The 60,948-nt window shown below is 36.2% G+C and overlaps 2 protein-coding genes across 5 annotated transcripts; both read left to right on the top strand.

Annotated features, from left to right (window-relative positions):
• Window positions 1–8,122: 8,122 nt before the first annotated feature.
• On the top strand, window positions 8,123–9,561 carry pth1a (parathyroid hormone 1a). Its single transcript, XM_030136586.1, has 3 exons — window positions 8,123–8,266; window positions 9,056–9,153; window positions 9,257–9,561. The coding sequence occupies exons 1-3, from the start codon at window positions 8,177–8,179 to the stop codon at window positions 9,519–9,521; spliced, it is 453 nt and encodes a 150-aa protein (XP_029992446.1). The 5' UTR covers window positions 8,123–8,176; the 3' UTR covers window positions 9,522–9,561.
• Window positions 9,562–10,809: 1,248 nt separating this feature from the next.
• On the top strand, window positions 10,810–48,183 carry LOC115420946 (BTB/POZ domain-containing protein 10-like). 4 transcript variants are annotated; one of them, XM_030136584.1, is made up of 9 exons: window positions 10,810–10,963; window positions 11,769–11,864; window positions 21,597–21,877; window positions 27,100–27,421; window positions 30,542–30,644; window positions 38,400–38,520; window positions 42,669–42,866; window positions 42,983–43,093; window positions 47,017–48,182. In XM_030136584.1, exons 2-9 carry the CDS (start codon window positions 11,860–11,862, stop codon window positions 47,538–47,540), a joined length of 1,665 nt encoding a protein of 554 aa, XP_029992444.1. In that variant the 5' UTR covers window positions 10,810–10,963; window positions 11,769–11,859; the 3' UTR covers window positions 47,541–48,182. The 4 variants fall into 4 exon arrangements, with proteins under 4 accessions (XP_029992444.1, XP_029992445.1, XP_029992442.1 ...); XM_030136585.1 differs by lacking the exon at window positions 11,769–11,864 and having other exon boundaries at window positions 47,017–48,181; XM_030136582.1 differs by lacking the exons at window positions 10,810–10,963; window positions 11,769–11,864 and adding an exon at window positions 13,166–13,468 and having other exon boundaries at window positions 47,017–48,183.
• Window positions 48,184–60,948: the final 12,765 nt, after the last annotated feature.

The raw sequence follows: 60,948 nt of genomic DNA, 5'->3' as shown, positions 1-60,948 counted from the left end.
TGGTGGCCTTTTTTGGGCCTTTATATAGGCCTTCAAAAGCAATCCTCAAATTGTGCAGATACCCACTGAGTATTGCTTAATGTGTATTTGTTCCACTTTTTGCAAAGAGACCAACCCATGTGCAATGAACCAGGACAACATGACAACTCATCATTATCTCAACTACCTGAGCACTAAGTCATCAATAAACCCACAATGAATAATTACAACCCCCCTACAAGTAGTAAACTCAATGAGTTTTTCCTGATTAAATAAAGCTTAAATAAAAATAAATTCACTGAATTTTTATGAACATCAGTTAATTAAACATAGGAAAATATCTGATCTATAGCAAAAAATGCAAAACACGGAAGATAATATTATAATAAATGGTGAAAAAATGACTTACAAAAGGTTACAATAAGAGAAAAATTCATCTGGAAGTCGACACAAAAGTACTTTTGGGTCCGTAATCTTTAAAAACCTAAATCTTTTCAATTATTTTTTCCTATATATTTAAATTAAAGTTTACAGCTGTGAAGAAACTCACTCTTATTTTTACCAAACACTCTTTTAAGTGACTTTGGATGAGTAGTATTTGTGCAATGCTATTTATTTCTCAGTCACCTATAGATGTCAAGACATGCTGTCATCCTCTACAAAACTCACAGCCCAACCTGAAATAGCAGTCGCCTCCTCCGTATTTATACTCCCCTGGATTTATTCTTAAGTCTTGGGGACCAGCTTGTCTTACGGATACACCTGACAGCAGCGGTTGTGGATGTCAGGTTGATAATGACATCCCAAGTCGTTTTATTTACAGCCTCACAACAGCTCAACAATCGCTTTAATCGTGATTTATCTGAATATAATTGATGCTTGTGTTTGTTTTGATGTCGGTTTTGTGCTTGGATCTGTGTATTCCCATCCGCTGTGAATGCCACGGGTAACATTGACAGAGCGTGAGGTAATGAGGAAGACGAGGTGTAGGGTCCTAAGCTGAGGTCAAAGGTCAAAGTGGGTGTCATCTAAACAGGCAGTGGCCGCCGCAGACTGTAATAGTATCACGAGACAGCAGAGGTCAATGTCTCCGAAGGGTCAAACCTATCGCCATGAATGTTGTGCGGTCGGTATGTAAACAACTTCAGTGCATTTGTTTATGCATGAACAGGTGCAATGGCTGACTTCAGAGGGTGATCAATACCAGCGTGGGATCTCTCGATACCCTCTGACTTTGATGTTTTATTCAAAGCTATGAATTATTGCTTAAAAAAACAAAACAAGTAAACATACAGAGCTGAGGTGGTTTTAATAAATTGAATTTCTTGAAATATATTCGCATCAACTTGACCTTCTGCCATCGTTGCTACGCCAACACTTCAAATCACGGAGCTGTGCAGCATCACGTCATATGATACTTTCTCTAGGAATGCCCTACTCTTTTTTTTTCTCATGGGAACTGATCCGGGGGGTCCCCTGTGGTCCACCTGTCGAGGGACACCACACCACGTCACACTGGAGCCTTTTGAGGTTTAGCAGTGGTGAAATTACTCTTATTTTCATTTTATACAACTTTATATTTCTACTCCACCACCTCCCTGAAGCAAATATACTAGTACTTTTTACTCCCATACATTTGTCTGACAGCTTTAGTTTGTTTTAGTGATTTATTCCAAACATGCAATGAAATTTAACATATATATATATATATATATATATATATATATATATATATATATATATATATATATATATATATATATATATATATATATATATACTGTATGAATAAGTAAAACAGAAATAATAATACAAAAATCAACAATCCAGACAATCTTAGAAAGAAAAACAGCACAATAGTTTAATTTACGTCACTGTTTTTCAACCTTGGGGTCGGGACGCCACATGGGGTTGCCTGGAATTCAAATGGGGTCACCTGAAATTTCTAGTAATTGACTAAAAAAAAAACAAAAAACAAACATACTAATAAAAAAAATGTATAGTGAGTTCAGAGAGACAATCATAATCCATAAAAGACATGAAAAACTTCAAAGCTGAAACTGAAGCACTGTGGTTCTGTTTATCTGTCAAATGTTCATTGTGGTCAGTTTCAGATGCTGCAGCTCTTTCATAATTCATAGTTTGAGTTCTTGTTTGTTCAGTATTAATTATCAGCCTTGTAAATCCAAGCTGGACTGACTGTACATATCCTGACCAAGGAAACTGAAATTCTCACTTAGTGCAGTTATCTACACCTGGCTTTACTGCCTCTGTCCAGAATAATATAAATTACAGACTAAATGTCAGCTAAAATTGACATTTATTTCCAACATAGTATAGCAAAGTATTAAATGATCAAAAACAAAGAAATTTTTGAAAAAAAAGTCTTCATTTTGAATGTCTGGGGTCGCCACAAAATTTGTGATGTTAAAATGGGGCCACAGGCCAAAAAAGGTTGGGAACCACTGATTTACATGCATGAAAAGGGGTGGGAAGAAGTTCTACTTATTTAATCCCACCCCTTCTCCATAAAATATAAATAATACAGGCTATTTATCTCTCCCTCTTCTGTTTACTGTAATATAAATTAATAAATAAATAAATAAATAAATATTACCCACACAGCCATGCATCCTTATACATATACATATGATTACATACACAACATACGAAGACTTATACACATATATTCTTTTACCTTTGCATTTCCTAATTGTTCTGGCAAAATACTGTATAAATAAATAACACTGGGTTACAAAAAAATATTTTTTGCAAGTTGTCTAGGTTTTTTCAACTGAATTAGGACCATTTTGCGCCGCTAAATCCAAAAATGACATCTGTTTTTCTCAATCAGGTCAGGGTTTTTTTTGCTAATTTGATTTTGAAAAATTTGATCTTCTCACAAAATATAATAATTAATACCAAAATAAGATTGGTAAGCACACTTTATGAAACTTGTGACTTGATTCCTGTTAGGTACAATGGTGTATTCACCGCAGATGTAGCAGAATATGTCAGGCTTATTTTTGCAAGATCTTCTAGTCAAAGCCATTTCATTCACCTGTAATATTAAAAAAAAACAATCATAAATTGGCAAAAGTAAAATCTTCAGAACTTGTTTATTGCAAGAAGTATGAAAGAATTTTGTATCATATGATGTGAAAAGGCCCATAAATGTAAGCAAAAATGTTAAAAAGCCAATATGTAGCATAGTTCAGAAAGTTGACCTGATTGAGCAAAATTAATGTGATTTTTGTGTGATTTTTTTTTTTTTTTTTTTTTTTTTTTTTCAGCACACCAAAATGATCCTAAATCAGCTCAAAAAACTTAAACAATAAATTTGTTGTTGACCAATGTAATGAATAACTAAAAGAAATATATACATAAATAACAGTGAGCATATGTTGACAATAATTAACCCTCATCCTTATATCTTGTGGAAAAATATTTCCTTATAAGTGTTTTTGATCTAGTTTATGTTTGAACAAGCTGAAGTTTATTTTGGAGTCTTCCTCAGACTGGTTATTTACGTTTGTTAACTCCATTTTTATAGTAGTGCTGCACTGCTGCTGCTGTAGAGGAGCAGAAGAGAGGAATTAAAGATCTCCAGGATGGGCAAAATTTCTTCTACATACTCCTCTACATAAAAATCAGTCTGTTATTATGGATGTAGGTATTTAAAACAGTCATTAGCTGAGAAACTGAGCCAGCTAATCCCAATAAACGACTAATTCCCAGCAAAAATTCCCAACAAATTGTACATATTGACCCATAAATACAAGTAGATTTTTCATGTTATATATATCGAACATTTAAGCTAAATAAAACCCTCTATATGTAAAATGTAATATCACAAAGTTGCAAACGGATCTCTTCTTCTGAGCCCATAAAGAGTTGACTTTCTTCAGACGTGTGGTTCTCATAGGAACAACCACAACACAACACAACATCCATCCATCTTCTGTTTATCCTGGTCCAGGTCATGGGGGCAGCAACTTAAGCGGGGAATCCCAGGATTCCTTCTCCCCAGCACCTCCTCTAGCTCCTCTGAGGCATTCCTGATGCCTCACTGTACATTAAAGAACGAACAATATATAAAGTAGTAAATGACGTCAACAGGAAAACGCAACATACACATGCAAATGCAAAATTTGCGTCATACATAACAGTAACAGAGTTTATTGCCGTTTGCATAGGTATATTTACAGTCTATATACATTGGAATTTCTGTTGTTTTGTGTATTTGTTAAAAAAAAAAAAACACAGTTAAAATAGTTAAAACAGACATAATATAAAAAGAAAATAAACATACACACACAGGAGTCATAAAGAAATGTAAAGGTAACAGTACATTTTATTACATTTAAAAAAATAAACAAATATTGCAGTTTGAATATGAATTACAGAACAAATCATTGACGGGGATCATTTTACTGTACAGTGAACACTTGGACTAGTCATACTGTAAAGGCAAAAAATGCTTCAATACATTTTTTTTTTAAAGTAATATGTGAAATGCAAGACTTTTAGTGATGTATTTTCACAATGTGTTATTATCCAATCCAAGCCAACTTTATATGTAAAGCACTTTAAAACAACCACAGTGCTGTACAGAAGAATAAATAAAAGAATAAAATACAAGAATAAATTAAAAGATATAGAAAAACTGTACAAAAACAAAACATAGTGCCGTACAGAAGAATCAATAAAACCTAAATAAAAGAATAAAATACAAGAATAGATGAAAAGACATGGAACTGTACAACAAAAAACACAAAACAGTGCTGTACAGAAGAATAAATAAAACCTAAATAAAATATGAGAATGGGTTTTAAAAACATAAAACTGTACAAAAACAAAAAAAACCCAGTGCTGTACAGAAGAAAAAAAACCTAAATAAAATAATAAAATACAAGAATAGATTAAAAGACATAAAACAACTGTACAAAAACAAAAAAAACAGTGCTGTACAGAAGAATAAAAACCTAAATAAAATACAAGAATAGATTAAAAGACATAAAACAACTGTACAAAAAAACAAAAAAAACAGTGCTGTACAGAAGAATAAAAACCTAAATAAAATACAAGAATAGATTAAAAGACATAAAACAACTGTACAAAGACAAAAAAAAACAGTGCTGTACAGAGGAATAAATAAAACCTAAATCAAAGAATAAAATACAAGAATAGATAAAAAAAAAAAAAAAAAAAAAAACAATTATTTAAAAAAAAAAACAAATATTAGTACTTCTACTGAAAATAAAATCCTTCTTCCACAATCAGATTTTGGACATCTTTAAATAATGTGAGTTTTAAGTTAGTAGTGGTTTACACTGTGCAGGTACAGTATGTGATCGGTCAAACTCCTGTCTGGCTCCTGTTACCTTCACACTGGTTTGAATGCAGATGAAGTGGTCTAGTGTGACACTGGGACATAGTCATTCCCACCTCCTGCTACATTTAGACCACTGGTTACCTAACATGTGGCATATGTAGCGGGGAGTTCCTTCAGCCTGAGCCGGTTGGTCACGTAGATCGATCACCCTGTGGACATGTGTGGAGAGGAGAGCCTGACCCAGATATTCAAACATGCAGGAAGGTTATGGTGCAGAAAACATCTAAGACTCAGACTCATGTTCGCTGTAAAATCACACAAGTGTCATATTCTCACAGGGTGTCGAGGAGGGGTCTGATTTACTGTCTTTTTTTTTTTTTTAATCCACTGCTATTTGCTTTTATTTTATTTCATTTTACACAATTTTACTCTTTTTTTTTAAAAATCGTATGTGCATTTGCTCGCTTGTTTTGATTGTTTTCATCATTTGTCTGCTTTTGTCTATGTAATCTTTAAAGCTCTGTTATATTTGTGATAAGACAATGAATAAATGAATGAGTGAATGAATGAATTTATTTTGGTCATTACAATACAATACAATACAATAATTATAATAAACTTAAAAACCATAGAAGGAATAGGCTAGAAGCAAAAGCTTGATTTTTTTGCCTGTCCTTTTTCACCGGATACACTACATTGAATTAAATGTGTACAGCATCGAGCATTCACACCATAAAAAAAAAATAAATAAATCAACAACAACAAAAACATATCTACCATCTCAATTCAATATTCCTAAATGATTTTAAACTTAAGGTTTTTTTGTTTTTGTTTTTTTTAATTTTGTGAAAGGTGTGAACAATTTAAATTCATCATCAGGTCCATTCCATAATTTCACACCAACATAAGATAAGTTAAGATTAATTTATTGTTTATTTGTCCAAGACAATGTACAAATACATTAATCTAAAAAAAAAAAAAGAGATACTTTGCACCAGAGTTAGCTATAAGCTACTTTCCATCTGCTGTCACTGGGCAAGAGCACACACAATATAGAACATTTACATTACATACAATACAAAACTAACCTTAGCTCATAATTACAATAGTTAAAAACGTAGATAAGTTAAGATACGTTTAGTTTAATTTATTGTTTATTTTTCTGGGACAATGTACAAATACATTAATCTCTAATAAGAGATGCTTTGCACCAGAGTTAGCTACAAGCTACTTTCCATCTGCTGTCCTCGGGCAAGTGTGCACACAATATAGAACATTTACATTATAAACAATACAAAACTAACCTTAGCTCACAATTACAATAGTTAAAAACTAAGATAAGATAAGATAACATACGTTTAGTTTAGTTTAATTTATTGTTTAAATTGTCCGGGACAATGTACAAATACATTAATCTCAAAGAAAAGACATACTTTGCACCAGAGTTAGCTACAAGCTACTTTCCATCTGCTGTCCCTGGGCAAGTGTACACACAATATAAACATTTACATTACATACAATACAAAACTAACCTTAGCTCATAATTACAATAGTTAAAAACTAAAATAAGATACTGTAAGACAACTATATGTCATTAAAGATTCAATATTTAGCTTCATATGTGCGTGTGTGTGTGTGAGTATATATAAAAAACTTTAAGGTTGTCTTGGGAACTGGAACTCGGTGAACATACAGATTTCTACCAACAAGACTCTTCCACATATAATTAAATGAACACACAATTATCACATTAGGTTTAAAGTACAGTTAGGAAACCAGTTAGCTCCTTTCGTTTTGAAGTGAAATAGTATAGGTCATATGTTTGTGTGAAATTACCTTTTAACTTGGTTATTTCAGCCAAAGTTACATCTGAATCATAAAATAATGCCTGGGGTCGCGTAGGTCATGAACCTCCAGCTGCTCTGAAGTTTTTACTACAGTAAACACGTGTGCTTACATGCACGTACACGTCTCTCATGATTAAGATTGTTACGACATCGCCGTCACCCACTGACATACCTCTCGAAACCCCACTTATTCTTTGATTCAAGAAATTCTCTCTGACGTCAGATCTGTGTAAAAGCCCTTTTTTTTGAGTCGAGCTCATTAAAACAATGTAAATTCCTTGGTCAAGCGCCTATGTAACCAGGGAGACTTCCTAATGGTCAGTGAGGGTCATAAATCTGTCCAAATGTTGCTGCTATTGTTGTGAGGGAGGCTGGGAGTCAGATAAAAAAAAGGTCGCATCAGATGTGGATTAATAGATATGGCACATACAGGAAAAAAAATGTTGAGATACAAGTGTGATAACCTCCTGAGACCCAGTAATGCATTTTTGTCCTCTGTAGGGGACAAGAGTCTTACAGCTTTATTGAACAAAACAAAACAAACAAAAAAGCACCGTAAACTGCAAAGGACATTCCATAAAAAATGTAAAAATGCATCTGAAAAAACCATTGTATCATGTTTCCAATAAAGGAAATAATTTAATGTTAAAAAAAAAAAAAAAAAAAAAAGTCAAACCTTGTACCTTCCTGGGTCTCAGGAGGATAAATGAAAATGCAGAGGAGAGGAAGGTCTTCAAAAGGTTGCTGGAAAAGTCAGGCATTTTTCGTCTGGGGGAATACAACAGGAATGCGTGTGAGCATGCTGTGCATCTGTGTAAGGGCATTCGGGTTCAACGCTCAAAGGCATTCATACAAGGATGATGAAAGCCTGAAACTCAGAGGAGGTGTTGTCCTTCTTGTCTTTCCCCAAACAGGAGCTCTGGAGGTGTGACATCACAGTAATAATGAAGGCAGCAGCGGTGATGGCCAAGCCAGGAGGCTATAAAAGGAACGCAGGGAGTCAAGTGTTTAAGTAATGAGCCACGATCCACCAAAGCAGACTGACTTTATACCACCAGGACAAAACTTTTATACTGTCAGACTGAGGAGACGTGACCGCCACTGGGTAAGTTCACCTTATTAGAATGGAGATGTAGTAGAGCAAAAACACATTTACATCAACTTTATATCTAGTCTCTAATTGATTTAATAGTTTTAGGTAAAATGTTACACTTCATGGCTATAGTCCAAGAACAAGACGTTTTCAAAGGAAGTATATTTCTCATTTTTTTTATTGGAAAAGGTGACAAAATGTCTTCAATATTACTATTCATACATATGTTATCTATTAGAGTTATTTTCTTATTTTATATGTACAAAAGTGTAAGGAAAAAAAAAATGAACATATGAATTGGGTGCTTACAGTTTTGGTATTTCTTAAAAACAATCATAGCGTTACAATACTTCTTAAACCATCACATATGTTTATGCAGAAAAACATAAAACAAAGAAAAATTGTAGTGACACTATAAAAAGCAGGACATTTTTAGAGGAGTGATTAAAAATTCTGGGTGACTACAGGATACAAACTTGATCCATTTGTTCCAAATATGACAAAATTTATCCATCTGGATTCTGGGTCTGTTTTCAAAGGAGGTATATTTCAACCGATTATTATTTGAGATTCAGAAATTCAACCATTTTACTTGGTCTCTGGATTGATTCTCATGTATATATATTCTATAGACAGTCTGTTAAATATCATTGAGTGGATTATGAGGAAAAAATACACATTTATTACGACTGTCATTGTTCTGACATTGAAATCCTGTGTAGTGCAATAAAAATTACAAAACTAAAGTGGTTGAAATGGTATTTCATGTAATTTGAAATGTTGTTTTTTGTGCTCTAACAGGTCATCAAAGACAACATGAGAAATCTCGACTGTAAAATCGTGCTTCTATCACTTTGTATTTTACACATCTCCACCCTCAGTGAAGGGCGCCCCCTGAGGTGAGTCAGCTTTTTCTCATATTCCCTCTCTCTGCAGTCAAATAAGTGTTGCCTCTCTCAGTCTGTTCCCATACCTTTATCTAATATTATCATATCTATGCAGAAAAAGGGCTGTGAGTGAGGCCCAACTCATGCATAACCATGGAGAGTACAAGCAGCTGCAGGAACGTAAGGACTGGCTTCAGATGAGGCTGCAGGCCATCCTACCCACTCTGGACAGGGACAGTGAGGAGAAGGTCCAGCCAAAGAGGAGAAGACTGCACCTCGAAAACCTGCACGACCTGCACTACCTGCACAAGCTGACGGAGGAGGAGATCAAGCATGCAATAACCATCTTGGAGAAGCTACTTGAGTCCAAACAGTCCTGATTTTATTTAATCTTAGGCTATTTTTTATTTGACTTTCTCAAAAGAAATTCCAGTTGCTTTTCTACTCTTTATTTTTAATCTGAATGTCTGAATGTGTCCCTCCCCCCTTCTCCTTTTTGTAGAATGTAAATTTTCTTATTTATAAGTCGATAGTATATTTTATTTAGCTTATTTCTTATTATTTATTCAGTTTATCTGCTATTCATGAAATGAATAGGAGAAATTTCTTATCTGCTGTGCACTTTCGTAGAGATGTGGTGTTGTAAACTACTTACAAAAGAGCTGCTTTGTGACAGAAATGACATTAAGAAATGGACCAAGTGAATTGTGATTGTCTTTGCTTTAAAGCATGACTTTCCTTCCTGATTTTCGATATTTTATGTGCCCTCCTACAATACTGTTAAGTAGTCAAACTCATATTTTTTGATCAGCCCAAACATTACATAATGTAAAATTAATTAATTAATTAATAAAATAAAGTTTTATTTGTTCTCTTGCCTATCTTAAAATAGGCCATTGTTGTTTTGATAGGTTTAACCCTTTCATGCATAGTGGTCACTACAGTGGACAGCTATTCTCTTCTGTATTCATGGATTTTATTGTTTAAGTTCCATATCAGCCAACACAATGGACGCTCACTCTGCAAAAATCTAACTCTGACCAAGGGTATTTTTCTCATTTCTAGTCCAAATATCTCATCACACTTAAAATCAGACAGAATCACCTAAAGGGTAACTTTTCAGTGAGATGTAAGAACTGATTTATAGACAATAGATCTGGAAAATCTGATTTCAAGTAAACTTACCAAGATAATTTTCACTTGTTCCATTGGCAGATTTTTTTGATTGAATTCAACAAAAAACAATGTTCCTCTTTAGGTGACTGTCTTATTTTAAGTGTGATAAGATATTTTGACTAGAAATGAGAAAAATACACTTGGTAAGATTTAGATTTTTGCAGTGCATGCACCATCCCATACACTGCAGTTCTTACTGTTTCTGTAACAGTACTGTTCTAGATAAACCAGATCTGCACCAACATATTTGAGTGTAAATCATTTGCTTGTTATTGTCATTAAACTGTAATTAACAGGTTTTTTTTTGTTTTTGCTTTTTTTTTTTAAGAAATTTGATTAAGGCTCTCATAATTCATGCATGAAAGGGTTAAGATGTAAAATATATTAAATAAAAACCGAATAAATTGATTCTGAGAAGATATTTCTTATTCAACCACCAGATTTGTGTGTGCGCGACTTGAGTTATCTCGCGATATTTCATGTGAACTCCGCTTCCCCAAATCAAAACATTGAGTCCGTAGCAAACTGTAGTACACGTAGGCACTCGTTTTAACACAAACTATTGTCATTTTAACGAAAACAAGCCTTTCGGCCGACTGTAAGCGGACTATTTCAATGACACGAAATAGGAATGTTACACATAAAGGTAAGGGTAATTTATTTTAAACACTTTTTTTGTAGTACCAGCTAGCTGTGGTTAGCAGCCTAGCAGTTCCTGGAGTGTTAAAGCTAGCTCGCTAGCTAACTTCACAAGCTAACCAAAAAGTCTTAAATCCTCTTAGCCACTCTAAAGTCTCTACATTGTGGACTGACTTCTCCGTTACATCGCTCGTAAGTGCACCCCATCTCTTTAACATGAGTCTTCCCTAGGGCGAACACTGTAACAGTGGCTTTTATTCTGAAAGTATCAGAATAGGGTTGTAGTTCGGGTCTTAATAGGCTGTGTGCTTGTATTTGTTCCTCTCTGCTTATTCTCGCTTAATTATGTAGTTTTAAATGGAAATTCTGTAGCTTTAAATGGTAATTTAAGTCAGCATTGTACAATAGTTAAGCAAAGTGGCCATCGTTGTTATGTCTAACTAAAGGATACGTCAGCTGATTGCTTAAATATGTTAATAGCTGCTTATTTTATAGTTCATTGTCATTCACATCATTAATATATAAAGATAACCAGGCTATTAACATTAAGATGACATGAGACTGAGTCAAAGTGAGGGACTTGTCTGGACATGTTACACCCGTGACAGTAAGTGAGCCTGCCCAGAGGTGTAATCATTATTATTAACTCATTTCATTTAAAGCATTCAGTGTATTCATCATAGTTTGCTTTTCTCGTTCATTTTGATCAAGACTGTTTACTCGTTTCAATGTCGAGGCAGACAAGTGGAGACCTTGGAAGCTGTACAGACAGATGTTCTGATGGTAATCCCATATACTGTGCGGCATTCTAGCAGATAAGTCTATGGTAAAGCCGGCGGTGACCCGTGAAGAGTCCATCTGGATGCTGAAAAGCAGGAGTTAGAGGTTGACCTGTCAAACCTAATGCTGTAAGTTGAAGAACTGTCTTTGTGGTGTAGTCCTGTTAACCCTTATTAAAAGGCAGTACGGGATAGAAAATGCTTTGGTGTTTGTAACACTTTTAGTAAGGTATAGTTAATAAAATGTTGTACCTTACAGTGTAATGGAGTCTCCTCTTGTCATGTCAGTGGATATTGCTTGTACAGTTGTCCCTGGCTTCACTTTTACACTTGACATTTATTTCTCATAGTTTGCTCATGGTTTGATGTATGGTTCGTTTGCAATTATCATGATAAATTAGGAGTATAAAGGGCCTCTGTCTGACATTAAAACTTTAGTCATACACCCAATGTCACTTTGCACTGAAATATCATACTGAACATTACAGGGATTTTTTTTTTTGTTCGCTTAGTTTTGTTTTTGTTTTTTTTTTTTGCACTTTACACTTTATTTTTGCACCTATGGTGTGTTTGCTCTTGTGTTTTCCTATCTATCTATCTATCTATCTATCTATCTATCTATCTATCTATCTATCTATCTATGACATTAAAACTTTGGTCATACACTCAATGTCACTTTGCACTTAAATATCATACTGAACATTACTGGGATTTTTTTGTTTTAGTGATTTTTTTTTTGCACCTTACACTTTATTTTTGCATTTATAGTGTGTTTGCTCTTATGGTTTTCTATTTTCTACTTTAATATCTATCTATCGATCGATCGATCGATCGATCGATAGATAGATGTGTGATTTTTTTTTCTCCCACTGTCTCACCTATATTTAAGCGACTTTTACGTCTTTATTTATTATCATTTTATACAAAAATTGCTTACCTTGCGGGTTTTCTGTCTTGTCTTTAGTGGATAAAACCTTAAATTATCCTAAAGACCCTGGTTGACTCTTAAGTACTTGATAAATGCTGCGTTCACGTGATGTGGGGAATAATAATATCGAGCAATTACCGTGAGCCTACAGTAAAATATGCAATCGAGGCAGAAAAATAGAATTAAATACCAAAACAGACAACGAATCAGCATATGAAATGAATTGCATTTATGACGCTTCGTTATAATTAACATCATCTCGTGGCCCACACTGTATTTTCTACTGCCCTGACAGGATATGTTGTCTTAAATTCTGTACAGCAGTTCCACTTTTGACTTACTAATAAGAAAACAGTGGGAAAGCCTGTGATTCCAAGTGAAATCCGCACTCAGGTTGACATTGAACATGATGAGCACTGTGAAGTCTGAGCCTCCGAGGGCTGCACTTGAACGCAGCATCGCTCTGCTTCAGTCGAACACGCGGCCATTCACAGTTTCAGGTCCCTCCGGTGACTCTGAATGACTGGCCGGTCTGCTTCACACTCTCATCCACACATCCTAGGCTCCGGTGCTTTGTTTCTTCCGCCTGTTCTTCTTCTTTATTTCCCCGCGTGTGTTATAAAGTCCGGCTTTGAGTGCGCGTGTGTGGAAAACGATGCTGATGAAGTTGGAAAGTAATGAGCGAGGATGCTGAAGCTGCCGGCAAGCCCGCTTTGTTCGGAGGAGCGCCAGGCTTTTGTGCCGCTGTCATCCCGCAGCTCATCCCCTGCTGCTTTGTCTTCACTTGGCCTTCAGATACCGACCGGTAGGTTCGGGTCCAGCATCCAAACCACCGGTGCTTTACATAGATCATTGCATTACACAGGACTACTCAGCATTTGAGTGATTTTTTTTTTTTTTTTTTTTTTTTTTTTTTTAATTTTATTTTATTATAGTGTGATTTCTAGCAATTCCATGAATGTGAACGGTGTCCTAAATATACCTCTGCTGTCTCCAAATGGGACTCCATCACAAGAGTTAAAACTGATGTGCTTATTATTATGGGCTGTTTCTGTCTGTTAGGTTATAATTGCTTTTTAATTGTCTTTGTTTGACACAGGCTTTATTGATATTGTAACAAAAAAAAAGGGTCGCCTGCAGCCTTTATCTTGCATCTTTTGTTGGTTTCCAGTGCATCTCCTCTGCCTCCGCCTCTGCCCATCAGTGTGTCGGTGTCAGCAGCCCCTAAATAATAGATGGGACCCTCACCCCTCGGGGCGCTCACCTCGTGCTTTTAATAGACTGCAAAGATGCCTCCCTTGCATCTTTGTCCGACTTATTGTGTCTTCTGTGAACTTGGCTTGTTTTTAACATGTTTAAAGCTCACCCAGTGCTACTGGAAGTGGCCAATTCAGGAAAAGTAATGGAAAAATCGTGCTACCAGGGGAAAGGTGGTGGTGGTGGTGGTGGTGGTGCTCCCCAGGAACAGGAAACTAGGCAAGTGAAGCGTGTTTCTTCCCAGTCTGCTGGTGTGTGAAATCTTTTGGCCGCCGTACATTTGCATTGCCCTGCGAAAGATGAGAGGAGCTTCCTGCCCTAAGTGAAATACTGCCTTCTCAGTTCCTTTGTTCCCAACTGCCCTGCTGGTCTGGCTGTTGGCTGGCTGCCTGGTGGGCTGGAAGACATGCTTTTGTTTTTATTTTCTCATTTCTATCAGGCATTATAATCCCATTCCCTGTAGAGTTGAATAAAATGTGTTTAAGCTGCATCAGACACAAGTGCAATTAGACTCACATGCTGTAGTCATTCATTTCTTAGTGGATTACATAACTGCGGTTAAAATGTTTTTGATGTGATTTCTGGACAGTATTCAGTCACCCCGGCAGACTGGGTGACAGTGTCTGACTCGTCTAGGTGAACAGCATAAAGGGCTGTTTTCACATTTTCATCTGTAGTTATTACTTGTATTTTAGGCTGATAGAGACTGTGTAGTTGTTTGTTATATGAACAAGGTGAAGCAGAGTCTTTGTGTTTGTATGTGCATCTCTGTGTGCACATTTTCGTTTCTTTCCACAGCTGCTATGGTGACCCTTGTCTTCAAGGACAGAGCCTGTGTGTGCAGCTCTACTGTGGATCATACATGTTCATGTGTGGGATCTTTTTTTTTTTTTTTTGTTCTCTCTTTCTAAAACATTTCACCTACTTGCTCAGTGTTACTGCAAAATCTATCCTATTCATTGTTTTGTCGTTTTCTTTTATTTGTGTACTTTTGTGTGTCCCTCTACAGTTTGTAGTTTGTGTTTCGTACAGGATCATACATCTAGAAATTACAATATGAAACAGGAAAAAATAATCTGTGACCTTGACTGGGTGTATCTCAGTCATTATTCTCCCTCTTCTCCAGGTGATGATCAGTGATCTCTGTGTATTGTGGGGATTTTTTTTTTTTTCAGACTCTGTTTTGTCTGCTAAGCCAGACACTCGGCCAGTGAGGCAATCAATCAGACCGACAGACGGACAGACCTCAGCAGACAAACAGCCCTTCAGCACAGTGAGGAGTCAGCCAACAACAGGACGGCTTTTTCTCTCATTACCAACCTGTTTCTGGGATTTAGTCTTAACATCAAACTAATTAAACGAAAAATCTGCTCATCGTGCACCTAAACTGAAAATAGTGAACAGCTCGGCATTAACGTATCTAAAAACATGTTCACACCAGTAATTGTTACACATCCGTAATAGTGGGGTCAGCTGTCTTAGAGATGGGCAATGTATGAAATTAATTTAATGGATCAATCTAAATGCCTCAATCGCAAAATCAGTATTAGTACTTATTCCGGAGACCTTGCTCAACAAAAATCTAAATATTTGTTTGTTTAAGTATACTTATTTTACGGCTGTCAAAATTAATGCGTGAACACGGATTAATCCGTCATCATGGTAAATGGTAAATGGACTGCACTTATATAGTGCATTTTATACACTGTCATGTTGCCTAAAGTGCTTTACAAAGCCTCACTTTCACCCATTCACACACACACTCATACACCAGTAGGCAGCTGTCACCATGCAAGGCGCTGCCAGGACCTACTGGGAGCAATTTAGGGTTCAGTGTCTTGTCCAAGGACACTTCGACATGTGGACAGTCGGAGCCAGGATTCAAACCGATTCAACCCTGTGGTCATTGAACGACCAGCCGTACCAACTGAGCCGATGCCGCCCGACAAATCATGATTAATCTGATAAAAAATTTTAACGCAATTAACCCATCTGCAGCACAGAATGACTCTGAACGTCTCTGCCAACAGAACCAACCCATTAAGATGGAAGATGCTAAACAGCATGTTGGTCCTCTGGATGGAAATATGAAGACAAAAAAAATCAAGACGGAACAGTTGACCGACATAAAGTATTATGCACACTGAGCAGGAAGGAGTTTTCTTTTCACCGAAGCACTTCCATCTTAAAATACCACATTAACGCTAAGCATTCGTGAGTTGGGGATTCTGCTAGCACTTTGGCTAATGTGTCCAATGTGTCGCCCAGCTTGTGACAGACACGTTAAGTGTATATATATTCCCGTCTTTCTTGAGTCTGTTTGCTCATACAAAATGAAACGTGATTAATATAGATTAAAAATGAATGATATTTAATTGTCATTAATTGAAATTAATCCACAGCAACCCTGTGATTAATCTGATTCAAAAAATTTTATCATTTGACAACCCTAATATATATTTATCTGGAATATTCTGAATATGTGGGATGTGTAAATCAACATCAAGTACAAATTTTCATGTAATTTGTTTTAAGTTCTGGAACCAAAATTTCACTTTTCACAAACTCCGCCTCTAACAGGTACTTAAACTGTGCTGAGTATCAGTGTATTTTACAGAGAGCATTGCATTATGGGTTTTGTAGTGTACTACTAAGGAAATAAATGTTCCTTTGATAAGTTATTATGCGTAATGTAACCAGTCAGCTGTTACGGCAGGGCAGTCAGAGAGAGGTGTCTGCATCAGAGACAAAGAAAAAGTCATTTATTTTCTTGGCATTTATTGATAATTGTAATAATGTGAATATTTTATTCATGGTCAGTAATTTCATCAGTTAAGTCTGTCCTCAGTGTAGTGTATTATACAGTATATATAACCTACATGAAGTTATTTATTTTTATGACCCATTTGTGTTACACGTTTATTAATATGAACACACTTGTGTTTTGCAGAATGAGCATATTCTCAGGGCTGTAATTTGTCCTTTTTTAATTAGTAACATAAGAAAATGTCTCCCTTCCTCTCATCGCTCCCATTCTTAGTCTGTCTGATGGCCTCAGTAACTGGTCATCATCATATTTCATAGCTGCTTCTCTCCAGAGATCAAGGCTCTGTTCATTACTGAGACCTGGACGTGTCTCTGCCTTATAAGCTGAGCATTATTGATCAGATATGCAGGCACACTGTCGCAGTGGAAATGGATGGATATATATCATCGACACAACTATGTGAATGTAACACATCTTGATATAATGGAAGAATAATGGCATTAGGATTGGATCGGTATTTCTTTTCTTGCACCAGTAACACAACCTTTTGGATTTGCTGAATCATTTTCTGTCTGTCTTCTCTTCAGAGATTTTTCTTTGTTGTTTTTTTAACGCATGCATGCTAGAGAAACATGCAGAAAATGTGACAGGACTGTAAAATATCGAGAACAGAATTGTTGAGTTGTTTTTGATAAGTTTTCATGTTTTGGGTTAGTCAGAACTCATAGCTCGATGATGAATCTGGGCTATAATCAGTATGTCCCCTCTGCTAACCTTACAAGTGTTACCAAAGCTACAGCATATTAGCTTCAGTAGTTCAACTACAGCTAGTCTGCGGTAATAGCTAGAAGTACTACAGATATGGGTTTTTTCTAAAACCGATGCTGATTTTAAAAATTTGGTCAGCCGATGGCCGATATCTACAGCAGATTTTTGAGGTCGATATTTAAGGCCGATTTTTTTTTTTTTTTTTTTTTTGCTTTGCTTTTTTTTAAAGCACATTGACTGTAAAATACAATTGAAACACTCAGATAATTAAGATTTTTATGCAGGAATATAAATGAAATTATTAATACAAGCACATATAGTACTCTTTTACATTTATTAAACTTCAAGTGCTGCCCACACAGGTGCCTGATCAAATATCTTATAACATTTTTACTACTGTTCAAATATCAGCTTTCAAAAAAAAATGAAGGCCGAAGGTTGATATTGAAAAAAATCAATATATCGGCCCGATATATTGACCGAGGTCGACAGTTATGGGTTTTTCTAAAGCCGATGCCGATTTTTAAAAATATGGTCAGCCGATGGCCGATATCTACAGCTGATTTTTAAGGCTGATATTTTAGGCCAATTTTTTTTTTTTTTTTTTTTTTAAGCACATTGACCAAAAAATGCAATTGAAACACTCGGATAATTACGATTTTTATGCAGCAGAATAAATGAAATTATTAACACACGCACACATGGTACTCTTTTAACATTTATTAAACTTAAAGTATTGCCCACACAGGTACCTGATCAAATATCTTATATCATTTTTACTACTGATCAAATATCGGCTTTCAAAAAAAATTAAGAGGGATGGCCGATATTGAAAAAAAAAACATATATTTGTCTACCTCTAGTAATAACAAATACATGTTAAGGTCAAGGTCAAGTTTATTTATACAGCACATGTAAAACATAGCAAAGTGCCCAAAGTGCTGTACAAATCTGCAGATACAAATGCAAGATATGCTAAAACTAGTAAAATAAGGATAAATACAAGATATAATAAAACTGATTAAAAAAACGGATACACAGTAGTAGGATAAATAACATCTAAAACAGAACCAGAAGATAAAACAAATAGAAGTCACACACTTGTATTAAAAGCTAGTGCAAATAGGTGCATCTTTAAAAGAGATTTATAGTGCTCAGTGCACATATGATGTTGTCATTTTGCACAAACTGAAGGAAGAAAATTAGTCTTTTTGTCCTTATTACCCAGAGGAATGAGGTTGAATCTGAGGTGTGTTAAGTGTCCCCTGGCTCTGAGCTGGATTATGGCTCAAACATAATACTTTTTATAACATTTTCATTTTGTTTTCAATTTCATTTCAGTTAAAAGTAGTTTCAGTATGAATTAAAATATGTGGATAGAACCATGTTGTGCATTAATAAATGACAGCCTAGCCTGTGGTCATGTAGACAATTAAGTCAAACTTTTCATTCGTTTTCCATAATCATGGAATTAATAAGAGAAGGTAGCACGACCGAAATAGATTTAAAATTTTGCTTTTCATCGAAATTATTGCCTCCCAGCAGTTTTTCTGTACCTGAGTCATAAATAACTCAGTGTATGTGCGCTCCTGTGCATTAATGTGTGTATTGAGGTGTTCTTTGTGAAACACAGGCCAGATATAATAGGAACCGCTCTCGCAAGGCTGTGTGTCTTTCGCAGGAAAAAGAGAGAGAGAAAAAAAAAAGCACTGATTTACAGCTCAGCACTTCAGGAAACATCCTTGGCTCCGGGGCAGGGAAGGGTGTTCGTAAGCAGCCGAATCTGTGAAAAAACAGCCTGTGGAGCCACTCGAGCACCATTTCTGTTTGTCATCTTGTACCTAAGTGAGTTCAGATAGTTTCACATGGATCCGCTGTCTAATGGATGTCGGGCTGGTGTGTCAGTGTGTTTGTTTGTGTGTGTGTCTGTGTGCAGCTTCAGGCTGAGGCTGAGGCTGGGTTCGGTGGGTCCGTGTCTGAAGCTCTCAGCTCCTGTAAGGATTCACATGAGTTGACGGCAGAGTTTTCGCAGCCTCTCAGCTCAGCTCAGCACGCAACAAAACAAACTCTCCTTCCCTGTGAGAGATTTCTGCATCACTTGTATGTGTGTGTGTGTGTGTGTGCACGCAGATCTGATCTCCGAGTTAACTATCTCATTGTTGCATAAAGTCATGCATCAGTGGACTGGTGTCATTAGAAATGTCTTCCCATTTGTAGCTGGAGTCTGTCTCTGTGCCAAAACCATTCACACAAGCACACGATTTCAGTAATGGTTATTGGCAGAACTGATTATGTCTGAGTTTGAGGCTGTAAAATGTCAGGGAATTGTGAGAAATGACATTCATAATCATTGTAGAGGAAGAACGTGGCCTACATTATGCAGCAGATGTTTTATTTGTGAGCCAATCATTGTAGAATAAGCCTTGTCAGGATGATCAAGACCCATCTGTTTCACATTGGGAGTAAAAAAAAAAAAGAAAAATGAAAGTTTGTTTGATTGAGTTGGAAGAAAAGTACACAGTTCAGAATAATTTGTTAGCATTTTCAATAACCAACCATGTAAATCTCTATGTTGTCTACAGCACTGGTATCAAACATACGGCCCGTGGGCCAAAACCGGCCCACTAAAGGGTCCAATCTGGCCAGTGGGATGAATTTGTGAAATGAAAAATTACACTGAAGATATTAACAATCATTTTAGTTCTGACCAATATATATAAAGTGGGTCGCACCAGTAAAATACTATCGTAACTAGAAAAGCACTCTGAGAGCACAGACCTCCGCCAAGACAGATCAGTAGCCCCCCCCCCCCCCCGATCAGCACCAAAATTTACTCATTTGTTCCTTGTGCCAGAATCAACATTTCCTGAAACTTTCCTCCAAATCCATCCATAATTTTTTGAGTTATCTTGTACACAGACAGACAAACCAACGCCAGCAAAAACATAACCTCCTTGGCGGAGGTAATAACATATAAATAATGACAAATCCATATTTTTCTCTTTGTTTTAGTGTAAAAAAGTTAAATTACATGAAAATGTTTACATTTACAAGCTATCCTGTCAGAAAAAATGTGAATTACCTGAACAAATATGACCAGCTTGAAATGTTTTAAGGGAGGTGAGAGCAATTATGACAATATTCTGCCTTTTATTAAATGTTTTGTGTATTTGTAGATCCACCATGATCTATAAGTTGTAATGTCTACATGTGTAAATGAGAAGCAGAGGCAAAATATTGTGTAAAAAAATTATTTATTTTAAGACATTTCAGGTTGTTTATGGTATTCATATTTTTAAGGAAGCTTTGTAGATGTAAACATTATCACAATGTGATTTAACTTTTAATTACTTTGCAGTCATTTCATTGTTTGTTTTTTTTATTGGTTTTATTAGTTTGACACCCCTGCACTACAAAAAATTATTTCTAAGAAAGTGAAAAAAGCCTTAGTTCTAGAACATTTGTCATATTTTTCATCTATAATTAGGGAAAAATTTTGCCAAGACATTTTTATATAAGAAAAATATTCTTATTTAAGAAAATGTGTCTAACTTTTTTTAAGATTTTCGAGCTAATATCAAGGTGATTTTATTTCTTGTACTAAGCACTGTTTGCTAAAATTCCAGAATTTTTGTCTAGTTTTAAGGCACATTATCATTTTTATAGACTTTTTTTTTTTTTGCTTGTTTTAAGAATTCTCACCAAGAATTATTTTCTTACCCCACTGGCAGGATTTTGTTTCTCACTATAAGCCAATTTGATCAGATTTAGGAATATTTGGCTTATTCCTAGAAGGGTATTTTTTGCAGTGTAATCTACAGTAATTGCAATATGACTTTTCACCAAAGTGCAGCCCTAATTTTTTTGCATAATTTTGCACCTTGAAAAATCAAAAATATCCATAACAAATTTACTCACTGGTGAAGTCAGTACACAATTCCACTTTAGTTTTTTCGCTCTTATTTTTTAGTTTTCCTGCTTGTTCAGTGTCACTACCCCTGAGTCTATTCATGGTATGGAAACCCCAGGTCATATCACACAGCCCTTCTTCCCAGATGGTTTTCCAGTTGGATTCATTGATTCGGCTGCACATATGTTCATGCTCATCCTTATGTCTCTGTGTGTGTCCTCTGTCCTCCAGTGATCAGCAGTGTGGTTTGTCGGTGTTGGACTGCGACCACCACCCCCAGCAGCAGGTCAGCACCATGAGTTTGTACGGGACCGGAGCCGGAGCTGGAGCTGGAGCCGGGGCTGGGGCCAGCGCCAGCGGGGCCGTTGGTGGAGCAAGAGGAGGAGGAGGAGATCATTATAGGGAGCAACGGCGGCGTTCGAGTGACCGCTCACGGGACTCCTCCCATGAGCGAGGAGAGAATCAGCTGACACCGTGTATCAGGAATGTCACCTCCCCCACCCGGCAGCACGGTGAGGACAAAGGGAAGAGGAGGGATGATGTGATGAGTGGGTTACTCTGACTGTGGGTCTGATTCAAGAGCCAGTGTACAGGACACGAAGGGTTCCAGCAGGGTCTTAAAAAGTCTTTAAAGTCTTGAATTTACAAGTCTGTATTTAATACCTTAAAAAAAGTCTTTAAAAGGTATTAAATTTGATATGGTAGGTCTTGAGTTATGTTACCATAAACTTGTTCGCTCTGTTGTGTTTAGGGCTGTTCAATAAGTTCATGGCCTCACCCAGAACAGAACAACACAGACTGATAATTTATATTTTATTTTTCAACATAATCTCCATTTACAGCAATGCACTTGGTCCATCGATGTTCAAGCATCACTATCCCATCATGAAAGAATGTAACATCCTGTATTATAACAACCAGTATTTCTGGATGAGGCCATGAACTTATTTGAACAGCCCTCGTAAATATGTCTGGGAAATATCCAAGCTGCAAAGAAAGTAACATTATTTTACTGAGTTTCACCCGTTCCAACCTGGCAATTTATATTGAAATTAAGAACCAACTATCATTATTTTTGCAGCCCCCGGTGAAAAATGACTCAGAACGGTGGGAATCAAGGCATTGAAATAAATAAATAAATTTTCCTAAATTCTAGGGGTCACAAATTTTTTGCCAGTACGGCTGTGAAATAGGTATTCAATTATGTTCTAAACTACTTAGAACAGAAAAAAAAGGTCTTAAAAAGTCTTAAATTTAACTTGTAGCAACCTGTAGGAACCCTGCACACACCTCCAGCATCATAGGCTACGTTTAGATGGTAACAATCTGAACCGAAAACGCAAAAGTGTTGTTAGGTTCTCACTTTCACTGCAAAAATCTAAATCTTACCAAGTGTATTTTTCTCATTTCTAGTCAAAATATGTCATCACACTTAAAATAAGAAATAATCACCTAAAGAGGAACTTTTCAGTGAGATATAAGAACTTATTTGTAGACAAAATATCTTTAAAATCGTATTTCAAGAAATCTTACCAAGATAATTTTCACTTGTTCCATTGGCAGATTTTGTTTTGCTTAATTCAACATTTTTTTTGCTTAATTCAAGCAAAGAAATCTGCCAATGGAACAAGTGAAAATTATCTTGGTAAGATTTCTTGAAATAAGGTTTTCAAGATATTTTTTCTAAAAAAAAAAGTTCTTATATCTCACTGAAAAGTTACTCTTTAGGTGATTATGTTTCATTTTAAGTGTGATGAGATATTTTACTAGAAATGAGATGAATACACTTGGTAGGGCTGTTCAATTAATCGAAATTCAATTACGATTTCGATTATTACACGCAACGATTACAAAAATTATGTAATCGAGAAAAAACGATTATTAATTTTGAGTTGTTTTAATTCACGCGCACGCAAGCTACCATGAGCTGCTCTGCCCCGCCCCCCTCTAAGCTCCAGCTGCCTGCTAGCCGGCAGGTCCACCCCAAGAGGAAAGTTGTACCTAGCGGTCTGGAAAAATGGCAGGAGAATCCCAGCAGAAGTGCTTGGTAAACAAAAAAGGCAAGTCAAATTCAATTGTATGGAATCACTTTGGGTTTGATGAAGAAGACGAAGAGCAAAAACACATCACGTGCAAAAAGTGTTTCGTAGTTGTGTCCGCACCGACCGCTAACACAACAAACCTTTGTAACCATCTAAAGTTTAACCACCGCCACCTTTATCATAATCTTATGAAAAACTAAAACGCATAAAAACAACTTCGTCCGCAATGCAATCTTCAGTCTCCGAATCTCTTTACGCTGCAACTCCCGTATTAACCTAACCCGTATAACCCTAACGTGCGTTTTCTAGATGGCTGATGTATACAGAAGGCCTGAACTGAAACCTCACGGCACGCCACTGAATTTACTATGTTTCATACTACATTGAACATACTTGAATTTATAATTTGCACTTTACGTGAGTTTTTTTTTTTTTTTTTTTTTTTTTTATTGCTACAGTTCTATGGCAAGTCTATAGCAGTTTAACTACAGTGCACTATTTATTTACAAAAGGAAACATACTTGAATTTACAGTACACTTATTTGCATTCAAAGATTTTTTGTTTCATACAAAAGTGAACATACTTTGTTTTAGTGGTTAAAAGCTTTATTCATGTTTAAAGAGTATATTTTACATTGCTTTGCAAGAAAAAAATAAACAACTTTAAGGTTAACAAATAATCGTTTTTAAGAATCGTGATTTCAATTGTTGCTAAAATAATCGTGATTATTTTTTTTTCTATAATCAAGCAGCCCTAACACTTGGTAAGATTTTGACTTTGCAGTGTTTAATTCCGCGTTTAGACATGCATTTTGGGGGGAAAATCTGCATGCAGACGGACACGCAAAAGTGTGTGAAATTTCCTATTTATTGATGTAATAATCCTCCCAGGTCTCATCCACAGCTGTGTGGTTCGCCTCCGCTGTATCAGTGCATCAATAATTTGCTGAAGGTAGTTAATGTGCCTTCTCTGCTCTCTACTAGTCTCTATAAAAGATTCGTGACAATTGCTGAAACGACTCTTGGATGTAAATTAGAGCGGCTAGGGCAACTTGAAGATCCGTCGCAGGGAAATAATCCGTTTTTAAGATTTCTACATATTTTGTTGTTTCACCCGACAGTGTTGTCGTGTAAACTGGGCCTTAGCTGTACACACAGGGAATGTGAGAATGACAACAGACCCTGTGGTGAACCAGGAAGGACTATGGAGCCACTGGTTCTGTGTGGACACTGTGGTGTATTTTTTCATAAAAGTTTTGTATTTTTCATTACTTTCTATTTTTATTTAGCTCCTTTTCATTGCCTTTCATGAAGCATCTTTTTAAAATGCAGTGAATACAGTGCAGTTACCTCTGTCTTTTCTTCAAAACCCCAGAGTTACAGAAGAATTTAAAGGCAGTCATACATTTTGTGAACTTTGTCCATATATGACTTAACAGCACAGTTTAACAAATGTATTTTAACCCCTAAAGACCTAAACATCCACCACCAACTAAAATCACCTACTGACCTAAAGTGTCTAATACCTGTCGACGCACTAATCCTATTTAAATAATTGAGAGAAAATGCAGTTTTTCATTTTTTCATGGTCATCCGATATGACCCATTTGGACGTTGAGAGGCTCCATAGTTACCATGGAAACACTGTCATCTTCTGCAACATCTTCTACAACCAGTAAAACCCATGGAGTTGGATCTGTGACAGTGGTTGGAGATGCTTGTTTTTATGTTCAGTTATTGATATATTTGCTGAAAAAGTCACTTTTTCTTAAGTTTTCTCTGTTTTGATATAATAACCTTTGAATTTACTCCGAACTTTAATGAATTAAATATGGGAAAATACACTGAACAATGAAAAATGCGGAGAATAATATTATAATAAATGATGATAAATAACTTTAGAAAGAGAAAAATCATTTGGAAGTTGTGACAAAAATAGGTGTGTGTCTCTAAGGTCTGTAGCTTCATTTACATGTAAGTGAAAGATTAGGGGAAAAAAGAAAGTGGAAGGCGGTTAATATCCCTCAGCAATAAACACTAAAACCCTGAGACTGTACAAAATAAAAGAATCATCGCCTTTTGAAATATGAGGTTCGTCAGGGTTGAGATTCAAAAAGCTCTGAAGAATTACTGTTCAATAAAAACTCGACAAAACCGAGTGTGTTTAATAAATTCAACTGGACAAAAATCTAGATATGTGCACAGATATGTAACATGATGAAACTGTATGTAGATTTTCTTCAAGGTAAAAAAACATCAGACTTTCATTTCTGTTTAGCGCAAATATGTCTGTTTTTTTTTTTAAATGCAGGTAAATCCTCTAAAAAATAAAAACCCTGGGCACACAGCCGGTTGGCAAGTTTGCTGATTTTGTCATGTTTGATATCATAAATGTCCCATAAAATGGAACAGCAGATGTTATGATGCATCATAACCTGGCACCAGTAAAGGTTTGAGGAGGATGTATACACACAGGTGCCATTTTTCATTTTACTGTAGATTAAAGCAGGAGGTGGTGAATACCTTGTACTCCTCCACAGTCATTTAACCCAGAATGAATGAGAATGACAAGAACTTTATCACCACTTAAAGGAAATTCAGTCGTCCTTTAGCTCAAATGAGATTTTTAAAAAAAAAAAAAAAAAGGAAAATATCTATTCGATTTGCAGCTAAAATATTAATCCTGTAGGTGCCGGAGTTTTATTAAAAAAATATTCAGTTTTAATATCAATTTTTTCTAAAAGCTGTATTGCTACCCACACACATTGTTTGCTTTTCTACTCATTTATGCTCTCATTTGTCTGTTCTTTTTGTTGTTGTTTTTTTTTGTCGTTGTTTTTGTTTTTTGGGGTCTCTTTTCTTTGTCTTTTTTTTTTTTGGGGTTACTGTTACAGTTCTACATAAAACTCAATAAAGATTTAAGTTACAAAAAAAAAAAGATTTCAAAAAACTGTATCTTGGAAGTGATTAGAGACAAAGTCAGACTGTAAATGAGTAAAATATTGGGTGTGACTCGAAGTTTATGATGGGAGTAAATGGACTCACCTAATTTGCATATTGTGATGTCACAGGGCCGCAGCCATATTAGATTGTGTAACTTTTTGTAAAATTGAAATTTGGTCATATTTACATGAAAGGTTTTTTTTTGTGTTTTTGTTTTTTTGTCATCTTATCCTTAAAATAAATGAACTTAAACATTAGTAGAAAGTAAGATACAGTAAGTTTTAGTAGTTTTGTAGTGAAGCAACAGAGTAGCCAAATCGGTTCTTCTGTATCAAAACTAAAACTAAATAAACTTGACTTAATTTCTTATTAAACCAGCTCAGGACCACACCTTCAAACATGATTTTCGTCTTCATTTTGAATAAAAATATGCCCTGAAATGGTGTTAGGATTGAAGGGGCACATGTTTGCTATTTATTGGTTGGAGGTGGTAACAAGATTTGGATCTGTGGTCTGTTTCATTCAGTTATGTTGCAACATTTCAACTTAAAGGGTTAAAAAAATTTATTGACAAAGTTGACAAATTAAAGACATTTTCTCTGTAAATTTGGTTTATATTAGTTTGATTAATGCACTGTATAGTTTAAGTCCCTATCTGTTTTGTTTTTACTTGAATTCAGTTGGACAAAACATCAATTTAATGTACATTTTTAGTTATTTGTTGCTCTTGTGTCGTTTTTTTCTGTCAGACCGTGAACGTGGCGATGGCGGCTCGTCCTCCAGGTCCTCCAGTCCTCGTCCTCCCAGGGTTCCTCTGTCCTACTCCCACATCGGAGGAGCTCTGATCGGGGGCCACGTGCCTCGAGCCCTCGGCCCCCCTGGAGGAGACCACCTCGCCAAGGCTCTGGGTCAGGGGGCGTGCGACATGATCTACGTGTACGACCTGGGCAGTAAAGACGGGCATCGCAGTGGGCTACGAGTGGGAGAAAGAGTGACGCTAATTGTGGACAATACAAGATTTGTGGTGGATCCGGCTATATTTACAGCTCAACCGAACACCATGCTGGGCCGGTAAGGATGGACTTTTTTTTTTCTACCTAGTGTTAGAAAGTAGAGGTTGACAGATATGGGTTTTTCTAAGGCCGATAACGATTTTTAAAATATTTGGTCAGCTGATAGCCAATATCTACAGCTGATTTTTGAGGCTGATATTTAAGGCTGATTTTTTTGTAAAGCACATTGACCGTAAAATACAATTCAAACACTCAGATAATTAAGATTTTTATGCAGCAATATATATGAAATTATTAAAACACATACACATAGTACTCTTTTAACATTTATTGAACTTCAAGTGCTGCCCACACAGGTGCCTGATCAAATATCTTATAACATTATTACTACTGATCAAATATCGGCTTTGAAAAAAAAATTAAGGCTGATGGCTGATATTGAAAAACATCAATATATTGGCCCGATATATTGGCCGAGGTAGACAGATATGGGTTTTTCTAAGGCTGATGCCATTTTTTAAAAATGTGGTCGGCCAATATCTACAGCTGATTTTTTTGGAGGCCAATATTTAAGGCCGATTTTTTATTTCTTTATTTATTCTTTAAAGCACATTGACCATAAAATACAAATTAAATACTCAGATAATTAAGATTTTTATGCAGCAATATAAATGAAATTATTAATACACATACACATAGTACTCTTTTACGTTTATTGAACTTCAAGTGCTGCCCACACAGGTGCCTGATCAAATATCTTGTAACATTTTTACTACTGATCAAATATTGGCTTTCAAAAAAACAAAAAAAAATTAAGGCTGATGGACGATACTGAAAAAAAATCAGTATATCGGCTCGATATATTGGCTGAGGTCGACAGATATGGGTTTTTCTAAGGCCAATGCCGATTTTTAAAAATTTGGTCAGCCGAAATCTACAGCTAGTCATTTTGGAGGCAGATATTTAAGGCTGTTTTTTTTTTTTAAGCACATTGACTATAAAATACAATTGAAACACTCAGATAATTAAGATTTGTATGCAGCTATATAAGTGAAATTATTAATATATGTACACATAGTACTCTTTTAACATTTATTGAACTTCAAGTGCTGCCTACACAGGTGCCTGATCAAATATCTTATAACATTATTACTACTGATCAAATATCGGCCTCCAAAAAAAATTAAGGCCGATGGCTGATACTGAAAAAAAATCAGTATATCGGCCCAATATATCAGTCTGCCTCCAGTCATAACTAATACGTGTTAAGATCAAGGTCTAGTTTATTTCTACAGGACATTTAAAATACAGCAAAGTGCACAAAGTGCTGTACAGATCTCTACAGTTTCTTGAAAATCTGGTCAACCGATGGCCGATATCTACAGCCGATTTTTGAGGCAGATGTTTTTTAAGCACATTGTTACTGTAAATATTGTAAATATCAAGCCCCGTGGAACCTGTGATTAATTATGGTGTCATAAATTCAATCTGTAATAGGATTTTATGTGATAAATTAGGTTTCATCCAGTCTCTGATGGAGGAGGATAAATACAGAGATGAATCCATCATCTGAGTCAAGTGCTAAACTGAGACTGCACTTCACATGTTTGTTGCATGAGGATATTCTTTTATTGAGTCAAACATTTCCTGTTTGGCTTTACTAAAGAGGATGGATTTTTTTTTTTCTCTTCACCTTTACTCCGTGCACCATCTGTCATTCCCACAGACTAAAAGCTTTAACTGTTGCAGCGCTGGACGATCTGCACATTGCTCTATAGTGTCCTTTTAATGCTATTAATCATAACCACAGCTTAGATAAACTATTGACCTGTGTTTTTATGACCACACACAGGCCAGGGTGTTGTTTTTGGTTTGGTTTGTTGATTTGATTGTTAACACTGTAGCAGTAAAACTATTGGTTGAATTCATACCAAATTGAGTTTATAGATTGCCGGTGACCCAAAATAGATCTCATTACATTTTGGGAAAAGTAGGTCAAAGTTCACATTTTTTATGAATTTTTAAAATCTTTTTTTTTTTTCCCATTCTCTCATAATGGACAAAATTTCAAATGTATTTAGCAGCAAAAACTATTGGTTGAATTCATACCAAATTAGGTTTATAGATTGCCAGTGACAAGGGATGTAACAATTACCAGTATAACGATAAACCACGGTAAAATTGCAGACGGTTAGTATTACCATTTAAATTCTAATTATCATGATAACCGTGTTTGATTACCACACTTTTGGGGGAAAAAACCCTACGTAAAGATATGCTTTTATGTTAAATATTTGAGTATAGTTTTAATTTATTACAGTTTTGATTTTATATACCTAATATTTAGAGCCAGTATTCACTTTTAAAGTCTTTGAAAAAGTTCGTTAAGCATCTGTGTGTTATTTATGCAATAAAGTATATAAATTTTTCAAATCGGATTTTTTTTTTGTGTGTGTTTTCTGGCCTTTTATGTTTTTATAGTAGGTTAAAGTGAAAAAAATAATAGGCAGATGATATAGATGAAGTTGTGCTGAAAAAAAAGATATCAAACGTGGGTATAGTAAACATTTCTTTATATATTATATAAAGGCAAAATCAAAAGTACTGAAGAACGGACAAAATAGGCTCAGACCACTAAGGGTTAATATTTGAATGTTTCTGCCAACAGAAAGTACATTGTGCCTATTATTTTATTTGTTTTTTTGGGTTTTTTTTGGCTGAATTCATGCCAAATTGGGTTTATAGATTGCCAGTGACCCAGAATAGATGTCATTAGATTTTGGAGAAAGTACCGGTAGGTCAAAGTTCAAATTTTTATGAATTTTTTTAATCTTTTTTTTTTATCCCATTTACTTATAGTGGGCAAAATTTCGCATATCTGTAAAAACATCAGTTTTTTTCAATTTACTTCAAACTAGGCACAATATAGAGGCAATTGATACTGACATCAGCACATGCATAGACATGATGACATTAGCTGGATTGATGCCAAAATAAGCTACAGTATGTGCGAGGGGCAGGGTTCATTGTGCCTGGATCCACTTATTTTATTATGTTTACTGTGTTAATCCATAGTCTGATTAATGAAGGATTGATAGGACAAACGGAGAGATGCTCTTATCCAAATGAGCATGAAAGAAAAAAATTTTAATGTGTCAATGTCATTTTTTGCTTTCAGGATGTTTGGTTCTGGGCGGGACAATAACTTCACCCGACCCAATGAAAAGGGAGAGTTTGAAGTTGCCGACGGCATCAGCTCCACTGTGTTCAGAGCCATTCTGGTAAGAAAACTCAGTTCAGCTCTGAAGTCATGAATAATTTTTTTCTCTCCTCACCTTCTCTGCCCTGTTTCGTCTCCTCCTCTGCTGCCAGCCTTATCTTTCCTCTGTCTCCTTACTCCATTATTCACTTCTGCGGAATAGATTTAACATCATTAGTCTTCAAGGGTTTGGCCATTTTTGTTCATGTAAAATATTGATAGAATTAATGTCTTTTATGATTTTAAATTTCCAGGTGCCTGTTCTAATCTTGTTTCCAATGGTGTTTTTTCCATAATGTAGTGAAAAGTATTTCATAGTCTTCCCATGATGCCTCATAACTGATGTAACTCTGCCGCTACATCATTACTTCCTTTATTCTGAGAGGCTAAGTCATACATATGTGATGTGAATAATATGTGTTATTTATAGGGTTGGTGATCCAGTGTGACTAGTGGGTACAATATAAGGGTTTTATATCATAGTAGCAGTATGTGTCACAATATAGAAATTGTTCTGTAGATTCAATAAGTACACACATTGTACTTCATCACATTTGATTATTTTCTTCTTTCCTACAAAGGGTTCCTGTTGAGAATTAATCTGTTTCTGGTTCTGTCACATTCATTTTCTTACGTATTTGTTTGTTTTGCTTTCATGCACATTTTCCTGCTTACATTGGTGCTGTGAGGAAGAATACAAAGTGCACAAATGACAAAAAACTGTGCTGTGAATAGTGTTATCTGTGGCCCATGATATAAAGCACAATATGAAACAGTACAATCCAAAAACAGCGCTACTTGAAATAAACCAAATACTGTTTAATTTGATCAGATTTTTCTTGTTTTGAGCAAAAAATAATCTGATAATGGGGTGGAAAAAAAATGTGCTTTGCTGTAATTTTTAAAATTTGTATGTAAATCTAACTTTATTTAGCACAGAAATCGCTCTCCTGTTACTTTTTAATATACTTACATGGAGCAACTGTAACTGTTCAAAGTAAAAAAAAAAAACAAAACACATTTTATGGAGATTTTTGCTTTATTATAAAAAGTGTTTTCGCTAAATGCAGGGTTCATAGGGGTGTTTGAAATCTTTGAAACTGCTTGAATGTCAATGTTGTGTTTTCAAGGTCTGGAAAGTGCAATTCTAAATCTGTGATGCAATTTATTTATTTATTTATTTTAATATTAACTCAAGCCAAAGCTACTTACAGAGAGGTGATACATTTGGAAAAATACAACTTTATGTCAAAAAAGAAAATCGCTGTGTGCTCTCAGGTCAACTCCAGGTTCATTTTTATCTTCATCTTTGCCTTGATGTGTGTGTCTGTAGAACACCAAGTGATTTCACTTTTATTCTTTTTTGATAAAACTTTGTGTTATCCTTTAATTTCTAAACTTTTTGCTATTACGAAACATAATTTTAGATGTTTATGGCATAATACAATGTACATCATAGTGATAAAAGGTGAAAAAATAATCCTGAGTATATGTATTCCTGTACACTGCACAAAATGGGTCTAAAAACAAGATAAAAACACTAAATCTAAGGAAAAAGGTCCTCAAAACAAGTGAAATATCTGTCCATGCAGCAAGAGAATTCCACTAGACAAGATTTCTTGAATTAAAATAGTTAAATCTAGAAATAAGCATGTCTGCAGTTAAGAACTTAACTCTTAGAATACTTCTAAATCTAAGTTGTGTTTTGTTTTTTTTTATCTTGGTATGAACCACATAATTTGCAGTGTAGATATGCATTTTATAAGGTGATACGCTGGAAAAATTTTATAATGACCCTTAAAGGGCTTGTATTTGACCTTGAATTTATTGATAATGCTGATTTACACCTTAATTAATTGGGAAATGTGGGTGCAAAGACATTTCACTCACTTTATTAGTCAGAAAAACAAAAAAACTGGTATTAAATCACCATCATCGCCTTAATATTATTCTGTTTTCGCATAAGGAGCATCACAAAAAGCCCCAGTTTGAAAACTAGGTCTGATGTTGCATTTGGAATTCTCTTTAAAAGTCTTACATTTAACTTGTTGAAACCAGCCGAACGTTTGAGAAGTAGCTTTAAAAGTGTTCTTGACGTGTGCAAACTGATATCTATTGGAGAGCACGTCACTTAGCGGCTAATGGTAGCTCAAGTGTGGTTGTGGTGTAATGGATTATGGCATCTGCAGACGTTAAACAAAAGCTGAGCAGGCAACGGGAGTAGGAGGAGAAGTGATAGGAGCCGAGGTTGTCTGCCCTCATTTTTACTGTTTCTGATAGTTTTTATTTTTTAGTCAGTGTATGAGTAGGTTCAGTTTACATTTATTTCATTTCGGTGTTAGTTTTTCAGTCATTGTGAGGAACGTCTTGGTTTACAGAAGCAGAAAAATACATCATGAAGGAATACATAACATCATATTTATCAAATTCAGAGTTTTGTTTACATTTTCCATGGCTTACACTGGAAAAAATCCTAATCTTACCAAGTGTATTTTTCTTATTTTCGGTCAAAATATCTCATTACACTTAAAATAAGACATAATCACCCAAAGAGTAACTTTTCAGTGAGATTTAAGAACTTATTTTTAGACAATAGACCTTGAAAATCTTATTTAGAGAAATCTTACCAAGATAATTTTCACTCGTTCCATTGGCAGATTTTTTTGCTTGAATTAAGCAAAAAAAATCTTGAATTAAGCAAAAAATATGGCAGTTGTTTCAAAATAAGTTCTTATATCTCACTGAAAAGTTACTCTTTAGGTGATTATTTAAGTGTGATGAGATATTTTGACTAGAAATTAGAAAATACTCTTGGTAATATTTAGATTTTTTTTCAGTGTAAGCCATGGAAAATGTAAACAAAACTCTGAATTTGATGAATATGATGTTACGTATTCCTTCATGCTGCATTTTTCTGCTTCTGTAATCCAAGACGTTCCTCACAATGACTGAAAAACTAACACCGAAATGAAACAAATGCAAACTGAACCTACTCATACACTGACTTAAAAAAAAAACAAAAAAAAAAAACACAACTATCAGAAACAAAAGCCAGTAAAAATCAGGGCAGACAGTCTCAGCTCCTATCACTTCAGATTTTTTTTTGCTTAGTTGAAGCTTTTTTTTTTTTGCTTAATTTGAGCAAAAAAAAAAAAAAAAAATCTGCCAATGGAACGAGTGAAAATAACCTTGGTAAGATTCCTTGAAATAAGATTTTCAAGCTCTATTGTGTAAAAATAAGTTCTTAAATCTCACTGAAAAGTTACTCTTTGGGTGATTATGTCTTATTTTAAGTGTGATGAGATATTTTGACTAACAATGAGAAAAATACTCTTGGTAAGATTTTGATTTTTTCCATTGTAAGACATGGAAAATGTAAACAAAACTCTGAATTTGATAAATATGATGTTACGTATTCCTTCATGCTGCATTTTTCTGCTTCTGTAAACCAAGACGTTCCTCACAATGACTGAAAAACTAACACCGAAATGAAACAAATGCAAACTGAACCTACTCATACACTGACTTAAAAAAAAAACAAAACATAACTATCAGAAACAAAAGCCAGTAAAAATCAGGGCAGAAAATCTCAGCTCCTGTCACTTCAGATTTTTTTTTGCTTAGTTCAAGCTTTTTTTTTGCTTAATTTGAGCAAAAAAAAAAAAAAGAATCTGCCAATGGAACGAGTGAAAATAACCTTGGTAAGATTCCTTGAAATAAGATTTTCAAGCTCTATTGTGTAAAAATAAGTTTTAAATCTCACTGAAAAGTTACTCTTTGGGTGATTATGTCTTATTTTAAGTGTGATGAGATATTTTGACTAGCAATGAGAAAAATACTCTTGGTAAGATTTTGATTTTTTCCATTGTAAGACAAGGAAAATGTAAACAAAACTCTGAATTTGATAAATATGATGTTACGTATTCCTTCATGCTGCATTTTTCTGCTTCTGTAAACCAAGACGTTCCTCACAATGACTGAAAAACTAACACCGAAATGAAATAAATGTAACGTGAACCTACTCATACACTGACTAAAAAAAAAACAAAAAACAAAGCTATCAGAAACAAAAGACAGTAAAAATGAGGGCAGACAATCTCAGCTCCTATCACTTCAGATTTTTTTTTTTGCTTAGTTCAAGCTTTTTTTTGCTTAATTTGAGCAAAAAAAAAAAAAAATCTGCCAATGGAACAAGTGAAAATAACCTTGGTAAGATCCCTTGAAGTAAGATTTTCAAGATCTATTGTGTAAAAATAAGTTCTTAAATCTCATCTATGCCTTTTCCTCTGAACGTCCAACTGGAACATGTGATGCATCTTAAAAGGAAAGAAGCTGCTTTTTAACCTGAATTATTTAAACATTTTGATAGGATTAGTGGCTCGGTGGATTTTACAGCTGTAGTTGTTTTTAGACACCAGTAAATGTTTAAGTCTATTGAGGGTTAATAAATAATGATCAAATAATGATAAATTCAGGTGTAAATCAAACATTTATTTTTGGATAGTTTGCTATCATTGTCGCAGGCCTAAAGGAATTCTTATGTTATCATTAAAAATATCTCAGGACTCAAACTAGGCCTGCATGACTATTTTTAGCCACTCCAAAGTAAGCCTAAGGTTTTTTTTTTCTCCACTACACAGTTAATTATTTTTTATTTTCTGTTGGAAGTAGCATCCCACACTGAAGTACTTTCACAGCTCATTTAGTCCAGTTAGCAGCGATGTTGGCTAATGATGTAAATAGGGTTAGGTACCTGCATTTTAAGGGCTTATCAAAGAGGCCGACCTCTGCTGTAGAGGAGGAATCTGAACTGTGACTTAACACGACCATGAATGACAGCAGAACATGGAACAGAACTCTCAGCTCAGTATTTTGTTTCTAACTCATTTTTTTTTATTGGTTCTGTGCTAAAGTCTTCTAATGCGTCATTGACAGCAGATATTCAGGACTGTCTGTCTGGTGATGTTAATTTGTTTTTACCCAATGTATTCCCCAGTAAGACGCTGATGCATAATTTAGATAATCGTCAGAATCCTATATTTGATTATTCACAGGCTGATAATCATCTCAGCGTCGCAGTGCTCTTATTTATCATGTCACTGTTTCAACCAATCAACATTCATTTAATTAAATAATAATACACAATCAGAATCAGAATACTTAATTAATCCGAGGAGGAAATTGTAGTGTGTTATAGTTGCTCCATTCAGGTAAAATAAAAAAAAAAAAAACATAATGTGTGTGCACTTGAAAACCCTCAGTCTGACTTATCAGTCGCAATACTGCCACCCGGTGGCCTGACTTATCAGTGCGCGCCAAAGTTTTTGCACATCTGGAAGGACAGACGGACGACGAACTGATGACAATACCCTGTGGCGAGTATCGAGGGTAGAAAGTAGATACATTTGTTAAATTGTTTTAATTTATTTATTTGAATGTGCTGTGTGATGAACAGCATTTTTAACCCTTTCATGCATAGTGGTCACTACAGTGGACAGCTGTTCAAAGTTGTTTTCTTGTATATTCATGGATTTTGTTGTTTTACTTGAATATCAACCAACACAGTGGACGCTTATGCTTCATCCCATACAATGTAATTCATACCATTACTGTTCTTGATCAACCTGATCTGCAGTAACATATTTGAGTGTAAATCAATTGCTAATGGTTATTAGACTGTAATTAACAGGGGTTTTTCTAAACAAAATGTTTTTTTGGCATATCTGAGTAATAACTAGAGACCCAGGAAAGGTAAAGTTTTGGCTTTTTTTACATTTAATAATTGTCTTGATTGGAAACAGCATGATACAACAGTTTTTCCAGGTAGATTTTTTTTTTTTAATTATGGAATGTCCTTTGCAGTGGACAGCATTTTATTATTTTTTTTTTTTATATACAGCTGTAAAACTCTTGTCCCCTACAGAGGACAAAAATGCATTGCTGGGTCTCAGGAGGATATAGAATGTTAAAATGTGAGAACAGATTAACAACATTAAAACAATATATTTCATAGTTTTCACACAGTATGTCAGTAAATGCATGGTGTCCAGCTGACTGGACATGTTTGTAACCCCATGAAAAATAGGTTCATGAAAAAAAAAAAAATTCAATCACATTACTTAAAGAGGAATAAAAACACTCTGGAAAAAAAATCTTGATTAAGGTTCTCATAATTCATGCATGAAAGGGTTAAGTTAAACTGGGAAACTTTTGTCCCCTACGGAGGACAAAAATGCATTTCTGGGTGTCAAGAGGATATATTCCAAATATACATATGAAAATACAGCTATAACAGGAATTTGTACAATATGTGCTAGACAATATAGTATCATTATAATGATTAAAAGAAATATATAGAAATAAGTGTGCAAAAAATATTGTGTTATTAAAATTATGTGGTTATACAACAGAATACAATATAACACGATAGATAGAATTTGATACCGTACGATCATATAAATAATACGGTGACTGGTTAGGATGAAATCGAACACATAACAATGTAATGTGACAAAATGAACACAACAGTTTTCAATAATGTCATTTCTGAGGTAGCCACTGAAAATCCAAAGTCACTGTTATGTTATGAGTTCTCACTGTCTGTGGTTGCAATGCACAATAAAAGAACGCAAAGTGTTCTAAAATCAGATGTGTAGTGTAATTAATGCGTTATAAGGGGTGTAAGAATAAGAATAATACAATCAATAAATACTTTAACAATAAAGGGTAATAAAACCAGCAGGAAAACAAAGATAAACGTAAAGACTATGTAAAAACGTTAAAATAAGTTGAAATAAATCCATGTAAAATACGTTATAAGAGCTGTTGTCAAAGTTGGGCTCTTGTCTAACAGGCCTGAGGATGTTGAGAGGACAGAGCGCCTGTAGTTTTGTATTTACTCTGAAACGTTTCACCGAAGGTTATAACTCATATTCAGAATAAAACATAAGAATGGGTCTTCTACTGTTCTCTGATGGACAGTCATTCTCTCACTTATTGTTTGGAGTGTCTGGTAATCATTTCCTCTTACATTCATGGTAATTCGTACCAGCTTTTCAATCTAGCTCCTCTCCAAAAACTGTGAGTTTTTGTGTTTATTTATTTACACTGATTAACTTTTTACGTTTTACAAATAATCAGTTCGTTTTCCTTGATAAAAAACAAAGAAGGCTCAAAATCAAATACCCAGTCGTATTAATCAGATTTTGTCCCCAGATGCAGTGAACCTGTACCGCTGATGTATAAAAAAAACAAAGCTTGTTTTTACCCCAAAGTATTGATTTAGTTCTAGTTTTTGTTCCGTTGCTTGTGGCAGTTTTCACGTTTTTCAAAGCTGCCATTTTCGATTTTTAATTTCAAAATAACTCACAGCTATTTTTAGCTCTGGTTTTCATTTTTCTCCATCATCTTCCTCTGATGGAGCATGGAGGAAGTGACGTTTGTTTTTTTTTTGGTTTTTTTTTGTTTTTTTGCTGCTACCACCCCTCCTCCTCCTCTCATCAGCCTCTTTTCATCTGAGCAGCATCATGTGACATCGCAGGTTTCGACTTCTCTCATCGCTGCCCGTTCTCCATCTCCCCCTCCTCTTCCTCCTCTTCATCACCAACTCTCTCTCTCTCTCTCTCTCGGTCTCTTCAGTGTGTTTGTGCAGGGGCAGCAGCATCAATAATGGCGTCTTGTTTTGTTTCCTGTGCTGTTTTGTGTGCCTGAACGTCCTCCATCCTGCCACTTTCTCCTTTTGTGTGCATGTGTGTGTGTGTGTTGCTGAAAATGGCAGGATTACTACAAGTCGGGGATAATCCGCTGCCCTGACGGCGTTTCCATTCCTGAGCTGAGGGAGGCATGTGACTACCTCTGCATCTCCTTCAACTACAGCACCATCAAGTGCAGAGACCTCAGTGAGTACGCTCCGTGTATACGCCGCTCTTTCGCTTTTCCCGTCCTGGCTGTGTGTTGACGCCGTTTGTCGATCCGCTGACTTTTGGTGAGTGTAGACAACAGATCTGCTGCTTTTATTAAAAAAAACCACAGAAGAAGAAGAAGTAAATAGAACTTGGGGGATTTGTTGTGACGGGTTGAGGCGACGGGCTGCATCAGTTCGCCACAGTGTGTGTGTTTGTGTGACATAACTGTTGCTGCCTGTTGTTTGTGCGTCTGAGCGTGTGGGAGGAGCGTTCTGCTGCCGCTCGCTGAGTGTGTCGGCCTCTAAGTAGGTCATGATTAGCTGTGAGATTTGGCGCTTGTTGTGCGGCTACATAACCATCGCAGCACAGCAGGTCCACGCTGGAGTCAGGAAGGATGGAGTTTCACTGCTTTCTATTTATTCCTGGTGTTTATTCCGGATCAAACGAAGAGGGCTGGCACTCCAATCACACGGGTTGTTATTTTGGTGACGAATCAGTACGCTGCAAAAATCCAAATCTTACCAAGTGTATTTTTTTCTCATTTCTAGTCCAAATATCTCATCACATTTAAAATAAGACATAATCACCTAAAGAGGAACTTTTCAGTGAGATATAAGAACGTATTTTTAGACAGTAGATCTTGAAAATGTTAATTCAAGAAATCTTACCAAGATAATTTTCACTTGTTCCACTGGCAGATTTTTTTTGCTTAATTTAAGATGAATATATTTTTTTTTATCCTAATTCAAGATTTTTTTTTTTTTTTGCTTAATTCAAGATTTTTTTTTTTTTTCAAGATTTTTTTTTTTTTGCTTAATTCTCGATTTATTTATTTTTTTGCTTAATTCAAGATTTTTTTTGCTTAATTCAAGATTTTTTTTTTTTGCTTAGTTCAAGATTTTTTTTTTTTTTTTGCTTAATTCAAGATTTTTTTGCTTAATTCAAGATTTTTTTGCTTATTCAAGATTTTTTTTGCTTAATTCAAGATTTTTTTGCTTAATTCAAGATTTTTTTGCTTAATTCAAGATATTTTTTTTTGTTAATTCAAGATTTTTTTTGTTTAATTCAAGATTTTTTTTTTCTTAATTCAAGATTTTTTTTGGCTTAATTCAAGTAAAAAAATCTGCCAATGGAACAAGTGAAAATTATCTTGGTAAGATTTCTTGAAATAAGATTTTCAAGATCTGTTGTCTAAAAATGCGGTGTTCAGTGAGATTTAAGAACTTACATGACAATATGACCATAAATCTTGAAATAGATGTATCCTATGTCTGCTTCCATCCTATTGGTGGTCTACATTTGTTGGATTGACTTCAATAATTACAGTCTCCGTTCCAAGGTTGTGTTATCTTTACGGGTTCCAAAAGTCAGAACAGAACTGGGAAAGAAAGCTTTTAAATATTCTGCGCCCACTGCCTGGAACAACCTACAGACAGACATTAAACTGAAGGAACAGGTCTCTTTTAATACATTCAAAGTCCTTTTAAATCAATGGGAAAAGGACAAATGTGGGTGTAGATGTTTTTCCAATTGATTGAATTGGGTTCGGCTTTGAGATGCTTTTAAGGAACATTGTTGTTATACTTTTAGTACCTTTTAAAATAATGGTGATGTGTTATATTTATGTTCTTATCAGTTTTAAGGTTTTTTTAGCACTGACTTTCATTGTGTTCATGTATATTAGTGTGGATGTATGGCTGTGATTTCCATTTTGTGTAACTTCTGCTGCTGCTGTGTTGGCCAGGACACTCTTGAAAAAGAGATTTTTGATCTCAACTAGTTTTTTTTTTCCTGGTTAAATAAAGGTTGTAATAATATAATTATAATAAAAAAATTTATTTCAAGAAATCTCATCAAGCTAATTTTCGTTTCTTCCATTGGCAGATTTTTTTTGTTTGAATTAAGCAAAAACATATTGAATTAAGCAAAAAAAAAATCTGCCATTGGAACAAGTGAAAATTATCTTCGTAAGATTTCTTGAAGTAAGATTTTCCAGATCTATTGTCTAAAAATAAGTTCTTATATCTCACTGAAAAGTTACTCTTTAGGTGATTATGTCTTATTTTAAGTGTGATGAGATATTTTGACTGGAAACGAAAAAAATACACTTGGTAAGATTTTGATTTTTACAGTGTCGCTTCTGTGGTCAAATACAGGGAAAGTGCCTGTTAAAATCTCCCTGAAGTATTCATATTAAATGCAGGGTTCATACAGATGCTTGAAATCCTCAATTTCCTGAGCGCTCTGCCCAAGGGATCAATAAAGTTCTGTCTAATCTAATATAAATCCTTGAAAATGCGAGAATTTCAGTGTTGTGTTTCCAAGGTCTGAAAAATGCTTGAATTTTAGTTTAAGTCACAGGTGTCAAACACGGGGTCCGGAGGCCAAAACCGGCCCACCAAAGGGTCCAAACCAGCCCCTGGGATGAATGCGTGAAATGCAAAAATTCCACTGAAGATATTAAAAATCAAGGATGTTCAATCTAAAGTGGGTCACACCAGTAAAATACTATCATAATAACCCATAAATAATGAAAAAAGATCATTTTTCTCTGTTTTAATGTAAAAAAAACAACATAAAATTACACAAATATGTTTATATTTACAGACTAGCCTTTCACAAAAAAATGTGAACAACCTGAAATGCCTTCAGAGAAGTATGTAGAATTTTTACAATATTCTGCCTGTTACTAAATGTTTTGTGTATTGGTAGATCCACTGTGATCTGTAAGTTGTAATGCACATGCATAAATGATAAACTAAGGTGCAATACTGTTAAAATTGCACTCTTTTTTCTTAACAATTTCTAGGTTGTTCATATTTGTCTGTATTATGTTCAAGTACAGTTTGTAGATGTAAAGATTTTCATCATGGAATTTAACTTTTTTCACTCAAAAACAGAGAAACTTTGGAGTTGACATTATTTATAAGTTCTTATCCTTTTATTTGTATTATTTACTGGTCCGACCCACTTTAGATCATATTAGGCTGTATGTGGCCCCTGAACTAAAATGAGTTTGACACCCCTGGTTTAAGTGCTTGAAAGCCCCTGCAATTCTAACTGTGATGTGATTTATTTATTTGTTTTTAATATTAACTCAAGCCAAACCTACTTACAGAGAGGTGATACATTTAGAAAAATAAAACTTTATGTCAAAAAAGAAAATTACCAGGTGTTCTCAGGTCGACTCCAGGTACATTTTTATCTTAATCTTTGTTTTGGTGTGATTGTGTCTGCAGAATGCCAAGTGGTTTCCCTTTATTTGGATAAAACTTTGTGTTTAATTTCTAAACTTTTTGCTATTTAGAAACAGATTTTTTGGCATTTACCCCAGTGATAAGGCGATGTGCTGGAAAAATGTGAAAATGACCCTTAAAAGTCCTTGAATTTGACTTTGAAAAATGTGTACAAACCCTGAAAATATTGGTTTGGTAACAGAACTCAGCTGTTATCATTGTTGGCATATCTTTTTATTTTTTGTCTGTTGCTGTTTCTGATGTAAAAAAAAAAAAAAAAAAAAAAAAAACAAGCAAAAAAAAAACACAGCTAGGAAATCCATCACTCACAAACAAGCAAACACTCTGTTTTTGCACTGATTCCTTAAAAAACAGATTGCACATCATGTGTGTTTTTTCTGTGTTGAGTGTGGTCATTGCTATCGGGTAAAAACTGGAGTTATTTATATAATTGTGTTATACTATTTTTATATCATTGTTGTTTATAATATAAATGTGTTTTTCTATTGAAAATCCAAACCAGATACAGGAGTTAAAATGTAGCTAAATGCTGTATACTCTCTGTGCAGAACATCAGACAGTATGTCCACTATGTTTTCATGCGGATGGACGGATGGACGGATGGATGGACGGATGGACGGATGGATGGATAGATAGATAGATAGATAGATAGATAGATAGATAGATAGATAGATAGATAGATAGATAGATAGATAGATAGATAGATAGATAGATAGATAGATAGATAGATAGATAGATACTTCATTAGAGCAGTGACATCTGTTTGTTTACGGTGTCTGAATGCTTCCATCTGCTCCCGTGAGGTTCAGTTTGACTCCACACCTCCTTAATCTTCATGTGAAGGAGCTAAAGTTGTGTCTCCTCTCTCTCCCTCTCCACCCTCAGGCGCCCTGATGCACGAGCTGTCCAACGACGGTGCACGACGTCAGTTCGAGTGTTACCTGGAGGAGATGGTGCTGCCGCTGATGGTGGCCAGCGCTCAGAGCGGCGAGAGGGAGTGTCACGTGGTGGTGTTGACCGACGATGACGTGGTGGACTGGGACGAAGAGTACCCCCCACAGATGGGAGAGGAGTACTCCCAGAGTAAGACACCGCCTCACTGAGTCATTTTCATGTGTGTGGACAGTCAGCAGACCTCAGATCAGCTGCCCTGAGTCACAGGGTGGATGTGTGTTGTGTTTGTGTTTTCTTTTCCGCAGTCATCTACAGCACCAAACTGTACCGATTCTTCAAGTACATCGAAAACAGAGATGTGGCCAAATCAGTGCTGAAGGATCGAGGACTGAAGAAGATCCGACTGGGGATCGAAGGTACAGCTTTTATTTGAGAAAAATCATTGGAATGTGCAGAGGAATGTCATCAACGTTGAACTGAACATCAAGTTCTGTCTCCACTAAGGTTGCACCGATCCCATAATAGGATCGAATATCGGCCTTGATAATAACATTTTAGCTGGATCGAGGATCGGTAAAAGCAACTGATCCGTAAGACTGATCCTTCCCCTTGAAATTTTTGCAAAACAGGCTACGTCCATGTTGAATGAAATTGTAAAAGTAATGCAACAGACCTGTGGAGGACATGGTGGGTTGTAGCTCTGTAGATAAAGCTGTGAGAAAGTGAAAGTGAGCTCCCATCACCTTGTCACTGACCACCTGCTGCCCCCTGAAAACAAATTTCCGACCGGATTTAGGTCCGTGAGCAGGAGGGAGTATGTGCCGAATGATTTATACTGTTCTGATGTACAACAATAGTTGCTAACACGCATGACAATGACTCACGACCCCCCTCTGGGAGAGTGTCCCCCCAGTTGAGAACCTCTGTTCTAAATCAACAATGATATCAGATCAGTATCGGGTATCGACCGATATGCAAGGCCCCAGCATCAGTATCAGGGTTTTTTTTTGTTTGTTACCTCCACTAAGGAGGTTATGTTTTTGCCGGCATTGGTTTGTCTGTCTGTTTGTCTGTCTGTCCGTGTGCAAGATAACTCAAAAAGTTATGGACGGATTTGGATGAAAATTTCAGGAAATGTTGATACTGGCACAAGGAACAACTGATTAAATTTTGGTGGTGATAGGTGATGGCGGGGGGGGGGGGGCCACGGGGGCCCACTGATCTGCCTTGTCGGAGGTCTGCGCTCTCGGAGTGCTTTTCTAGTTTGTTTTTATCCAATTTAAAAAAAAATGTATAATTTATTGCATAAATAACACAAAGATGCTTAACAAACCTTTTCAAAGACTTTAAAAGTGAATATTGGTTCCAAATATTAGGTACATAAAATTAAAATTGCAATAAATTAAAACCATACTCAACTAGAAGCACTCGGAGAGCGCAGACCTCCGCCAAGGCTGATCAGTGGCCCCCCCCGTGGGCCCCCCCACCCCCGATCACCACCAAAATTTAATCATTTCTTCCTTATCCCATTTCCAACAAACCCTGAAAATTTCATCAAAATCTGTCCTTAACTTTTTGAGTTACGTTGCACACTAACGGACAGACAAACAGACAGACAGACAAACAAACCCTGGCAAAAACATAACCTCCTTGGCGGAGGTAAATATTTGACATAAAACCATATCTTTACATAGGCATTTTCTCTGGTTTTCTCATCCCCCCCATCTTCCCAGTTTCTGCATCCAGTTCAGGTGGGGGTCATTCTCACCCCTCTCTAACCTGTAATGCTAATGCCATCTGTGGATTAGAATCCGCAGCCAGTTTTTTCCATTTTGAAAAAGGACAAAAAATGACAAAGATATGGTCACAAATATAACCACCACCACCTCATTTTCATACTTTTACTCACATTTGTTTGCTCCAGTTTCAAAAAATTATATCTCTGGTTGTATTTGCTCTATCAACATGAAATAAAAAGTGGAAGAGTGTTTCAAGTCCGCACTTTCAAATGCAGTTGTCGCCAGTGGTCTACGTGACTGACTTCTGACACTACGATGTCTTGAAAATGGCATGTGATTCAGTCACGGGGCTGTGACCGTGGACCCCTTAGGGTTAAGATCCAAGTAACCAGAATCTCAAGAAATTAAGGACAGAATGGTTTGTTGCAGTTTTAACAGAAAGCACGCAACTTTGACATGTACAGAAACCTATCTACTGGAGTTTAGTGAGTTCTAAGCAAAAAGCTACTGTGACAGCAACACATTACATACCTGTAGGAACCCTGGAGAAAGGACCAACTCTGCTGAATGACTGCTGATAGATTCAGTCTGTCTCTGATGCAGTGTTTCCCACAGAGCCCATCTCACAAAATCAAGTCCAGCGTGTCGTTTTTTTGACAACTCGTTCGAGTCGTTGAGCTGTGACGACGCGTGAACTCCGTCCGAGCTCTGAAATCTAAAGTGAAAAACAACAACAGAGCTGAGTGGAGACACAGCGGCAGGAAAAATACTGGCCCTTTATGTTGGGGAAACCTTTAAATATGATTTGGCGTCATTACTCGTCCACACTCTGTGAAAGTCTGAACCTGAGGCAAAATGTTCCACAACACAAATAACACGCTGCTTTGTTCCTTGTGTTCTTTATTAAATGTTAACTGAACGTCGTAGCTCGCGTCTAAAAATACTCAGTAGTTTTCAGGCTCTGACTGAAGCGCTTAGAATATTCCACTGAGTTTGAAAGAATGTCGTCAGTTCCAAATCTTTACGCCAACGCAGTAAATCCGCTCGTATCAAGATCTAATAATTGTGGTTATTGACTGTTTAATGTAGTGTTTCTGGGGATCTGTGTTAACGCTACGTCACCAAAATACCCACAGGCAAACTGCTGTGAAAAGAACTAAAGCAGAACAGGACGGTTTGTGTGGAAATGAAGGTGTCAGTCAATGATCCTGTTTACATTATTAGCTGATTTGTAGAGTTATCTGATTATTTAAGGCAGTGATTCTCAAACTTTTTACAGTGGAGTACTCCCTGAAATATAGAGGTACAATCTCAAACAAAAAAGTAGGCACGCAAGTATAAAAGTACATAAACTCAAGGTCTTGAGGTTTTTTATGTCTGCGCATGTGTAAACACAATTAAAATCAAAGTAAATGTAAGTCACGTCGTCAAACATGAGCGTAAGACAGTAACAGGAAGTTTGAGTTCACTATCACTACATACATACATAACCCTGGTTTGGACTGGAGCGTCTATCCATCAATCAGTCAGTTTATTACAAAATTATTACAACCGTTAAAATCGACAATTCATTTACAAGATACATTTTGTAATAGGACACCCCAGAAGCAGTCCTCAGCTTATAAATGGGGGCCCTTAAACATGTGAAAAGAGACACAATTTACATTATAATCTTTAACCGTCCGGTATCTGGGTGCGCCTTTTACGCACACTTTGCACTTCGTTTTAAAAAACTTCATATTATTTTTCACAATTTAAATAAGGTTAGAATTCAAAAGTTGTTCATTTTTGCATGATCTTTAAAATTCTGCAATTCAAAATGTGCACATTGTAAACAAAAGAAAATTACAAGACTAGCATCTGTCTCCCAAGTGTGCCTAAAATGCACTCTTTCTTCCATTTGATATGTATGATTAGGGCTGACCTTGATTTACAAAAATAAAATCAAATTAGAGCAGAAAAATAAATCAATATATAATATTTAATAGTTTGATTTATAGGTGTGCATTTTACGCACACTTGGTGACAGATGCTAGTATTTTTGAACATTGACCTAGCGCCAAAAATAATAATGCAAATTAACCGATGTTGCTGTTAAGCATTGACATATGCCAGGATGAAAAAATCAAATAATATGTGATCCACTTTTTATGTAGTATATTGATTTTTTTTTTTTTTGCATCCAAAAAAATGGTTTGTTTACATTACAAACACGGCATTTAAAGGGTTAAAAAATGTGACAATTATTGAGTATTTGGTATTTTTATTTACAGCTCAAGTTGATGACATAGAAAAAAAGTGTAAAAGAATTAAAAACAAACGGTATGAAATTGTTTTTTGACATTATTCCACAAGTGTGCCAAAAAGGCACACTTGATGCTTAGTAAGGCCCTTGCTGGACGGGATACCGAGCACAGATCTGATTATTACAGTAATCTGATTACTCCCAGTTAGCGGATTTTTATGGTCATGTAAACAGGCAAGAAAAAGTCAAACCCAGCTCTAACAATAATTAAACCATATCATGTGGTTGAAAGGTTTGGACTTCTACCCACCTCTGTGTGTCTTTGACTCCAGTTTCTCCGTGTCCGTCTGTTCAGGTTACCCCACCTACAAGGAGAAGGTGAAGCGGCGTCCTGGCGGGCGTCCTGAGGTCATCTACAACTACGTCCAGCGGCCCTTCATCAGAATGTCCTGGGAGAAGGAGGAGGGAAAGAGCCGCCACGTCGACTTCCAGTGCGTCAAGTCCAAGTCCACCACCAACCTGGCAGCGGCCGCCGCGGACATTCCCCAGGACCAGCTGGTGGTCATGCACCCGCCGGGGCCGCAGGTGGACGAGCTGGACACCCTGCCCCAACCGGGCTTCAACGACCCCCACCACCCCACGCCGCCGGGGCCCGAGCACACGGGCCCGGCCCAGGTAGCGCAGGTCTACGAGGGACCGGTTCAGCAGGGACACGACGCCGCAGTTCTGCAGCAGGTTCAGGACCAGAACCAGGCGGCGGTGGCGCACAGTCTGGCCCACAATAACAACAACACCAACCAGCAGCAGCAGCACAGCAGCCACACTCAGGCCACATACCACTACGAGCCAGACCCAGACCCACCGTCCCCCTCCGCATGAGACCCACCCCCTGCTTTCACTCTGTCAGCAACAAAGGCCTCCACAGAAACCCAGTCCACCGACGCCAACCTGCTGCTAGATCTGGACAGGCGTTCATGTGGAGTTAAACCCAGATCTACAGAGTCTTAGTGCTGGATCAGACATGGATCAAACTGAAAACCTCCCAAAACCCCATACAGAATCACAATCACAGCAACATCTGGAGTTACTGGGAACGATAGTGGATATGTAAAGAAACGTTCAGCCCTGACATGAGATTAATGGGATCATGTCATCTTATTTGAACCGCATTCACATAAACGGAAGAAATGAGTCAAACCAGTACCAGTTATCTGGGTTGGAAACCACAGCCAGCGTTCATGTGCTTCTATGTAACGTCACCACTGGTTCCTACAGTCCAGTGATGGGACGATGAGGTTCTGTGGTCCAACTCAGAACCAGCAGAAGTTTATTTACAATAATAGAAAAAAATATATTTGTGTTGTTTCTGTGACACAGATCCTAAATGAAAGGGAGTTAATTTTGAATATATAACAAATACAACATGTGGTTCCACACACAACAAACCCCGCCTCTCGTACGTATTGTAGCTTATTTTGGCATCGATCCAGCTGATGTCATCATGTCTATGCGTGTGCTGATGTCACTATATCAGTAGCCTCTATATATGTGCCAAGCTTGAAGTAAATTGAAATAAAATTGATGTTTTTTTAGACATTTGAGATTTTGCCCATTATAAGTAAATCGGAGGGAAAAAAAAACATTTAAAAAATTAATAAAAAATTTGAACTTTGAACTATTTTTCCCAAAATGTAACCCCATCTATTCATGGTCACTGGCAATTTGTAAACCCAATTTGGCGTGAATTCAGTCAGTAGTTTTGCTGCTACAGACATTTGAAAATTTGCTCATTATAAGTAAATGGGGGTGGGATTATTTTAAAAATTCATAAAAAGTTTCCCAGTTGGGTATGAATTCAACCAATAGTTAACAAAAACAAAAACAATACCCCTTGCCTCCCCTTCAGGGAGGCAGGATAATACCTATAATGCAAATTAGTGACTATAGGTATAATTGTCATAATAGTCACATATTTTCGAGTCTCAGGTTTGTGGATTATTTCACTGATGCTGCTGTGGATCAGTTATTCCACGTCAACAATTCAAACCAAAATGATCCAGGAATCAGTTGAATGCCATGAAATTAGTAACACAGTGTCAAAAACAGGGCTTTGAGATTGATCCATAAACATTAGAGATCAGAGGCAAACAGGTAACATATCGTTAGCCTCGTAGTATAATTCCCATAAAAGTCATATTTTTAGCCAAATTGTGATATCTGTGTAAAATGAATCAACAGTGTTAGAGTAAAGTCACGCAGATATCACAATTTGGACAAAAACATGACTTTTATAGCAATTATACTACGAGGCTAACGATATGTACATTTAAAAAGAGTGGTGTAATTACAAAACCAGTGGAATACTGAGGTGAATTCGTGACAGTCCTCCACACGGGGTTAACTCCAGTCCGGTGTTAGCAGCAGGCGTTGGCGTCGACGCAGTAAAGACGGTTCAAACGGCCGCTCTGGTCCGACTGTGGCAGAAACGGCTTATAGTGACATCACAGAAGCACAGCCAATCAGCACACAGCAACCAATCCAAGCACTTGTATCGTCTTGTTGCTTTCAGTGTGAACGCTGCCATATTGCCCCCCCCCACCAACCCACATCCTGAGCGGAAGAACACCACTTTGCCTTTTGTTGCATCTCTGTTGGGCACAAACTAAGAGTCGTGGGTTTTCGTGAGCATTTTTCTCTTACCTTTACGGGAGATTTATCATGTTAACGTACCACCAAATGTTTTTATTACGTTGTACGACTAATATACCTTTAGCTGTCGGTATATACAGTCATAATAATATGTCTATGACTGATTCACCAGGTGCTAGTGTTCATCTTTTGCTCATCATAGGCTACGTTCAGACAGCAGGTCTTAATGCACAGTTCGGATTTTTTGGTGAAATCCGATTTTTGTGTGTGTTCGTTCATATTATACATTAAATGCAACTTCCGTCAATTTTGAGAATAAACTGAATGCGACCCTGAAGTGACCCACATGCGCAAAAGAGGTCCTGATGTAATACGTGACCACGCAGAAACGCACTGTGTTTACATAACTAACACTCCTGGGACGCAGAATTGTGACGTTTGTCGCATTTCAATGACATAAAGGTCGTATAAATGCGACCTGGCCGTTCAAACTGAAGTCGCATTGCAAAATATCAGATACGTATCGGGTTTAAGACCACATATGAAAGTGGCCTGGGTCAGATTTATGCTGTTCAAACTGTCTTTAACAGATCGGATACAGGTCACATATGGGCAAAAAATATCAGATTTGGGCCACATTTGCCTGCGATCTGAACATAACCTAAGAGTTTGAAGAAAACAATAAAGGTATTGGTAAAAATAAATATATTTTGTTGAAAAATCGAACATAAAAAGTAAAGGCTTCATATGTCAATATACATCGACAACATTACATGGATGTATAATTTGGAATTTGAAGCGATAGTAACATGATATACAACATACATTATAGCAATTAATATGGCTAACACCGAATATAAAAAAACTGAACAATAGGCAATCTTTTTTTTTTCTTTTCTCAGTTAAAACAACACTGACTATTTTATTGAAAAACAGCATAAAAATAAAGATAAAAAACAGAAACGAACATATTATGACTGTATCAGGGCTCCCGTGGGGTCTTGAAAAGTCTTAAAAGTTTTGAATTTACAAATCTACATTTAACACCTTAAAAAAGACTTTAAAAGGTTCTAAATTTGATATAGTAGGTCTTAAGTTCTGTTGCCATAAACTTGTTGGCTGTATTGTGTTTAAATGTGTCTGTTAAATGTCCAAACTGCAAAGAAAGTAACATTAGTCGACTCAGTTCCACCTGTTCCAACCTGATATTTTAAACTGAAACTAGTGCACTGACCCGTGGGGATCCACAGGTTCTAGATGTGGTAGTTTTTATGTTGTTGTGTATTCATACATGCTGTACCGCATTTGTCCAGCAGTCACCGCCAAAGCCTTCTGGCCATAGCAACGTGACTGTAAAGCTATTGTATTCCAAAATTATGAATATCTCCCAAAACTTTGGTCCTATCAACTTGCCGTTTTCGCTAGTCTGTTCCTCGACCAAAAATACATAAGTGTGCCAAGTTAACTCTGTACGGATTTTGTGTGAATCCCAAGACACTCACATACGCACACAGAGGCCACTTGGCTTTTATTATATAGATTAGAAACCAATTATCGCTAACTTGGCCCCCAGTGAGAAATGACTCATAATGGTGGGAATTAAGGCGTTGGAGTAAATAAATACATTTTCCTAAATTCTTGGAGTCATGAATTGTTGCCAGTATGGCTGTGAAATGGGATTAAACTCTTCAAAAGGTCTTTTAGAACCCCGTAGGAACCCAGTTAAAAGTATATTTGTTGTTCTAACGCAGGGCTGTCAAACTCATTTTGGTTCAGGGGCCATATTTAGCCCAATTTGATCTCAAGTGGGCCAGACCAGTAAAATAATGACTTAATAACCTGTAAATAATGACAAATCCAAGTTTTTCTTTTTGTTTTAGTACTAAAAAACCCAATTAAATTATGAAAATATTTACATTTTACAAAAAAGATGTGAATAACCTGAAAAGACAGAAATTTCATTTGAAAAATTAGAGCAATTTTAACAATATTATGCCTCGACTTATTATGTATACATGTACATTTACACACAGTGTTCCATAAACATTTGGTAACAGGCAGAATATTGTTCAAATGTTGGAGTTTGGAACTGAAATTTGAACAATTTCTACAATATTCCATCTTCTTATTAACACAACTACAGATGACAGTGGATCCATAAATGCACCAAACATTTAGTAACAGGCAGAATGTTGTTCAAATTGCACATCTTGGGTTGTTCATCTTTGTTTTTATTTATGTATTTATTTGCATTTTATTGTGAAAAAATTGTTTTATAAATGTACATATTTTCAAAGTGTAATCTTTTTTTTTTTTTTCACTAAAATTTTTTCCACATAATTTTTTACAAAGAAAATTTGTCGTTTTTATGGGTTTATTGGGTTGTTGTTTTTACTGGAGATCACATTGGTCTGTATGTGGAACCTGAAACGAAAGGATTTGGACAACCTGGACTGTTCAGGTTCATTTTTGCACTTTCAGAATGGAACCTTTGGTGGGCCAGATTTGGCCCCCGGGCCGCATGTTTGACACCTGTGTACTAACGGAACAGAAACATTTGGCGATGAGTCGACATGATAAACTTCCAGTAAAAGTAAAAGAAAAAACTCCTCACAAAAACCTCACGACTTTTAGTTTGTGTCCCTCTGCTGCAGCGTCAGACGACAGCAGACACAGCGTTCAGATGAAGCACATCAGAAGGCCCTGCCCCCTCCCCATTGGCCCCTCCCACTTTTTTTGTTTCATTTATTAGCCAAAGCCAGAACGGAGGATGACGTGATGCTCGTGGTGTGTGTGTGTGTGTGTTTTTTTGCTGCTGGGATCAAGTACCTCACATGGAACGTGGTTTTCAGTGCCTCTCCACAGATGGTCCATGTTTAGGTGAAGCACGAAAGAAAACTTTATTTAAAATGACACACTTTAAGGTTTCTTTTGTTTGATTGTTTTTGGATCCGATTGGGTTCCTGTTGGAAGTCTTGGTTCACTTTGTACTGTTTACTCCACTCCTGCTCGGAGACTGAAACACTGCACTGCTGTGAGCACACAGGATGTCACAATGATGTTGAACACAATGTTTTTTTAATAAAGACTATTCACAACAACGTGTCAGTGCATTGTTTCGTACTTCCTGATGCAGTAATCGAGTATCTGTTACAGAAGAGCTTTGAAGGAAAAGATTAAGGTCATCTGATTTGGGAAGAACCAGCTCAGGATCTTGTGTGAATTATAAGAAGATAAAGCCGGTAACTGTCACAAGACTTTAACCCTTTATAGGGCAAGTGACTATTTTCGGTCACTTCCACATACGTTAAAAGACTAGTCACTTTTCCATTGATCCTCAAATTGCGTGAATATAACTTGTGCATAAAAAGTTTCCTAATAGAAAAATGACAATTTTGCCAAAACTCATTTTCCGATTAAAAATTTTTGCGCTGGGAAGAGGTGGTTTTTGGGGCGTAGCGCAATTGGTATATCACGCAAAACTGCAATGGAAACACTTTTTTACGCATCTAGAGTCACATGAATAAAAAAAAAACGGATATTGACAGATGTTACAACAAGCAAAGAAAAAGTTTTGAAAGAAACATTGCGTGGTATGTGTGGACGCACCAGGAAACTGAAGAATTTTATAATTTAGTACGATATGGAAGGGTAAAATATAATAATGAATATATCTGTAAATCAGCACCATATTTACACTCGTCACCATGTTTATGGAATGACTTCTCGTGTCATCTTACAATAAATAAATCATTGCATTTGTGATTTAATGGAAAAACCGACATTACGCATTTCTGTTTTTTCGACATTTATTAAATATCGGTAAAGTTCTGCGCAGATGTCCGATGGAAAAGCAACTAATGACAGTAACAGTTCGAAAGTACAAGTTCCTTTCGCCTTACATGTTTTTTTTTGTAGTTTTTATATTTACTTCTTGGTTTTTTGGATTTTTTTTCACTTATGGGTAAGGAACCAAATATGGTAACTTCACTGACCTTGATTTTTTTACATAATTAAAAATTCGACAAAAGTAATAAAGTGTTGTTAGGTCCTGCAATAACACACTAAGGTTGAAATGTTGAGTTTCAGACTATTTCTAAGGGTTAAATACAATGAAAAAAAAATCTGCGCTTTTACATAAAAATAGCACTAAATTCTAGTAAGATTACACTGGTCACCAACAAATTTATTGTTTAAGTTTTTTGAGCTGATTTAGGATAATTTTGGTGTGCTGGATCCAAAAATCACATTAATTTTGCTCAATCAGGTCAACTTTCTGAACTATGCTACATATTGGTTTTTTAACATTTTTGCTTACATTTATGGGCATTTTCATATCATATGATACAAAATTCTTTCATATTTCTTGCAATAAACGAGTTCTGAAGATTTTACTTTTGCCAATTTATGATTAATGTTTTTTTTTTAATATTACAGGTGAATGAAATGGCTTCGACTTGAAAATCTTGCAAAAATAAGCCTGACGTATTCTGCTACATCTGCGCTGAATACACCATTGTACCTAACAGGAATCAAGTCACAAGTTTCATAAAGTGTGCTTACCAATCTTATTTTGGTATTAAACTTGGTGACCAAGATAAAGTTTACAAAAATGTAATCAATTTTGTGAGAAGATCAAAATTTTCAAAATCAAATTAGCAAAAAAGCCTGACCTGATTGAGAAAAACAGATGTCATTTTTGGATTTAGCGGTGCAAAATGGTCCTAATTCAGTTGAAAAAACCTAGACAACTTGCAAAAAACATTTTTTTGTAACCCAGTGTAAGTTGTGTCTGTATACAACTGGAAAAATAATGAACAAAGCTGTCAAGTGTCAAAAAAAAAAAGACAGACAAATTAGAAAAATAATCAGGCTTATAAGCAAGCACTGTTGAATATCAAAACCCAAAATAAATCAATAAGGTTTCGATTAACATAAATGTAATCATCTCAATAGTGAGCTAATTAAACTTAGATTTAGCAAACTTGCCGTACATAGTTTTGCACACACACACACACACACACACGCATATATATATAAAAAACTCAAATTTGCAATCAAAAGCTAAAATGCTAGTTTATTGCTATTATCAGGGTTCAAACAGTGCTTGAAATCCTTGAAAATGCTTGAATATTCTTTAACCCTTTCATGCATACTGGTCACTCCAGTGGACAGCTGTTCTACAGCTGTTCTCTTCACATATCTTTATTAAAGTTTTAAGACACTACATGTCTTTTCTGACATGAATTGGTAACATTATGTAGATCTCTCCTGAGGATAAACCCCCAGAATCACAAGCCTTCCCCACAGTTTTCACACGATTTATCAGTGAATACATGTTTCTGTGCGTCAAAAATTAAACGTGTGGTGTCCAGCTGAGTGGATATTTTTGCAACTTCATGAAAAATAGGTTCATAAGATTTTTTTTTTTTTTTTTGTTATTATTACTTTTTTATGTATTTTTTTTTTTTTTTTTAAATGTAAATTATTTTTATTTTATTTTTATTTATTTTTCAGAAGAAAATTTTCTATCATATTGTTTTTTCATGCCTAAAGAGGAATAAAAACACAGGAAAAAATTTTGATTAAGGTTCTTATAATTCGTGCATGAAAGGGTTAATATTGTGTTTTCAAGGTCTGGAAAGTGCTTGCATTTTAGTTGAAGTGCTTGCAATTCTAGCTCTGAGATGTGATTTAACCCTTTCATGCATGAATTATTAGAACCTTAATCAAGACTTTTTTTCCCGAGTGTTTTTATTCCTCTTTAGGCATGAAAAAAAACCAATGTGATTGAAAATTTTTTTTTTTTTTTTTTTTTTAAATCAACCTGTTTTTCATGGAGTTACAAAAATGTCCACTCAGCTACACCATGCATTTTATTCTCAAAGCAAAGAAACATGTATTTAAAACCCAATATCATAAAGTGATATGAAAACAGTGAAATGAAACCATGTTTAATGAAGCTAATCTGATGTTTTCTCACATTTTAACATATTCTAAAACTAGTTATTACTCACTTCATGGAGATAATATGCAAAAAATAAATATTAATTGATTTCCACTCAAGAACCAACCAACAACAGCAAAGTTACATTAATGGTATGAATTGCAGTTTATGAGATGGTGCATAAGTGTCCACTGTGTTGGTTGATATGGAACTAAAACAACAAAACCCATGAATATATAAGATTAAAGCTGTAGAGTAACTGTCCACTGTGCATGAAAGGGTTAATATTAACTCAAACCAAAGCTACTTACAGAGGTGATACATGTAGAAAAATCAAACTATGTCAAAAAAGAAAATTCCCAGGTGTTCTCAGGTGGACTCCAGGTACATTTTGATCTAAATCTTTGTCTTGGTCTGTGTGTGTCTGAAGAACGTCCAGTGGTTTCCCTTTTTCTGGATAAAACACCAGGAGGTTTTGTGATCACTACTTTGTGTGCGTGCATGTGTGTTTGTTTGTTAGTTTGTTTGCAAGATATCTCAAAAAGTTTTGGAAGGATTTTCATGAAATTTTCAGGAAATATTGATACTGGCACAAGGAAGGAATGATTAAATTTTGGTGGTGATCGGGGGGGTGGGGGTGGCGACAGCTCTGTCTTGGCGGAGGTTTACGCTCCGAGTGCTTTTCTTGTTTCTAAATGTTTTGCTGTTATGAAACATAATTGTAGATGTTTATAGTGTAATACAATGGACATCATTGTGATAGAAAGTGACAAAAATTATCATTAGTATACTTATTCCTGTAGATCTGTATGTATTTTACCCCGGTGATAAGGGGCCGTGCTGGAAAAATGTGAAAATGACCCTTAAAAGTGCTTGAAAAGTGCTTGAATTTGAACTTTAAAAATGTGGATGAACTCTGTGTTTTTTATTGATATTTTAATGAAGTCTAACTTATTAAAGGTCTAGAATGTAAGACTTAGATGAATTTAGGATTTAATTTGCATAAACTGTGTGCAGCTCTTTTAAAAAGTATTAAAACCAAACTAAAAATTTTCCAGTTCACGTAAAACTTATGCTTTTGTTAACTTTGTGAATTATTTATGGTGCATTTACTGTTTTATTATTACAAGTAGTAGTAAGGTTTTTGTTGTTTTTTATGCTTGTGCATGTAGTGATGGGTTTATTTTATTCATTTTTATTTTAACTTTTATGTAATCAGGAGAACTCATTCTCATTTTCACTAACAACCATGACAAGGTTTATTTATTTACTTACTTATTTTTATTTATTTATTTATTTTTACTTTTTTTTTTTTTTTTTTTTTACCCTTAGGGGCTGTTTTGTGTCTTGCTCTTCCTTCAGGTTCTGTTCATCGTCTGTGAGTGGATACACCTGTGGTTCCACAACAGCTGTGGGTGATTGTCCTGAGTGGACGTGGACATGAGGAGGCTTTTTTAGCTGCTTTTTTCTTTTTCTGACATATACATATGCCATGAATTTTGGTAAGTACATCCAAAAATACACTGTGTTTAAAGAAATGTTACGTCACTGTGCCACTGAAACCCTTTTAAATCAATATATGATCTATTTTTTAAAGCTACCTTATGAAGAGCACATCTGAGATAAAAAATAATGATGCATAAAAATCAGTGTTGCTGCTAATCAGTGACATTAAACAGGCTGGAATAATTCAACATTATAAAGTTTACTTTAGAGGTAGAGTATTGAAAATAATACATTTTTTCTTCAACAACATGGTCACATCATGACAAAAACCTGGCATTTAAAGGGTTAAAATAAACATTTTCTTTAATTAAATTGATTCATTGATATCAATAATTAGGTCAAATGTGGGTGAAAAAACAGCTCAATGATGAAAATAGAATTTAATTAGAATTTTTAAAGCCTGTTTTTAAAGAGCACTTGTCTCTGTGGACGTCCGTGTGTACTAGAGGTGGATTCGGTGGAGGCCCAAAGCAGACGTCTGCCGGACACGTCTGCACAAAGCTAAACTTTTACGACCGCGTACATGTGCTCAGTGTCTGACATTAGACTGTTCAGTGGGAAGTTTTCACATGGACCTGTTTTAAATGTGAACCTGAGCTGATACGACACTGGACTGTGAAAGTTCAAACACCTGCCGACAGTGCACACAGAGCCACGCCGCACACAGTACGTGCACAGTTCACCCGACTGTGGGAGGGTTAAGAACATAGAAGTCTGAAGGGGGTAGGGGTCTGCAGTGGGGGGGCAGCTGCCCCTGCATACCCCCTGTAGTCCCACCCTCTGTTACATCTGTCTGAATGTTGTGATTATGGTCGATAATGGAAAATAAACGATCAATAATTCAGTAGTTCCCTGATACTATAAGTATCAGGGAACATAGTACTGGGGACCATAGGTACCAGGGAACATAAGTATCAGGAACCATAGCACTGGGGAACATAAATACCGGGGAACATAGGCTCTGGGGAACATAGGTAACAGAGAGCATAGGCACCAGGGAATATAGGAACCGGGGAACATAGGCACTGGAGAACACAGATATCAGGGAACATAGGTAACAGGGAACATAGATATCGGGGAACATAGCTACTGGAGAACACAGATATCAGGGAACATAGGTAACAGGGAACATAGGTAGCAGGGAACATAGTTCTGGGGAACATAGGTAGCAGGGAACATTGTTCTAGGGAATATAGGAAACAGGGAACATAGTTCTGGGGAACATAGGTAGCAGGGAACATAGTTCTAGGGAATATAGGTAACAGGGAACATAGTTCTGGGGAACATAGGTAGCAGGGAACATAGGTAGCAGGGAACATAGGTAACAGGGAACATAGTTCTGGGGAACATAGGTAACAGGGAACATAGTTCTGGGGAACATAGGTAACAGGGAACATAGTTCTGGGGAACATAGGAACCGGGGAACATAGATATCGGGGAACATAGGTACGGGAGAACACAGATGCGTTCCCATATAAAGTACAGATGATCTGCAGTAAAACTGGTCATAGTTTACCCAGTCCAGTAAACCCAGATTACAGCTGTGTTTGAGTCCAGTATGTGGTTGAACTGAGTCAGTTCTGGTCTGTGTGAAATGACTCAGCTCAGCCTCAGATCCTGAAGGTGGATCCTCTGAATCAGCAGCAGCATCAGAGCCAGTGCTGCCCCGTCACCACATCAGGAAGAACATGAACAAATGCAAAGAAACCCCTGAACCCAGTGAGATGAGCAGGTTATCTGCAGTACAGAAAACACCAGAGGACAGACGTCCTTCCAGTGGGTTCATTCAGACGCACAAACAGCTTTATGGGAGGTTTTCTGGACAGTGATGAAAGACACGTAGTCTAAGCGGAGACTCAGGAATGAAGCTGAGGATGAAAAATGCATGAGCTGCTTCACTGCTGACGATCATTATTTAATGTGGGACTTCAAAGTATCGGCCACGGAATCAGACGGTGAACAGACTGAAGAGGCAGTGAGTGTGAGCGGAGCGCTGACCTGCATTCAGACACACCACCACAGCCAGGCTCAGACCTGCCCACCGCTCGATGGCAACATCATATAAAAATACCCCCGAGCCCATCTGATTGGCTCACGGCAAACATCAGGTGTAAAGCAGTAAGAGGCTTCGACGAGCAGGATATGGAGGACCGATTCTGCCACCGAGACCGAAGAAAAAGACCCTGTGGATTAGAAAAACAACTGAGTAAAGAGATAGTTTCTTAACAAGGTTATAAACAAGCAAGGTTATAATAGTTTTGGATTTTTCAATGTAGTTTAGTTTTATTTAGTTTTGACTTTTTTTTGTCTAATTCAGTTCGTTTTAATTAGTTTTCAGAGCATGTAGTTGGCCTTTGTGTGAGGTATTTACTCAGCTGGTATAACTCAAAACATCTATGCAATCCCAAAGGAAACCCCTGCATAAATAAAAGCAACAAGAACATCAACTCATGCTGCCATTTTTCGTCTATAGGCATCTTTTGTTTCAAATAATTTAACAAGCTACTTTAACATTAACGGGTTTCTTGGGTGTACACCAAGGTTCGAATAGTTTTGGATTTTTCATTATAGTTTAGTTCTATTTAGTTTTGACTTTTTTTCTCTAATTCAGTTAGTTTTAATTTGTTTTTAGAGCAGGTTTGCTAGTTAGCTTACCAGCCGACAGGCCGTAAACTGTTGTCGTCATGCGGCGTCCGTCGGCGTCATCTGTTGTCCATTACAAAAATTTCAATCGTCTTCTTCTCCGAAACTACAGTTCTGATTGACTTCAAACTTGGTATACAGCTTCTGTATGATGACGTCAACACAAGGTACTGCAATTATTTCCATCCAGATCTAATTCTGGATTTGGTGCGACTTTGAAAAATTTTCCCATTATAACAGATAGGAAGTGGATTGATCCAATAAATCAGTATCAATGACATCAAGTTGGAATTTGAATTTTTTTACAGATCTGATTGGAATATGACCAAAACATGGGCTATTTCTGTAATATAATAAATACACAGAACTGGGTGATAATAAATGGCATCTGGATACATTTCCCAAAGCTTTTAATTTGGCCGGTAAGCTACAGGGCCATTGGTCCTATTTTTATTTATTTCAGTTAACGAAAATGCTTTTTCAATTCTAGTTTTCATCATTTGGTTTTAGTTTTCATTAACGATAATGTGGACCGTGCCTTTTCTGTCGTCGCCCCAAAGTTGTGGAATCAGTTGCCCTTAGATGTTAGACAGGCTCAGTCTCTACCTGTCTTTAAACCACGTCTAAAAATGCACTTTTTCTCATTGGCTTTTAATCAATGAGTGACATGTCTGTTTTTTTATGGTGTTTTTATCAGATTTTAATTTGTCTTTATTTTTATGATAGTTGTATTTTGTTGTTCTTAGCCCGCTTTACACCCTGTGTTATCACTAGTTTTACTTATTTACTTATTTAATCCCTTGTTTTATGTTTGGTGTACGGCACTTTGGCCAGCTGTAAAGTTCTTAAAGTGCATTATAAATAAAGTTGGTATGGTATGGTATGGTATGGTATGGTATGGTATCCAGATCCACATGGACTCTGGGGGCATCAGCAGGTCCAAACCACAGGACCTCAGTCTGTTTATCATTCAGGTGGAAGACATTCAGTGACATCCATGCCTTCATTTGTGGAATTCACTGCAGTGGCTGTTTCACTGAGGACGCATTTTCCTGTCTTAGTGCTACACAGATTTGACTATCGTCAGCATAAAGGTGCAACCAAATGCATGTTTTTGGAGAACTGATCCTAGAGGAAGTAAAGGGAGAAAAGAAGAGGGCTGAGGATGGAGCCTTGAGGCACTCCACATGTGAGAGGAGCAGCATCAGACTCAACAGGTCCAACATGGACGCAAAAACTTCTGTCTGTTCAAGAGGATCTGAACCAATCTAAAGCCACACCCTGAATGCCCACCCAGTTCTCCAGGTGAGACAGGAGAACCTGATGGTCCACTGTATCCAAGGTAGCTGTCAGGTCCAACAGAACCAGAACCACACAGTGACCACAGTCTGAGGAGAAAACAAAGTCATTGAGAACCCTCAACAATACTGACTCAGTACTATGAGGGTTTGAAATGCAGACTGGAACACCTCCAACATCCTGTACTCATCTAAGAAGGAAGTCAACTGACAGGAAATCATTTCCTACAGAATCTGAGAAATT

The sequence above is a fragment of the Sphaeramia orbicularis genome, chromosome 6 (assembly GCF_902148855.1).
Source record: "Sphaeramia orbicularis chromosome 6, fSphaOr1.1, whole genome shotgun sequence".
Taxonomy (NCBI): domain Eukaryota; kingdom Metazoa; phylum Chordata; class Actinopteri; order Kurtiformes; family Apogonidae; genus Sphaeramia; species Sphaeramia orbicularis.
Note: the sequence above shows the minus strand (reverse complement) of the source record. Positions and strands in the feature narration are given on the sequence as shown.

Coding starts and splice junctions, on each gene's coding strand:
- pth1a (XM_030136586.1), top strand. CDS start 8,177: ATGAGCCACGATCCACCAAAGCAGACTGACTTTATACCACCAGGACAA. Junction 8,267..9,055: donor GGAGACGTGACCGCCACTGG/GTAAGTTCACCT, acceptor GTGCTCTAACAG/GTCATCAAAGACAACATGAG. Junction 9,154..9,256: donor AGTGAAGGGCGCCCCCTGAG/GTGAGTCAGCTT, acceptor ATATCTATGCAG/AAAAAGGGCTGTGAGTGAGG.
- LOC115420946 (XM_030136582.1), top strand. CDS start 13,341: ATGAGCGAGGATGCTGAAGCTGCCGGCAAGCCCGCTTTGTTCGGAGGA. Junction 30,645..38,399: donor CTGTGTTCAGAGCCATTCTG/GTAAGAAAACTC, acceptor TGAAAATGGCAG/GATTACTACAAGTCGGGGAT. Junction 43,094..47,016: donor GATCCGACTGGGGATCGAAG/GTACAGCTTTTA, acceptor CCGTCTGTTCAG/GTTACCCCACCTACAAGGAG.